This window comes from Parasteatoda tepidariorum, chromosome 3 (genome assembly GCF_043381705.1).
Source record: "Parasteatoda tepidariorum isolate YZ-2023 chromosome 3, CAS_Ptep_4.0, whole genome shotgun sequence".
NCBI lineage: Eukaryota > Metazoa > Arthropoda > Arachnida > Araneae > Theridiidae > Parasteatoda > Parasteatoda tepidariorum.
The window spans coordinates 880012-952100 of NC_092206.1; the positions used below are offsets into that span (position 1 = coordinate 880012).

The 72089-nt window shown below is 32.5% G+C and overlaps 3 protein-coding genes across 3 annotated transcripts in view; 1 reads left to right on the plus strand and 2 right to left on the minus strand.

The window, feature by feature from the left end:
* Positions 1-2254: 2254 nt before the first annotated feature.
* On the plus strand, positions 2255-8024 carry LOC107442435 (uncharacterized). The gene is made up of 3 exons (XM_016056003.3): positions 2255-2525; positions 5384-5613; positions 7755-8024. The coding sequence occupies exons 1-3, from the start codon at positions 2461-2463 to the stop codon at positions 7859-7861; spliced, it is 402 nt and encodes a 133-aa protein (XP_015911489.1). The 5' UTR covers positions 2255-2460; the 3' UTR covers positions 7862-8024.
* A 3790-nt stretch (positions 8025-11814) lies between these two features.
* Positions 11815-47550, minus strand: LOC107442442 (trypsin-1). The gene is made up of 8 exons (XM_043051035.2): positions 47148-47550; positions 28720-28883; positions 26549-26719; positions 25668-25744; positions 23250-23350; positions 17968-18236; positions 14246-14403; positions 11815-13602 (listed from the first exon to the last, which is right to left on the minus strand). Coding segments are annotated over exons 1-8 (1101 nt in total). The 5' UTR covers positions 47150-47550; the 3' UTR covers positions 11815-13443.
* Positions 47551-65797: 18247 nt separating this feature from the next.
* LOC107442441 (trypsin-1) overlaps positions 65798-72089 on the minus strand; it is a gene marked incomplete at its 5' end in the record, with an annotated part of 33596 nt that continues 27304 nt past the window's right edge. Inside the window, 2 exon segments of the mRNA XM_043051032.2 lie at positions 65798-66254; positions 70654-70811. Coding sequence (XP_042906966.1) covers positions 66096-66254; positions 70654-70811 — 317 coding nt within the window. The 3' untranslated portion in view covers positions 65798-66095.

The window sequence follows — 72089 nt, forward strand, 5'->3', positions numbered from 1 at the left end:
AGCTTTACGGATTAAGTCCTTTTTCAGATTGTACAAATTTAGGTATGGTAAATCGTTTCTGTCAAGCACATTTTTTTTTTAAATTAAATTTATTTAATGTTTGACCAATGGTGCCTATCTAATATATATACAGTATATATTTAATGGCAAGAAGACTTGACTTACTAACTTTTAAAAAGCTAAACTTATGTGTTGAATATTACTCAATTTGTTAAATAACGGGTACATAACTTTTTATAGTGAAGGGCCACTTGTCCAGCAGGTAGAATAACAAAGGGCCGCACAAGTATTTAGACATGTTAACGGTAAATAACAGTTTTTATATTAACATAAGCACTTATTTTTTTTTATCCGTAAACCTGAAATTTATCAGTAATATTTTCAAAAAATAAAATATTTTTAATTTCTAAAAATACTTATTAAAATTCATTCAAAAAGGAAAAAACTCTTTCTTTTTTTTCTTCCTTTTTATCAAAAATTGATATACTTAAAAAAAAATAAAAGAAATGTTTGTTTGTTTTTTTGTCCTATCACAATCTTTTTAAAATAAATTCAAACTTTTTTTTAAAAAAAAAAAGTAATCTTCACAAAATGACAGTACAAAAAATATATCAATAAATACATATTCTGATGAGTAATATAAATTTAATATTTTAATTGAAGAAAATTTATAGGGTTTAAACAAAAACCAAAGATTTAAATAAAACCATTGTAGTATGAAATGAGAGTATAGGAAACTTTCTTTTTTGTTTGCTTTTTTTCCTGAAAAAATCACCCAAGTTACAAAAAAAAAAATTTTTTTTTTAAATTTCACGCAGTGAGCAGCTTAACACATGGCTTTAGCCCCCTGGTGGGAAAGACTTTAAAACAAAATTTACAACAGTTACTTTTCTCAACAACTGAAATTTAGAATAGTGTGATTAAACAAAATATGTGAACTGTTTGCAATTTCAAATTAATATTCAAATGTACAGGTTTAGAATTTTCTACAGTGAAAAGTTTTCGGAACTTCAGTATTCAAAAAAGTATACAGAAGCTAGACATTAAGAACGTATCCAATGAGCGAGCATTGGATTGCGAAGCAATCCGAAATGAACTGCGAAACGCCAGCGAGCAGGGGGCGAAGCCTCCTAGTACACGATTATTTTTGTATTTGAATAAATATCTTCTCGGATGCAAAACCTGAGAAATAAATTCTTTTGCACCGTTGGAATGTTAAATTTCACAGAAACGAAGAAATTAGGTTCTTTTTTTTAACGAAAGAAACGTATTTTAAACCCATATAGATTTTTCACGAAAATTGCCCGCAAAAAATGACAACTAATATATTTTAGTTCGCTGGTCACAAAAAAAGGCTTCGCGGGCCGGACGTGGCCCTCGGGCCGACTGTTGGTAATCACTGGCTTAGAAATTGATCTTTAAAAATAGAAGGTCCTGTTTCTAAACCTATTGGTTTGATTAAATTTGGTTTAGATAGGTTTATTATGTAAGGGAAGATTTTCAGTCTTCCTACTATGTGCGATTTTGGAGAAATAAGAAGGAAGTAAATTGGAGACATCACGACATTTAATATACAGAGTTATTTACAAGTTAATATAAACAATCATTAATACTTTTGCATCCCAATCTATGGAAAGTCAAGATTGTAATTATTATTGAGTTGTCTTAGCAACGCGTTGTTTTTATTTTTTATAAAACTAAATTTAAATACTTGTTATTTTATTGCTCTTACAATTGGGTATAATATGAAAAAAGCACAACTACTTCCACTTACTAGGAATAACATTTACCTTTTAGTCTAATTAATAAACTGAGTTTTAAATATGCTTACTAAATTCATAAACTTCGGTAAAACAACAATATAAATTATTTCCAAGGGAACTAGACTAATAAAATTCCAACCTGGCGAGTAGCGACTTATAACAAGACACTTCGTTTGATTATTATTTATTTTATTGAAATTACATACATTTGCTGACTTGTGTGCTCAATATAGGCTTATAAGTCATTGTCAAGTAGAAAATACAGATAGAACAATTCAGAGAAAGACATCACAAAGAATACATCCAGGGTTACGGCGGGATTCGAACCCGCTACCTCCACGCTTAACAGAGCGTTTGGACCGGCGATACCGCTCGGCCAGGAAGGCCCCACTTCGTTTGATGCTTTTACTTGTTGCTAGAAATCAGGTTCGCAGAAAATGCTGTTTACTAGTTAAATTTAGTAGGAATAACACGATCTGTGACGTAGGCTATAGTATACCCAATTATACTTAATGGGTTGGCATAAATACTGTTTTTGAGTTTCAGTTTTTGACCATCTTTCTCGTGAGGAGAAAAAAAAAATTCCAGATAAATAAATTTAAATGAAATTTTAGATAAATTTAAATAAAATTTTTCAGGCATTCAGATAGCTTTAAAATTAATTAGTTTTATTCAGAATTTATATTAATCAAATAAGATGACTCACTTACAAAAAAATGCCCGCTATGACAGACCTGTTCCTGAACCACATTTTATACCTGGGTAAGTACAACTTATATAGTTGATGTTTTGTTACAGAAATTACTGATAGAAATATATTTGAGGGTGTCCTATTGGCGATTTTTTGTTTGGCACCATTTCTGTTCGGACAGGAATGAAGGCCAAAACATGTTTATTTATTAAATATGTTTTGATATGATTTATTTATGAAATTTCAATAAAACATTGGAAATTTTCTATAAAACATGAGTAAAAACTTTCCAATTTTTTCAAAATTGCAATGAACACAATATAAGCAAAATTAATAAACCCAATAAAATGCATTTTGAATCGAAATAAAAATTAATGCAGTAAGCACAGAAAAAAAAAAAGACGTCATCCAACGTAGAACTGATTTACCTCTGAAATTACATAAACCGCTGAACATTCAAAAATAACACAAAAACCTAAACAAATCAGAATCACAATTGGGTTTCCAAAAAAAAAAAANATAAACCCAATAAAATGCATTTTGAATCGAAATAAAAATTAATGCAGTAAGCACAGAAAACAAAAACGTCATCCAACGTAGAACTGATTCACCTCTGAAATTACATAAGCCGTTGAACATTCAAAAATAACGCTAAAATCTAAACAAATCAGAATCACGATTGGGTTTCAAAAAAAAAACTTTAGACGTTTCCATAAATAAATTTACATCGCTCAGCTTCGCGAGAATCAAGGGGCACCCTGAAATATAGTGTAACCGAAAATTTCCTAGAACTCTCATGTAATCCATGTTTATCGTACAAAACTTTTTTCACTCAAAAATTAATTAAAAGAAAACAGTAACAATTATATATAATAAGTGCAAAAGTTTTTATATTTCAAGTTGGGATGAAATAAATGAACTTTTAACAACGTTGCAATATCGGTGTGGGTCAAATCCTGCAATCACTTTTTGACTAGCTAGAGTGCCTAAATTTTGTGACAAACAGCAATGAAAATGTCAAGAAAAGCTTGAACATACGTTCATTGTGAGGAGATTCAAAACAGTAATGAGAGATCTTCCAAATTAAATTAGAGACTATTTTAGTGTTGAACAAGATTTGAAACTCTGTTGCTACATCAATCAAGATTTCGAGCCTTAGTGAACTATAAAATTTTTAAATTTATACGAATTGATTAGTTAATACATATATTGTTGAGCCTAAGTAAGACAATAGCAACTATTTTTTTAATGGCATTAAATATCCGGATCCATCTTTGGGTTTGCGACTGTAGATATGTAATGTTGCTCTGTAGATATGTTATTTCGAACCTAGCCCGGAAGACAAGGGAACACCTGAATTAAGCATTGTGATAAACGACATTTCGTTAACTTTTTTGTTGTTGATATAATCATTACGCATTAGCGTTATGTAGAGAAGAAAACCACGAAATTCTTCCACTATTAGCTATGACTATTAGTTATGACTATATTTCGACCAGATATGGTGCAGAGATTCAAAAGAGGCGATGCTTTGAGGTGTGGATATAACTAGTACTAAAGTATAAAAGATTTAGAGGCATATTTCTCAAGATCAGATTGACAAGTCCTATACTTCAAATGCACCGGATTTTCTTTTAAATAATTGAAGCTTAATTTACTTCTTGTTACTTTTCAATTTGTTTCATTTCTAGCGTTAAAAAGCAGATTCATTTGTTGGGCTTACTATTATAAATTCTGTAACCTTGCCATTTTGAACCCGACCCAGAAGACAAGGAAACCCTTTGATCAAGCATAGAGCCTTCGTGGAAGACATTTTGATATAACTCACATTTTAACCCCTGATCCGTTTACCTCGAAGAATATTATTTTACGTCAGCACTGTATTCGGAGCGAGCTAGAAGCAAATTTTTATTATCCATCGTCGGAATACGATCCTGTTGTTACTAATTCCCATCTGGTCTGACGGAATCAGACCAGATCAATAAATCTGTTGACACTTAGGAAGTCCGAAGCTAAGAGGAATGAGATTCGTTCCAGTCCAGCCCTAAACAGCTCAGGTGGTTTTGTTGGCATTTAGGGCAAAGAGGAAAGATCTTTTGATTAGCAGAAAATGCGAGATTTTTCAGGTGTCCACTGGCCAGTCGGGAGAATCACCTTATTGGGAAGCAAGCGCTGCATGTCTCGTCATTGTAATATGACCTCCGATTCTATTTTTTTTTTCTTCTTTGTTTTACTATTGCGAGAACTGATATGAAATTGATGATAAAAAAAATGCATAAACACAAGATGATAAATTTCATTAAAACAAATTTTTCTTAACGTGTTAGAGTTTGTCTACCACTACAAAAATACGATTCCAATTCCCTGGTATATAAGACATGTTCACTCGATTATGGGGTCTAACCTTCATAGATGAAGGTTGACAGGGTCGATTGCAACTCTCTCCACATGGGTGACCTTCGAACGTGATGTGATCACGCCTACCTTGACAGAAACTCCCACTTCGATGGATTGTCCACGATGAACATTTGACTTGCTACTTGTGACTGCGACATTATCCACCTCCTCGCTCTGTGACTACTCAGTCTCGATCACATACAACGACGAACTGCATACACTCGACTGCTCATGGCAACACAGGAGCGACCACGATCGTGAGCTTAATACAGCGCTCACGATCAGCATTTAAAATGGCCGGTGATCTTAGTACAACTCTCCCGGCTTCTCACAAAACAGCAATGAATCCACTAGTGGTATCCGTTCATCTAATTCTATCACAGATAAAATTCTGGTGGGGGAGTACTATAGTTTGTCTACCCGTACAAAAATACACTCGATTCTATGTTGAGGTACGTTTAATTAGAGGAAGGTTGCCCACAAGTTTAACAAATGAGACATGGTCAGTAAGTTAGGTTCTTATTCTTTCCAGATATACTGGTCACTGTCCATTCTTAAGTGATTATGTTGGAATTAATTATCCATGGGCTACTCACGCCGTTATGCAATTCAGACCAGATATAGCTAAGAGATTGTCGGCTATGAGATATTCTGATGTGATCAAGCAGGGTGACAGAACAAACCAGTGGGAGAGAGTGCGGGACAAAGCAATGAAGAAAGAAAGAAAATGTTGGATGAAGCAATTTGACCAGGATGGAAAAGGTTAGTTAACTCATTCATATGTCTCGAATTAAGTACAAATCGCTTCTCTTACCAATTTTCTTTTTTTTTTTAAAGAAAAATCAACTCACTTTTTTATGTCATTCATAAATACGAGGAACTAAAACGAAATACAAAAGTTCTACGTTGAAACTTTAATTTTTTTTATGTGTAGAAAATAATTTTTCATCAGTTTACTATCCCACATGATCTCGGGCAAATGAAAAAAGTTAAATATCAGTCTCTGTATAGGTTCACACCTTCATCATCTGCATTACTTTCGCTCTCGAAAGCCATTTTTTTTACTCTATGTAAATTCATCCACCATCCTATATACAATTTTATAACCGTCGTTGAACAGCCGACCCAATTTCATGGGTTTACGACTACTTACGTTCAACTCCGTAGCCTTGTAATTTTGAACCAATCCAGAAGACAAGGAAACTCCTGGATCAGTACCCCCAGAGGTATTGATTTGTTGTGGGAACATGGAGGACTTTGAGACTCGACAGATTTAACGTGCATCAGTCACCATTTACTACACGGGGAGTCTTCGGCCGGCGAGGATTGAACTCACGACCTCTTGGATTTGGGCCCAGCGCCCTACCGACCAGGCTATCCCGGCCTCCCCTATATACAATTGTACGAAACACGTCTGCAGTCCAACACTCTCAAATAAATATTGACAAATTTCCAATCACAGCAGATTATTATTATTTTTTGTTTTGCTTTCGGCCGAATAAGAACGTGATAAAACAAAACGGATTGACAAATCCTGATGCCCGAGTATTCTCGGAATAATAAATATTTGCAATATGCACATACCCGAGTTAACTCGGGATAATCAGGGAAGCGTTAATAACTTATGAAGTACAGCAGATTTGAGCTCAGAAATTATATATTTTTTTTCTTTTATTAAGGACAAAATTATCCGTTTAAAAATATCACCTCGCGGAATTAGATGTAGTAAGCAGTTGTATACTCTCTAACCGGAAGTACAGCTGATCAAAAGATCGTGATTGTTGTTGTTTTCATTTATATTGAAACTGCAATCCATAGTGACGTTTTAATCGTCATTTGGCAAAACAAATTGCTCGGTCAAAACTGCTATCAGGACAAGTTTTCAGACGAATTCGGGGGAACCGAAAAAACTAGTTTATTTTTTTGATGGAATCGTAGCCACAAAAAATATACACCCATCAAATGATTGATACAATTCTACGGTCGCGATTTCGCAGAGGCATCAGAAATAAAATCCCAAACGATTTGAAAATAATAATAATTCAGGGAATAGAAATTTATGATTTGCTGCGTTCTGCTTCGGAAAAAAAATGTCTCTAAACTTCGATTGTCTATTTCTAAAATATCTAATGTGCCCAATAATAGCAGCATTGACCAGATTATGGAGTATGACTTCATTAAGCCATAGTCTATGCTTCGATTCTAAACAGTGCAATCAGTTATTTAATGCAATTAATAATAGCCTTATCTCTTCTCGGGGAAATAATCACTTTGAAATTACAATGCCTGTTTTAATAACACAACTTCATTGAGACAAAACACATAAAGAATTAAACTTCACAGAATAGAGAAGAAAAAAAATTTATCATTTACTAATCACGTCACTTTGTGCTGCCATCTATATTTAATTTTGAAAACTACTTTAAATAGAAACAGATAGTATATATGAGAAAAATTATTAAGTTTCAGTAATCAGTTATCGATTAACATGATCATTATTCTTTCTATTCTAGCTTCATTCATTCAATTATTTACTTGTTACGTCATGAATGCTTAGAAAATATGATCTGAATAAATTAAGTAAACGAACGGTCGTCGAAGGAACAGAAAATATTAAAAAACAGCCAAAAAGTTTCAAAGGATGACCTATCAAGAATCATGACTCTTGACGATATTATTTCGTTAACTAAATGAAAAGAGGAGTCGTCATAGTAACGGCAGACACTTAAGAGACTATTGTCTTTAGTCCATATACCTTTTTTCCCTGAGTAACCTAGCTTTATAAACATTTATTGAGTGATTTGAAATTAAGTAAAACGCACTGTCAGAAGCATACAATATGATTAGTAAATCTTTTTGCTCTTTCTATAATGTGAATAATATTTATGCTATTTTTTCTGCAGATCTAATGGCAAAAACAAGATGTTGCGAAAATATGCAAGGAGCCAAAGCTGAGAATTCCAGCATGAAGCCCTGTTATGTGGTTGAAGTTTTTAAAGAGTTTCACTAGTGTTGATCATTTACAAAAGCTCAAATCAAAAATAAAATTTAAAATACAAAAAAAATCTTAGTAAAGGAGCATGAATAATTTAGTCGAACCAATTGAGAGTATTTAGGGAGAAAAAATTGTGTCTTATTTATGAATGTTTTATTATTATATTTTTTTAATTCTAGTGATAGTGTTTTATTTATTTATTTTTAATCTAGAATACTTCATAAGATTATTATCCTGTCTAAAGCTGTAAAAGAAAGTTTTGGTTTAATATCTCAGAAATAATTTTAATTTTCGTAAGATTTAATTATTCATTGCAGTTGACTAAATTTATATGAAGAATCCAACTTTTTTAAAACAATGTTTATTTTTTAAAAAAAAATTTCAATGCAAATCTATAAAAACGTTTATTAACTTATTGGGGGCATAACTGAAAAAACCGACCAAAATATCGAGAGAAAATTTTTTTTCCAGTTAAATTAATTTTTATACTATTTTCTATATAGTAGCTAAATTTTATAGCTCTGCGAGGAATATTAATTATAAAATAACAATTTTTACGAGTAATCCCTATACTTTAATGAAAACTTTAAGCTTAGTTTCCATAAGCTAAAATTCTGAAAGTTTAATTTCATATGAAGCACAAATTTTTTTTCTTTTCTTCCAAAAGCTTCACGTGGATCATTAATTGTAATATGATAATTTAAAGATGGTATAAATCTAATAGTAGGTTGTCGTTTTATTTTAAAAAATATGTAAAACTTAAATTTTTTAAGTAATTTAAATTTATTAAGTATTTAAATCTTCTAATTACTTAATAAATTTAAATTATTAAGTAATAATAATTTAAATTATTAAGTAATTTAATTATTTTTCTATTAGATGATTAAATTTTCTAATAATTAAACTCAGAATTTTTTTCTAGAATTTCAAATCCCTAATGTATAACTATCAGCAGTAAAAGTTTCAAGAGGAAATAACCAAAACGAGTAGCATTTTAATTAATTTTTTTAAATAAGTTTAAATATCTTTTTGATCCATTCTTTTAAAATTTTAAATGTGTTGTTTTCACCCTTTATGAACACTTTTTGAGAAAAAAAAATTGCATCAGAGTTCATAATAATTGTTTTTCAAATAAGTACCACACGCACTTAATCTCTAAACAATGTTATCCAAATTTACTCCTAAACATTTTATTTTATTTTATAATCGTCGTTGAACANAACACTATTTAAACTTCACTTGGCGAAAACGCCCACTTATTCGATGCTTTCACTTAACGACGATGCTACACTCACGGATGTAAACATCTGAAAACAGTAACGTAATAGCTGTCAAAATCTAATTATCTCTAACAGCCAACAGTTATCCTGACGGCAAGGGGACCCTAATCTATGATCCGTCTACCACTAAGGATATTTTACGTCAGCACTGTGGTCGGGTGCGGGATTCGAGTCACCTCATTGGAAAGCGAACCATTTGTATTCCCTATATTTCAAATAAACACTTGCAAATGTCGCATCCCAATCCAGGAATGTAGATAGATTGTGGAGTCAATTGCCGAAAAGCTTTTAAAACTATATTCTAAACTACAAAATTATTCTTCAGAGTCATTATATTCAGGATTCATTGTAGACCGATTTATCTGGAAGGCAACTGAAAAAGGGCTAAAGATAAGATTTTCGTCGACTGGTTGATTTAGGAGGCAGGGCAATTTTTGCCAACAGGGTCGTTTCGTCGACAGGTTCATTTCATCGACGGGTTCATTCATTTTATCGACAGAGTCGTTTTGTCAACAAACTCATTTCGTCGTCCTTTTGTTGACAAAAGGTCATTTCGTAGTCAAAGTCATGCGCCATTCTGAAACTATTTTTAGGATTTGTTTGTGTTCTTCTTCGTCATTTAGTGGAATCTTATAAAAACCTAGTCTGAAGCATTGTAGTTGCCCGTAAAAAGATTCCCCCCCCCTACTCTTTTTTGCTTCACCCCACGTGGCAATACGAAACCTTTTTTTTTTTTTTTTTTACACTTGGTGTTCTAGTTGTATTTTACACGTTTCAAAGATTCATTTGTAAGTGCATTATTATAGATTAGCATCGCAAAAGTAATGGGTTCTTGATAGAGTAAGTGAAGAAACTAAATATTGAAATCATTTCACCGATTAACCCCTACAGAAACTTCTTTTTAAAAGTTATTATTAGGTTTTTTTTTATATTTCCTGCATTTCAGTTTTGTGTCTTTTGGTTTGCTGCGGCCGGAAAATTGTCATCCTGATTGTAGTGGTTATAAAGTGTTTGAAAATTGTATGGTCATCCTGTACAGGGGACCAGATAAAATTCAAGCACTTAGTTGGAAAGGGGTCGAAATTTCATTCGCAAAATATCTCTTGTCTTTTTCGTAGAGTAATGGTTAATTATTTTTAAGTTTAAATTCTAGATTTGATTTTCTGTTAAGTAAGAATATGTGTCAATTTTAAATCCTGCAAATAAAAAATTCATTACTTATTTATTTTTTTTCCAAATATTTCTTTCATGGCTAATGCAAGATAGCATAAAAATATTGCTTTAGTATAAAAATTATAAAATAGTATTTCTATACTTAATAGTAAAACTATTTTGCGTATAAATAAACCAAAGCAAAACAAACGAAATCGACAAGCAAATAAATCCTAAAAATAGTTCCAAAATGACCCTATCGATGAAATGACGATGTCTACGAAATGATTTTGTCAATAAAACACAACGAAACGAACCTGTGGCTGAAATCAATCTATCAATGAAATGAATTGGTGTCGATTTAACAAATAAAATCACTAAGTTGGATCATAAGTCAGCGATAAAAATAGTTTCCACTTCAATTTTTTTAATGATTAAATATTATTGGATTTTGGGGATGTTTTTATTTGGGATTGGAGCATTGAAATTTTTTTCACAAATATTAGCTTTACACGATCACATTGATATAAAATAGAATATTCCATTAATATGTAATTTGAAAAGAAAATGGTTCCACTTTTAGAAATATTTTTAATTTGACTAAAAAGTTTCAGGTTGTTTGACTGGATATTACATTGAATGTGATAAACGTTGGAAGCGGCTGTACTGCACCTAATAGTAACGTCAATCTAATGAAATCAAAAAGTACTACGAATTCTGTCCTATGTTTAAAACTAAAATATAAACGTCACAAAACTGCACTGGAGCAACCGATATTTAAATTAAGATGAGCATCAAAATTCCTTAAGATATTAAAAACAAAATAGCTAAAGTAAAAAGAGTTCTATTTAGATAAACCTGAGCTGAAATTCAGTTTTAAATTGAATTCATCAGAACAATAAATTAACAACAAAATTATGTCTAATTATAATGTAACTTCAATAGCCAAATTTTCTGGTGATATTATTGTAAGAAAATAATAAATCTAATTTAAATAGAAAGCTACTATACTGGGACAAACTTACTTTGAGTTGGCGAAATAAGGGCCATTGCATGATAAATTTAAAATGTCTCAAAAGTTATGTCCATCAGCCCGAATGCAGTTTAGTCATCTAGCTGTGAAAAATTCATATTCTTGCAGGCATTGGGGCGACATTCAGCTAAATTTTTGCAATGACGATGGCTCACTCAAGCCAATCAGAAGCCTGCATTTTTTGTAAACACTTTGGAATATGTAAAAATACAGGCTTCTGATTGGCCAAATTCGTCCCTCGTCATTGCAAAAATTTAGCCGAATTCCGCACTAAGAAACCATGGATTTATGAAATATAGTAATTTTGTGTTCATGCGATAGACTAATGAAGAAGGTAACATAAAACTGACACTGTGATGATATTTTGTTTAAAAAAAAGTTTCAATTCGATTTCCCCCTTTCTGATGGGGTGCCCGGGATTTCGTCAGGCTTTGGATAATTTTATTATAATTCCTTTCGTTTCTCGTGTCTTATTATTAGATATAAAAAAAGACTCGGAACAATAACTTATTAAAACTTTATGCAATGAAAAATAATTACAATAAACACATTTACAACATGTATGATGTCACAAAATTATGTCCAATAAGATTTCTGAAACCATTTTTAGAGACTATGATTTGAAGAATATCTTTTTTGAAATTATGACGGATGTGAAGTAGAGTTTACAGACATATTCCCAGAAAGCATATTCCAGTGTCACGAAAATGTTTGTACTAAAAAACCCCCTTTTTTTTCAATGAAGCAATGAATATCTAAAAGGATTAAAAAATTATTTTGTTAAAGCTTTTCTTTTAAAAGTAGTTGTCATGACGTTTTAGCTGACGTCACACTACTAGCGATAGACAATTGCATTATTTAGCTGAGGATCAAACTTTAGCTGAACAAAGAGAAAACCTTATAAATACCTAGATTTAGGATAATTTTCTCCTTCAGACTAGCAGCTATATTTTTTTTTCGCGTTTGAAAACCCTAAGTCAGTCTCGATTTAAGGTTTTTATATCGAAGATTGTTTTCCAGTGTTTTGGATTAGGGTAATGTGCGTGGAATTTAGAAGATTGTGACAGATTTCGTTTCAAGCTTTACACGTAAACAGCACAATAAACTTTTTCAGGTTGACATTAAAAGGTTTTTGCTGAGTGAAAATAAACCCTATTTTGCCATCTGGGTTGGATGGGTTACACTCAACCATCCATGGCCAAGTCTCTAACCCGATATGAACTGTTTTGGAACTGCAAAAAATAAGATTACTCGTTAGATTTTAGGAAAAAGTGATCTAACAATTGCAATTATCAAAATGATTTTGAATTTCATAATGGTCGGAAAATTATGCATTCTCACTGTAACCGCAAAACAATCTCTGTGTAACCTGTGGTAGAATTTTTTCTGCGATAAAAACTTTCTGCGAGATACTTTTAATAATAACAAACATATATGTTACTCATTTAAAAAGCGCTGCTTTTGCAACAAAAAAAAAACTATAAACTATTTTTTTTAATTGAACATGTCGTAATTTTTTAGTCTACTATCCTTGCAATTTGTTTGGGAGGGACGCACGAATTATTTCCTTCTTCGCATTTTGTAAATAATCATCAGAATAAAAAATCATGCCCATAAAAAGATCGACGCGAATCGGATTCTTCAAATGCGTGTTTCCTTTTTGAGATGACGTTGAAAAATAATATAAATAATAATATAGCATAAATAATATAGCATAAAAAATATCGGATTTAAAAACTAAGGCGAAATCAATAGCAACACCTGCCAAAAATTCCACAGAATTATTGCCTTAAAAAATAAATACTCAAATGCACGATTCGAATTTTCCATTGTGTTTGAAATATCTCGAGATATTTAAAAAAAAAAAACCACGTGAAAATCAATATCAATATCAATAACTGCCGAAAATACAGATTTAAATATTACCTGTAAATTTCTGTAGAAAAGAAAAGTAAAATTTTTTGCTTTTTAATCGAAAAATCTTTCTGCAAGAACTCTGTAACGTTCTGCTACAAAGTCGCTGTATTGTGTGATGCATTCTTCAATTCTGTATTCTATGCAGTGGTCTCTCTATTGAACAAAATATTTACAAATGGTCTTATAAACAAATGAATGTACATTTTATGAGGAGATCATGATCGCAGATGTATTCGTATCCAGTCCAAGTATTCAGTGATTTTCGTGTAGACACCGGGTAGATTGGGTCGAGCGCAACCCACACCCCACGAGACTAGACCTATCAGTGTCGTTCGGCCATCTTCTCGAATGGTCAGAGGACCACCAGAGTCACCCTAAGAAACAAAAGGGAAGTTAAAAATACGACGACTCTTTATGAATATTTTACAATATACTGTTAAGTATAATTGAATGACAGACATTTGGAATTGTCTGGAGAAAAAAAAATAATAACTTAATTTACAGTTTCTGGCATTCGACCCACTCTAATATTCTATGTAAAATCTTAATGATCAGGTGATACTCTATACAGCTTTAGTGTTTTGATGTGACTGTTTTGTACTTGTTTACGGTAGTCTATCAATGGGTTCCATCAGACAATATATTACATAAAATATAGAATACTTAATATTTCAAGCATCATGTGAGTATACTATAATAATTAGACCGAATTATGAGACGCAACTGTAGTTTTCTTAAATAATGACGTGTTTTGCATGAGGGCAATACTTTTATAGTTAAACATACATGTCATGGGTTTTTAATTCAGGAGATTTCTTATAGACTTCCTATGTGAATTTATTTTTAACGTATTGCATTACAATGTTAAACAATACAGGAGCGTAAAAAATTGCAAATCCTATGCGTCAAAACAATAAAGCTGTATCACCTGAGTAATTATGATTTTATATAGAATCTTTATAGTGCGTATGATCCATGAACTGGCACTGTAATAATATTAGAAAGAGAGAGACTTACTTGGCATGAATCCTTTCCTCCTTCTTTGTAACCAGCACAGACCATTGTTGGATAGACAGTCTCTTTTCTTCCAGCAATACGAAGCCATTCCTGACACATATCTGTTCCAATCACTTCAACGCTCACCTTCTGAAGAATGTTGGGGGGTGTACGACGACCTTCAAATTTTTTTTTTTTTTTTGATTAAAGAAATAAATCATATAAATTTATTATACTCGTCAACCATCTTTCAAACTTATCTAGTACAACTTACAGTCTGCGGCCAGATTATTAGACTCGCACTCTAAGAGATTCTATGTAAAATCTTTATTATCAGGTGATACTCTATACAGCGCTTTATTGTTTTTACGTGACTGTTTGCACTTGTTTACATTCGTCTATCAATGGGTTAACAGTGTCACGCAATACGTTAAAAGTAGATACACATATGGGAAGTCTATGAAAAATCTATCCCGAATAAAAACCCATGACATGGATGTCTAAATATAAACTCGTATTGCCTATAAACTCGTGCAGAACATGTCATTATTAAAGCAGCGTCTCATCATTGGGTCTAATTATTATATAACATAATGCTTGATGTAATAAGTATTCTATATTTTTATATTATCTATCGTCTAATTTAAACCAGTTGATAGACGAACGTAAACAAGTGCAAACAGTCACGTCAAAACAATAAATGGTGTATGGAGTATATCACGTGATAATAGGGTCTAATAATATGGCCAGGGAGTGTAACCACGACACAACTGTATTTAAACAACCTCTCCTTCAATTAGTTTTAGAAACAATTATATGAATCAAAATTTTCTTCACCGTCTCGCTCTTCCCCTACGTCACCACGTTATTATTATTGTAGTTATGGTTCAATAATATATACAGTTACGAATTATGGATACACTCACTGCCGTCTGAATAAAAAGAATAGACCTTGAGATTTAATTCAAAGGATATAATATACTAGCTCAGCGATTCTCAACCACTGTGCCGCAAAATTCTTAAAATGTGCCGCTAAATATTAGAAATGATACAATAAAAATTATAATGTTCTTTTTTATTACGAGTAAAGTTTAAATTAAAGAAAAGTATAGAAAGAAAAGTCCGCTTACGGGAAGGGTGCCCAAATAATGAAGTTCAACACAGTTAACTGTTTTTAGAATATTTTCAAAGATGTAGATATAATTAAATAATTTACAATAAGAAATTTCAATAAGTATAACTATCCACAAGGATATTTATTTAAACTTTAAGAAAGATAAAAAAGAATATACGAGGGTTGTAAATTAAATAGTGGCAACTTTACCTTGAAACTCAAAGAAGGGCGGGCATGCGCTAATAGGATATGGGAGCGGTGAGATGGCGCTGTTGTCGATGTGTAGAGTGCAAAAAACAGTCGATCTGCTTAGAAGGGTAGTTGTTGTGTGGCGTTAAAGTGAGGAGTTTCGTTTCCATCGCTCTAAAGCATGTTTTCAAAAGGTGATCAGCGGTCGTGGCTTACAATCGAGGTTGCCCGTGGCAAAAATGCAACAGAATGCTATCGAGGATTAGTGGAAGCCTTTGGAGCAAATGCTTTACCATATAGGACAGTAGCACGATGGATTCAAGCATCTCGTCTTTTTTCGTCATTAAGCCTTTTCACAACATGCTTTAGAGCGATGGAAACGAAACTCCTCACTTTAACGCCACACAACAACTACCCTTCTAAGCAGATCGACTGTTTTTTGCACTCTACACATCGACAACAGCGCCATCTCACCGCTCCCATATCCTATTAGCGCATGCCCGCCCTTCTTTGAGTTTCAAGGTAAAATTGCCACTATTTAATATACAACCCTCGTATAAAGAAGTTAGGTATAAATACATAATTCTACATGTAGCTATTGATAAATTAATATAATTTTCCTATTAGCATAGATACTCAAGTCAGACATATGATAGGAGCTTTCAGTCCTCAGTCGGTTTCAATTATTAGGTTTACATCCCCTTACACCGACCTATCATTTGATAAAGAACATGATTAATACCTTCTTGAAAGTTAACCTCTCATGATTCACTGTTCAGTCACATGGAGTTGATTATTCACAACTGATCAGCTATCAAGTGTCTGAATAAGTGTTTCATTTATATGAACGCATCAAAGATTAAATTTCAGTTCTCTTTTTTACTCCAGCTGTGTTAAATACAGTCTTCAAACTGATAAGAAAATTAATTTTCCATGGGGAAGAAGCATTGAGAGCATGTCATTTCAACTCCTGGGGTCTCATAACCTGTGTGGTCCAGATGAAAAGATCAAAACGTGCAGCTGTCCGAATTATTTCAGGAGAGCAGTATCATTTTCTCTCCTTTTCTAACAAGGATATAGCAAAGTGACAAGAGAAAGATTGATTCTTTAGTAGTGAAATTCTTTAGTAGTGTCCAGTTTGAAGAGATGGAAAATAACGTTTCAGGGCCAAAATGACTGTTCGCGTCCGGTTACGGGAGTGTCCGTTTTGCAGGAGTGTCCATAACAGGAGGTTTCACTGTATGTATGTATATATATATATATATTCAGCGCTTTAACCGCGTGAACATCTTTGTCGGCAATCGTCTTGTCTTTGAAAATTAAAAAAAAAAAAACGTTGAAGTAAATAGGAAATTTAATGACTAGTAAAATTATTAATTAACAATGAAACAAGCTAAATATTAACTTTCAAACGGAAATAAAAGCTAATCATTAAAGTAAGCTATGCAATTAATAGTTATAAAAACAAATTAATAAGGGTTAACTATCAAAAAAATAAGCTAACAATTAATAATCAGCAAAACAAACTAGTTAACAAGAATTCACAAAAAAATAAGTTAATAATTGTAGAAAACAAACTAGCAACTAATAGCTAGCAAAAAAAATATAACTGTTACTAACTAACAAAAANAAGCTAATCATTAAAGTAAGCTATGCAATTAATAGTTATAAAAACAAATTAACAAGGGATAACTATCAAAAAAATAAGCTAACAATTAATAATCAGCAAAACAAACTAGTTAACAAGAATTCACAAAAAAATAAGTTAATAACTTTAGAAAACAATCTAACAACTAATAGCTAGCAAAAAAAAAAATATAACTGTTACTAACTAATAAAAACTAGTCGAAAGAGATAATTAATCCCTTAATAAACGCGCTTTTGTAGTACATATTATTTTATTTCACATTCAAAATTATTATCACAAACTATTTAACACAGTGTATTATAGGTAAGTAAACAACTTTTAAAATAATTTTTCTCATTGTGTGCCGTCAAATTTCGAAATCGTTAAAAGTGTGCCGCCCCCCCCAAAAAAGGTTGAGAATCACTGTACTAGCTAATAGTATTGCTGTATTGTATAATTATAGCAAATAATGGAGTTTTTCTCACATTAGAAAATTTTTTATGACTTAATTCACGTTTATTATCAAAGTAAATAATAAAAGTAATAACAAAATGAATCATTAAAAAAGGGAACAATTTAAATAAAAGAACAACATTGTGCTTGGAATTATTTTTGGATAAACGAGTGTAATATAAATGTGTTTGATTCGAAATAGTCAGTGTGAAATAGGATAAAATTAACATAAAAGTAACGCTCAACCGTTTTCCTGACTAACATTATAAGGACCATTTAATTTTGAGGTTCCGACACTGAATCAAAAGTATTTTATTTAAAGATTCTTTATTGATTTATTCCCTTCCAGTACATACTTACCGTAACTTGTTCTTCCCCATCCCGTAACAGTCGCCATTCTGCCGGTGAAGTTTTCCAGTTTTTCTGGCAAGCAGATGGGCACTATATGTTTCCTATAGACTACAGGGTGTGAGAGCTCTAATAGTGCTATATCGTGCCTATAGGTAGCGGGTTCGTAATCTTCATTCACCACTTTTCTCTTCACGCTGTATTCTTCGTGAGGAAAGACTTCAGAATTTTCTCGAATGTTGTACTCACCCACTCTCACCCTCAAAGTAGTGGCGGGAGTTCTGAAAAAGAAAAAAAACTATATTCAGCAAAAGTTTACTCAGCATTTTAAAGAAAATGAATTATTTTATAATTCACGGTTATCAATCGTTGTTGTAGGTCATGAAGGGAGTGCGATTGTTCTCGTTTTTCAGTGGCGCCATCTATGGCCAAGAATTCGACTTCTGCCACACCCGTTTATAGGGCGGACCCATTTAGACATCCATTCATTCATCCGCAGATCGCAATTTTGACATGATCCTTAGAGGTACATAATTTGAAATGGGAACATGGAGGACTTTGTGATTCAACAGATTTGACCATTTACTGCACGAGGAGTCTCTGAATTCGAACTCCTGTTCTCACGAGCGTGAGTTCAGCGCCCTACCTACTAGGCCACTTTTATTTCAACTATCTATATATTATATAAAACACAAATACTCACTTTCTCTGCTGTCAGCAACTGAATTAAACTTCAGCAGGTCAGACAGATTTTACTGACTCCAAGCCAAATATACGAAAGCCACACTATACCAAATTATACCAAAACGATATTTAATATTGTTTTTAACGCATGAAGTATTTTTTTAAAAATAATAATCTTGACATTTAGCCGCATTCTGGTTTTTATCTAAATTGCAATATTGATAATTTTTTCACAAAAAGTTTTTTTAAAATTTGTTTACACTAGATCCACTGGAGTGGACGGGGCTAGTGTAGACAAATTTATGAAAACGTATTACGAAAAGGAAACCGAAAAGAAAATGATTTCAATCCTATTGGAGAAATAAACAAACTGAAGCACCAAAAGCTATACCAAGAAAGACGTTTCGAATGTCAATCAATACATTTGAAAATCATTATTCAGTTTGATTTGAGACCAAGTTTGAGATGAATCAACTTTAACCGTTTCCCTAACAAATTTTTTTTGAAGGAAAAAAAAAATGCAAAAAATCAACCTATTTCATTAATAAATACAAAGGAACTAGAAACAAAACATAATACACAAGTTCTAAGTTGACATTTTTATTTTTTTTATGTGTTTTTTAATATGTGTAATTATTTTTTTTTAAAATCTGGAATCATTATCCATTCTAAAGATATGAGATAGTTCGCACGGTTTACTTTTATAATTTTTACAATATTTGACTCTCTAATGATTTTATATAGCTCAAAGTTACATCTTTTTCTACAAATATAGTTGATTTCTATTCCACCCAGATTGATTTATTTTAGAATCATCGACGAACAACCGACCCAATTTTGGGTCTACAACTACCAATGCTCAACCCCGTAGCCTTGTCATTTTGACTAAAATCCAGAAGACAAAGGAACTCAAGGATCAAGTATTGTGAGATATTTGCCTTCGTGGAGGAATTTTTGATAGAATTAACCCACATTTCCTACCACAAAAACAGTTAGCCTGATGGCAAGGGGATTCCGTCTACCATTGAGGATATTTTTCTTCAACACTGCTGATGCATTGAGGATATTTTTCTTCGCCCCCAGCTCGCCTGCGCTCACTAACCCCCGGAACTGCTTTCACAGTTCATTTCGGATTGCAGGGTTCGCTTTGCTCGCTCATTGGATACGTTCTTAACGTCTAGTTTTTGTATACTTTTTTGAATACTGAAGTTCCGAAAACTTTTCACTGTAGAAAATTCTAAACCTGTACATTTCAATATTAATTTGAAATTGCAAACAGTTCACATATTTTTCTTAATCACACTATTCTAAATTTCAGTTGTTGAGAAAAGTAACTGTTGTAAGTTTTGTTTTAAAGTCTTTCCCACCAGAGGGCTAAAGCCATGTGTTGTAAAACAATATGAAATAGTAGTCTGCCACTGAACGCCGGATGTAAAGCATCGGCTTTGATGAAGATAATTTTGTATTTTTAATTCTCTGAAGGGCGCCACCTTAATAATATGGAATTTGTAAAATAAATGTATATATTTTTGATTGTTGATGAAGCCCATCATTTTGTGTTTTCATCAGTGTTCAGAAGCAGAACAACTATAAGTTTTTTATTTTATCACAAAAATATAAAATGTATAAAAAACAAAGAAAAGAGTAAGAAAATGAGTATAGTCATAGAAAAAGTTAAAATTATAATATAGTATTTGTCAGTTAAAATAAAACTTTTTGTTTAAGTCATTGCTAACAATTCAAATTTCTCCGAGGCAATTCTAAAGTATAAATTAAGGTAGTATTGTTAAGTTGAAACACAATATTTTTAGTTTTGATGTCAACAATACAATTCAATTTTTCACAAAAACGATTGTTTCCATTGTTAAGTTCAATGTCAACAATTCAAATTTTTCTGAGGCAACTCTTAACCTCTAAATATTATTTTTTTTATGTACACATTTCTAAATGTCAGTATTCAACCACAAAACAACTTAAAGTCCTCAAATTTAGCATGAAGTTGTAAAATGTAATGAAAGAGGGTCATAGCAATAATGAAAGTAGAAGTAAAGTTAGTACTGTAAAATTAAAACAATATTTTTAATCAATGAGCCAAGTTCTTCAAGAAGCAGTTGTAGAAGTAGGTTGTTTATTTAAAACTTTTTATAGAATTTCTTTAAGAACACAATTGTTAATTTGGGCATTTTGCGATACAACACTTTTAGAATTGAAGGATTTGTTACATCAAGCTCTCAGGTATCTTAATTTTGATCCAGTTGCGCTTCTATGTCATTTTGATTTATGTTGCTAAGTTAACTTTCAAAAAATTCAATGGCTGGCAAGAGCATTTTTATTTTTCAAGTTGTTTATTTTTCTTTTCTTTTAGAATTCGTTATTTTTTTAGCGAAGTGTTTTTTAACCTAATAGAATTCTTTACCGACTGTTTTCTCTATGAATGAAGAAAATAAAGTAAATATTTAACTGTTGTGAAAAGAATCTTATTTAGTTGTACAAAGTACTTCAGCCAAAATTTGGGAGCCGCGTAAGAGAATTATGTATATTAGATCAGAAACACATCATTAAAAGGCAGAATGCTTTGGTGTTTTCAAAACAAAGCAAACGTTGCCACCGGCGGTAAAGAAATACAGCCAAAATTTGGGAGCCACGTAAGAGAATTATATATAATAGATAATTCATGAAGATCACCCATCTAATTTCATTGGATAAAATGGAAAAGGTCCTTCATCAGCATATGTTTTAAAACTAGACCAATACAAGAGAGAAATTATAGCGTTATGATTTCTTACAAATATTATTCATAAATTGGTGAAAATTTCAGGTTGGAGAGAAAGATGCATGGCAGAGAGTTCTTCTCAATCCTCAGATTGTTGTTACAATTGGGTATACTATAACCTACGTCACAGGTAGTGCTATTCCTACTAAATTTAACTAGTAAACATTATTTTCTGCGAACCTGATTTCTAGCAACAAATCAATTAAGCGAAGTATGTTGTTACAAGTCACTACTCACCAGGTTGCAATTGTATTAGTCTAGTTCCTCTTCAAATAATAATTTTGTTATTTTATCTAAATTTACGAATTTATAGTAAACGTATTTAAAACTCAGTTTATTAATTAAACTAAAAGGTAAATTTTATTCCTAGTAAAATTTTCGAAGTCGAAGTAGTTGTGTTTTTTTCATATTATACCCAATTAAATTGAAAATAGTTAAGATGAGTTATCCAAAATATTTTATTCCAAATTGTGTCGAGTTAACTCGTCATTGCCTTCAAGCGAAAGTTCATCTCATTTAGTATAAATAAAAATTTATTTGGAATATATTACTTTACTTCCATATTCAATTACAAAATAGTAGTCGCTGACATTTCAGTATAAAATTTCTATTTAACAAAGTTGTTACCAGAGGTTTTGTTTTCGGTTCCATTAGGATAAAATTTAGATCTTATCATTTTATTTTCCTCCAATTTTTTTTTTTAACTGCTTTATTTAGTTATTGACTAATGTAAGGTTCGCATGAGTTTAATTTTATCACAGTGCAACATTTATATATATAAAAAAAGGTGGCAATAGGCTAGATACATGAATAGAATGTTTTTTTCTTTTGGAATATTTGTCGCTAAATACAGAGCTATAAGCTAGTACAAAGTGCTCGTCGCACTCGTCGACAATCTGCAATAGTTGTTGCTGTTTCTTATTGTTTATTAAAATGTTTTTTTCTTCTTTTTTTTAAATATCTTCTCTGTTCTTAAACTCGTTCCTTTTGAACGTAGAAAGTGAAAGTACATTTAATAATTTTTTTTTCATTAACGGCTCCCCTGATTATTCCGAGTTAACTGGGGTATGTGTATTGATTGAAAATATATATTATACCGAGTCAATAATACCAGTCATAATTCGTCCAAACGTTTTGTTTCAGCAATTTTTTTATTCGACCTGAAGCAAAACAAGAAATGATAATAATCTGCCGTGATTGGAAGTTTGCTAATATTTGTTTTGGGAGTTGAGCTATGAGTGGGACGTGTTTTGTACAATTGTATATACACGATGGGTGGATGAATTTACGTAGAAAAAAAGAGTAACAAAAATGGAAAGAATTGCAAATGATTTTTTTAGATTATGAGCATAAGAAAAAACTAATATTTAACTTTTTTCCTTTTCCCCTTGATAACTCGGGATAATAAACTGATGGTAGATTAAATGTTTCTTAACACACATTAAAAAAAATTAAAACGTCCACTTATAACTTGTGGTTTTGTTTTAGTTCCTTGTATTTATGAATGAAATAGGTTGATTTTTTGAATTTTTTCTTCAAAAAAATTGGTTTGGGAAACGGTTAATGTAAAACTACAAGAAAAAAAACTGTTTTAAGAAAGATTAGCGCAGCTTAAATGAAAGATGACAGAGCCTCGAAAAACACTCTTAAAAAAAAAAAAACAAATTTATTCATTTATCTTTTTTTTTCTTTTCCTACACACAGAGGGGAAAAACAAACTTTTCTGTCCCCATTTACTAAATTGTTACTAACACACAGTTCATTAATAAAAAGACTTGGGGGAGTTATTGAATGAATAAATATAATAAAGAGAAAATAAAAGCTCAATCATACTGACTTATAGACACAGTGAGCTGCCGTGATGACCCATTTTTCGTGGATGAGAGCTCCACCACATGCTATCTTCTGCGACATCAGCGCCCTCTTTATCACGCCGACCTGGAGAAACATAATGGATTATAATTATTACTGCGCTACTCGGCAATAATCACTATCTCTTCTTAATGCACGCATTTCATTTCAATGACATGTACAATGCGCGAATAGAAAAAAATAAAGATATTGCCCGGGTTATTTTCGGTTTTAATGATAAGATCTTAAAGTCTGGAATAAATCGGTTAAAATCAAATTTACATAACTTATTATAACTATATACAAAAGCTTAGGGATAATCATTTTTACAGTATTGATCGAGTCTTCCAGGCAAGAAAGTTTAAAGAAAGAAAGAAAAAAGTGTTTGAAAAAAATGTAGATTGTGTAGCAACTCATAAGGTTTTATATAATTTACGATGTTTCTTTTTTCCATAATTGAGGGATTGTTGAATGTTAAGTGGCATTTTAAAAGCATTGAAATATGTTATGTTTAGGAATAACATATTGAAATAAAATGTTGCACATTGGTATGATTCGCAGTTTAAAAAATGGCTTCATTCTGCCAAATATTTAGGTTACATGGTTTACTTTGGATAAAGATGATTTACAAATTGTTTCGATACATTCTGAAACTCATGTTCGAAATAAAATGTCGCATAACATGTTTCTTCAATGACGATAGTCTACATTTATCACCGAATACAGCTTCTATGATTTCTTTTTCTTATACACATCTGATACGATACTCTCGTTTTAAGCAGAGTTCGTAAGGTCCTTAAGATACTGAAATGGTGGTACAAAAACTTAAAAGATAAAATATTCAATTTCTTTAACTCAAAATAGCTGGTCTCAAACATTTTAATTTCAAAGTTAAGGATAACTTCTTAGATATAATATTGATGCTACAGTTCTCTTACTTTTTTAAGGAACCAAAGTTATATTTTTTATTTATTAATTCCCAAGTTCATCCTAGATATAGTTTAGGATATACTTTAGGCATACTTCGATGACGTTTATTTTTACACCCATATTTGCTTAAAAGATACTGCTTTTTAGACCCACTGGAACAAGAAACGGGAAGGACGCGTTTGAGATAGGCTAACTCAGTGGAGTCTGATTTTCTTGAAAAGAATTGGAATTCGGAATTGGTCATGGAGAAATCTTCAGAGGAAAACATTGGCTCACAATGGGCTGTCAGGCCAACTATGATGATTTGGGTAAAATTATTAAAAAATTTGTTTAAAATAAATGATTCAAGCTATATGATTTAATGCATTCATAATCTAATAGTAAACGGGGCTTCCATCGCATAACTTTAATCTTGATATGGCTATCGTTAAATGAATGGATTAAACTTTCACAAATAATATTTAAATTTTTTCTCGTTTCAGCTTTCAAGCAATAATCTGCTTCGTCCAAACAGATTTTAAATCTGGAAATAACGAAATCATTGAGTAGGTTCCTTGGAGCTCGTATCCTCTTATGATATAAAATATAAGAAAAATTGATGTTCTGTAAAAAGAATAACCTTCTTTTCGATGCGTATATATATATATATATATATATATATTTTTCCGATTACGTAACTTAATTAATAGTTAGCACTAAATAATGACTAAAATAAATACTGACCACATATATGAGGTCACCCCCAGAACCATTAAGATTGACACTTTGCAGGCGAAAATTCGACCCTTAGAGCGAAAGTTATTCAGGGCGATACCCTCTATCTTTTGTCAATCTAAGCTTTTGATCATTGAGAGAATAAGCATATTTATATATAAGCTATAGTTATATGCAATACAAATGCGTATGATCTCATATCGAGTTTCACTGTCTGTACCAAATTTATAAAAAAGAGAAATTACTGAAAAAAAGAGCAACTTTTAAAGCAACTCTTTTAAACACTGGAGAGAATCCTATGAGGAAAAACTACAAAATCAAATAATTTTTAAGGATCTTAAAAAATGACAACTTTTCTGTGGTTTTTGCACGAAAATTGAAAACTTTTTAACTTCGAGTCTGAGTTAATTTTGTAGATATTATGTTCATTTTATGAAAATTTTCTCTTGAAATGAGTTATAATTTGTTTTAAAAAGTCTGTGATTTATTTCATAATGTAATTTAATACATTTTAAGATAATATAGGCGATCGAAATGAGCTTTGAGCAGAGCTATGGCAACACTTCCCATCCAAAAAAGTCTCCATTTTCAAATAGATCAATAACGTTCGAAAACTCTGTGGAACTGAAAATTACATTGAACATAATTCTAAAATAAAATCTTTAATAAAATAAAAACGAAATCTTTAAGAATATTTGTGACAGTTAAATGACTCTTAGTTAAAAATCGCAAAATAAAAGTTATCGAAATAATAACTTACATGCCAAGGCTGATGACCAAATGTTGTGTTTTCTCCTCCAACTATTTTCGAATCCCTGATGTATGTTTTTCCACAAGCTTCAATTAAAAAATTGTTTTTTTTTAAAAAAATATCAAAGAGTTATGCACATAGAACATAAATAAAGTCAAGAGTGTGTCGAATCAACAAGATATGGATATATAGAATAAAAAAGATCAAATTTTATAATTAAATAAACCCTCTTTTATAAATATTATATAGGAATTTCACAAATGAATGACTCCAGATTTTAAATGTTTATATTTTCGAAGCAGCTGTTACAATATACTACAAGAGTGATAGTAAGATATACAGTCTCTGACCATATTATTGGACGCACTATAAAGATTCTATGTAAAAGTATAATTATACAGGTGATACAGCTGTATTGTTTTCACTCGGATGTTGACGCTCCTGTATCAATGGGTGAACATCGTAATGCAATGGGTTCAAAATAAATACAAATAGGAAGTCTATGTAAAAAATCTCCCGAATAAAAACCCATGACATGCATATATAAAAGTATTGCCTATATACTCACATAATTATTAAAAAACTACAGTCCGTCTCATAATTGGATCTCATTATTATAACTAATGTAACGCTTGGTATAATAAATATTCTATATTTATATAATATATCGTCAAATTTATATTATATATCGTNTCTGGTGCATATACGGGGTGGCATATCAATTGATCAGTCAATTGATATCAACCCACTCTTGATTTGGTTCAGCTTGTTTTTAGTCTCACTCGAATCGTGTTTATCAAGGTCTTGTCTTACATTTCTAAAGCAGAATATTACTTAAAACATATTAATGGTGAATGTAAACAAAAAATGAAATGTTCTAAAAGGCTCACTTGCAGACTCGACGACGGCCCTTTTGTTAGGCTCTGCATTCTTTGGCACGCAACATGACCAGACAACACCTCCGCTGCAGAGGTCCATCGATCTTTTACCCTGGAACCAGCAACCTATGCTCAGGCCACACGAATAACTGTTGCCCTGGTAAAAACAGGCACGAGGAGCAGCTGAAAAAAACAACAATAATCAATCCATCAACTCGGATACTGAAGAAACGCTTATACGAAAAAGAATAAAGTAAAGGCCTGTTTACACTGTTCTTGAATCCGAGAATTTCTCTCTCCAAGAAATTGGATGATTCGTCGACCAAGTTCTTGAATCTCACTGATGGGTCGGAAGAAAAACTTTTCCATATTCAACATTATAAAATCATACTTACATGGCTTTAAAATGACTGAATAAATTCAAGTAAAATCATAATAACACAAATAGACCCTAATTTATTTGGACTAAAATACATGAAAACAGACAACAAAAATGCCTGCTTGTTGACGTCACAAAACTTAAGAAGCTGATTGGTGAAGGGCGAAAAAACTTGGATGGAAAGTAGAACATGGTCTACTATCGTCCAAGGACTTGGACCAAGTACTTGGATGATCGTTTACACGATCCAAGATCAAAGAAGAACAAGTTTAAATCAATATTAATCAATCTTTGTCCAAGAACTTGGATCGTCTAAATATGCCTTTTGAGACAACGTGACAAAAGCGCAAATAATGTCAACAATGAACAAATATGCTATAATTTCGGTTCTGTAAGGATAAAACCTTCTATGGGTTCTTCGATCGAAACTATAGTATATTTGTTTATGTTGGCATTATTTTTTTAAAAAATTGTTTTACTTCATTCATAAACGGCACAAAATTCACCCTTTTACTCTTTGCTTTTAAATTCAACTTAAATAATTTGACGAAATGTTTATTTACATTTGTAATTAAAATTTTTAAATTTTTTTTTTACGTGCAAAGTTTAAAATGCTTATGAACATCAACAAACAACAACATGCAACTGCTAAATTACAATGGTGAGCCCTGAAAAATAATTCTTTTTAACCCAAACGCATACTAACTAGAGCAACTGAGAAGCTGACGTCACTTCACTTACCCGTCCACTGGTAATCCATCCATGATGAATCATTGAATATATGTTTCTACAGAACCAATAGAAATATGTTTCTATTGGGACGGAAATACGTATCCTCCCATAGCAATCGTGCCAACAGCTGGTTGCCAACCACAACTAAAAAATTACGACTATTGATTGATTGATTCAACTCATGGATGTAGTTCAACCTCTTTATGCATAGAAAAATGCCTCGAGTCTCATCTTTACAGTCCGTAAAAGCAGGTCAGTTAAAGTAAGCATTTCTTGTGATAAAAAAAGCATGTAAATAAACTATTTCGGCAAGCAACCAGCACGCCCAAGATTAAACATTGTCCCACTAAAAAGTAAACACTCTCAATAACTTTTGATCTAATGATCGGATCTTTATAGTTCTAGGATTCAATCTTAGTGGTTCGATGATTCTAGGATTCAATCTAATGGCCTTAGCTTAAATATGCTTACTAATTTGAACAGGCAACATTTTAAGTTACTAAAATTTTGAAGTAGCAGATTACGAAATTAGAACGAAACTGATCGAGAAATCAAATCTAAAATAAACGACTTCTTTTTTAAAATATGAAAAGTTAGAAACTTTATGATCGATGAAGATTAAGTTTTGTGTTTTGGCATTTAGAATTACTTTTTTTTTCAATGATGTAAAAATATTAATGCCTTGCAATTTAAAATGTTTACGGCCATTATTAAACGAAATAATGAAAAAATATGTATTAAATAATTATTAAAAACTAAAAGCACGGAATTATCTTCAGGTGAAAGAATTTTATAATTGTGTGCAACATTTCTTAAAAAGCTTTTGAAACACTACGAACTACGCAAAAAAATATAATTAACGTTAAAGGTTCTAAATTTTCAACCACACTCCTGCTCCAATTATTGGAACCCCATTTTTCAAATTACGGCTGGCTACCCCTCTCCCATATTTAGAAAAAAGTTTTTTTTTCCAGAAAAAATACGTTTTTGTGCCTGTCATTAAAAGTACATCAAATTAATTATCATATTTAAGTTGTATAAATGTTGTTGGGAGGTCAGAATAGATACTTACCGAGTAATTGTTGAGCGAAATTGAGTAAATTTAAAGCTATGTTGGTGTCAAAAGGAAATGTGGGGGCCCTCTGATCCGAGGGCCCCTCAGTCCAAACTGGAGCTACGCGACGACTGCTATATGTTAGACTTTGGACCACTGGCAAAAAGAAAAACAGGAGCCACCTGTGGAAGAAAAAATAAAAAGATGAACTTGTTGTGTATTAAAAGAATCCAGTAATTAAAGTCCCATTTCACAAATACGTTCTTTTCTTTCGATAAGCAATATCCTTCCAAGTAATCGATAAAAGTGGAGATAATTTGTCTCATTATGATGCCTATGAATACTGCAAAAACTATCTACCATCGATTAATTACCAATTTTTCTGAAGAAAAAAAAATGCAATTTTTTTTCTCCATTTCATTTATAAATACAAGGAACTAAAACATAACATACAAGTTAGTTTTTATGCAAAGACTAATTATGTTAATCTTTATGATAACTGATTAATATTAGTCTTTATGTTCACAAATTCATCATCTGAAAAATCATTTTCGTTACTTTCGCTCGCCATTTTTGTTACTCTTTTTTTCTATGTCAATTCGTCCACCCATCGTCCGTACAATTGTACAAAACAGCTCAACTCCCAAACAAATATTATTTTTTGTTTCGCTTCAGGCCGAATAAAAAAAAATTGATAAAACAAAATGTATGGACGCATTCTGCTATGCCCGAGTGAACACGGGATAATCAGGGAAGCTGTAAAAATGGTCTTGAAACTTTCGTGTTTTAACTCTAAACGCAACGTGTTCAGACAAGCACATAATTCCATTTTACGGGGGCTTTATCTTTAAACAGCCATGGTAGGAATGCCACATCATTTTGACCACACACACTTTTCGTTAATCTCTACGAACTTCCACATCACTATCAACAAGAGGAATTTCAGGTTGATAAATAGGTTCCCAGGATCGAACTCACAATCCGTTGCTCTCTCGAGAAACGCATTATACCATATACAGTTTTTATGTTTTCAAATATTATAAAAAGTGCAATTCTAAAACACTACTTTTTTCTCCTTCATTTCATAAACTTTATTCAATTAGTTCAAACACTCCCCAAATCCTTACTAAAATACTTTTTTATTCCTCCACTCGTGTTCTAATACATTTTTTTAAAACTTGTAGTGGGTGATGTTAATACAGTTTCGTGAAATGTTAATTCATTCATTAAATAGGGATTGTGGGGGTTTAATTATCGACTATGTCATCCATTAAAAGGTACCTCAAAATAGATGAAGGTTGACATAGTCGAAAATTAAATCCCTTCATTGGTGACCCGGGCGTGATAGATTTCGATGAACGGATACCACTAGTTGATTTATGCTGTTTTATTTATTTATAGCAATTCGCTCATTTTTTCTTCATTTTTTGTTTATAGAATTTCGCTTATTTTCTTTTCTACATTGTTTATTACCGGGAAACTTCACCTGATCTTCTTTCCTCGAGCAATATATTTTTAAGCAAATCAACTGTTTGAATGTGGATCATAAAATCGATGTCAGCAAGAGGGATTTAATTATCGACTATGTCAACCGTCATCTATCAAAAGGTACCTCAAATTATCATGCCTTATATACCAGTGATTTGGTATTTAATATTTGTAGTGGTAGTTACGCCACAGCGAAGAACAAAATGGAATTTTCTGATGGGTTCGTCATTGTTTCAAATTTTACTGTAAGCGATTCAGTTTCTCTCAGATTTTAAAAATAACATCAGTGATAATGTCTAATTTATAGCTCTATTTGAACCAAAAAAACGTTTTGCGCACATTCAAATATTTAATTATTTGGTTTTATGTTAGGAATTGGTTTTATATGACTTGTTTAATTTCATATTTAAACTTTTAATATTTCCTAATAAATTCACCATTTGAACACTCTTCCTTAATGGCCAATTTTAATTTAGCTTTCTTCCATTCCTTTGTCACTACAGAAAATTGTGATGAAATGCCTGAGGACTTTGAAAAGTGATTACGCATTGCAAGAATCATCAGCTGAAGTAGAAGAAATAATTATTTAATGATGTAACACCATTAATTATTAACTTCTCTCATAAAAAGAGTAATCAAAGCTCTTTATGATGACCGTTTTAAATCACTTTTTTGAAGCATCCTTTCATCTATTGGCAATTCATTCGTTTTTTAATGGCAATCAACCATGGTTATTGTACCATAGACCGCTTTTTCTAATTTCTTTTTTAACCGCCTCCCTCATTATCCCGAGTATATATTGCTAATATTTATGATCCCGCATAACAGAATTCGTCCATACGCTTTGTTTTATCACGTTTTTATTTAACCGGAAGCGAAACAAAAAATAATAATAATCGGCTGTGATTGGAGGTTTGCCCATATTTGTTTGGGAGTTTTCCTATGTGTGCCACTGCAGGCGTGTTTTGTACAATTGTTTTCACATGGTGGATGAATTTACATTGAAAAAAAAAAGAGTAAAAAGAAATGGCTTTCGCGAGTGAAAGTGAAAGAAATGTAGATGATTTTTCAGATGATGAAGATGTGAATAGATAAAAAGACTTACATTTTACTTTTTTCATTTGCCTGAGATCATTTGGGATAGTAAACTGATGGTACATTAAATATTTTTTAAATACCAAAAAATCAAACTTTTAACTTAGAACTTGTGTATAATGTTTTGTTTTAGTTCCTGGTATTTATGAATAAAATGAAAAAATATGTTATTTTTTTCATTTTTAAAAAAAAAATTGCTAAGGGAAGCAGTTAAAAAAACATAATTTTTTTTAAAAAGTCGGTATATTAAGCAAAAGAGTCAGTTTTACAATTTTACACCCTTTCATAATTTACACCTATTTTCGTGTCAGGAGGAAAAAAATTAAGATTTTTTTCATGAAATGAGTGATCAGCTTTCAACGCTTCAATGTTTCGTTTTTTTTTTGTTTAAAAAAGTTGAAAAATCCGTGTTCAATGATTAGTTTTAATAAGATAAACATTTTTAATCATTCGTTCCGTTTTCCATTCTCACATCCTTGTTTAAGAACGGTGATCAGTAAAAGTGCTCAGTTTTTCGTTCTTAAAATCCACATTTTTTAAGTAATTGGAAATTTTTTATCTAATCTAATCTAGAAAATCTTAATCTAAACATGCCGAAGTATGGAAAATTTCTTTACCATAATATGAAATGATTTTACTGCTTTAATGTATTCGAAACTAACACTTTTACAAAAATAATTACAGCTTTGTAAAAAAAAAAAATATTTACTTATTCCAGTCAAGTTTCTCATTCATTTTTTTTTGGTTTCGTTTTATTGACTTTATGAATACAATTTATTGGTCTGAATGAATGAAAATTAAAAGAATATATATATTTATATTTTTTTGCTGAAGACTGTTTTTTGTTTTATCCTTTGTTAGTGCATAATATTTTATTTTATTTTATAACCATCGTTACACAGCCGACCCAATTTTACGGGTTTACGACTACTGAAATTCAACTCCGTAACCTTGTCATTTTGAACCCAATCCAGAAGCCAAGTGAACTCCTGGATCAAGTAGTGGGAGAAACGTGCCTTCGTGGAGGACTTTTTGTTGGAGCTAACCCGCATTACATGGAGAGGAAGACCGCGAGAACCTCCCACGGTTAGCCTGAGGGCAAGGGGACTTTTTACCCATGATCCATCTACCACTGACGATATTTAACGTCAGCACTGTGGTCGGTGCAAGCCCGATGCTGAATTCGTATCGACTAGGATTGGAACCCGGTTCGTCTCATTGGAAGGCGAACGCTCTATCCCCTGAGCCATCGCTGTTCAGTGTTTAGTATTTGTTAGCTTCATTAAAATCCATACAAAAACTAGATGAAATTTTAGCTATAACTTTTCTGTGAATGATTTGTAAACGGTTTTAAATTTTAAATCGGTTAAATTAAATAATCTCGTTCAGATAAATATAATTTCAAAGTCCACGCCCCCCCTCGTCCTAGATTTTTTTTTCTTTTTTAAAAAACAATATAAATTTTTGTGGTGACATTAAACTAACCTAAACACGAACCTAAACGCGCGCAGACCGCGTAAAAAGAATAAAGCTGTATAGAGTAACACCCGATCATTAAGATTATACACAGAATCTAATAGCGCGTCTCATCATTCGGCCAGGGACTGTATATATACATAATTACAAATTCGTATTTGTATTTATTATCTACTTCTCAATACTTTAACAGTATTTATCGCATCGTTGCTTTCCACCTATTTAAAATTTTTAATTCTTATTTTTACATTTATTACTGTTACACGCGTTACTGATGCTTATTTCGAATGTATTGCACGGTGCATGCGTAATAAAGTGATTCGAAAAGAGAGAAAAACAGAACAGTGTTTTTTTGGAATGTCATAAAAACTATTTATAATGGATGTCTCCTGTTGTGCCAGAGTATTTGACATTGATCTTGAATTCAGAGATGAAGGAATACCACGACCTTGAAACACCGATTCCGAGCGAATCGGATCAAAACTTTCATATTTGTGAAGAAAACACCGAAAAAACTGGTTAACGCCATAAGTAGGCCGGAATAGTCTCGGCTTACCTATGTCGATGCTTCTTTTTTTTTTCTCTCAGAAAAAAAAATGCTCCAATTAATGTTTTGCGACATGGTCAGCAGTGAACGTAATATAGACGCGTGCCTTAAAGGATAAAAATAAATTTCGTTAACTTCCGGTGCGCTTATTTTGTTTTGTTTAGCTAAGTTCCGTAACTTGATGCTTGAGTTCCGTAACTTGATGAAGTAGTCATAACTCTGGGAACACTGACAAGTTTCTTAAAATATGTCCCTGAGTTTAAAAAACAAAATTTTGACTTCATTTACCAATTCCCTTTCCAATTTCAAAAAAAAAAAATAAAAAAATAAAAAAAATAAACGTAATTTTATTTTATTTTATTAACAAATACAAGGAGCTAAAACAAAACATAATGTACAAGTTTCAAGTTAAAATTAAAATTTTTTTATGTCTAAAAAACATTTAATTTATCATCAAATTACTATCCCGTGCTGTTTCGAGCCAATGAAAAACGTTAAATATGAGTCTTTGCATGACAGTCAGCCTGTGTAGGAGGCAGGGAACTGTCCTTGCATCAGAAAGGTTCTAGGTTCGAATCCCGGGCAAGGCATGGATGTTCTTTCCTTCTCTATCCTAACTGTGGGAGCGACGTTGGCCCACCTAATATTGTGCCCCTGAATGAGAGGCTCACAAAATGTCAAAATGCCCTGAATGTAAATGTCTGAACAGACGGATGTTAACACAGGTGGGCACTGGAAAGGAAAAAGTTCTTAAAACAAGGGACAACACACTTTCCAAACGGCAGTGAATATTTTCACTCTTTAAATTCAGCAACCGTCGTATCGCACAAAACACATTTCCACAATCCAACTGCTATACGGGATAATCAGGGTAGAGATAAACAAAATGTTATCTTTTAAAACAGGATGAATCCTGATTGTTGGGTGATTCAATGCCTCAAAATAGTATTTAAAAATTATTAAAGAATGAAAAAAATGAGAGTATTATAACTAAAATGAAACTTTCCGAATTCTAATAAAATTGTGTCTGTCGGGGTAAAATTATTTTTAGTGAAATCTGTCGAATTATTTCGTTTAAATAGAATCAAAGAAGGATTAGAAGATTTTTCTTGCAAATTATATTTAATAATTAATTGAATATTTGAAAACATTAATATTGTAACTGCGAATTTGTAAATATCATTTATAAGAATTGAATGACACTCTTTCAGTGTGACATCACGCTTTTAATATTATATAAATAATTCATACAGTCTTTCTATGGTGAACCTTCAAGAGACCGGTTCACTATATCCATACAGCAACTCATTTTTCCGAACCCCTTTTATTATACATTTTATTTTTTATAACTCTTCGCATTGAGGGATGGGAAAACTGAGATAGAAGAGGCAAACAAGAAAGCTACATTTCACTCAATAGATGGTCTTAGAAAATCGGTATATTTCATGCAGGCATTTCAAAATGACCGACTAAAAAAATGTTTAAAATATCAATCGAAGACTGAAAAAATTTCATAATACATTTCCTCTCTTCTTTTGTCCACAAAAAATAATATTATACGTGTGTAGAGAACATTTCTTCCCCGGAAGTTCACTCTAAACCACTGTGTTCATAATTTATATTTCACAAAATTGATTTTTATACTGTCACCAAATTTCCTTTCTCACAACAAAGGAGCCGTTTAAAAGTGCATCATCTATAAACAAATTGTTCCATATTGTTTTACAATTAATTTAAGAATGAAACATTTTAATTTATACTTTAATCATGCATTTTCAATGAATATCGCACAGAAATAGGTCGATTTAACCTAGTTGTTTCTTGAATTATGCTACCTTCCATTTCTTCATTTCTAAACATTCTCTTTGGTGTTTATACATTTTAGGAGATAATGCTAAAATAAAGAACTTAAAGCTGCTTAAATTTGTAATTGCTTATATTAAAAGAACGCCTCAACATGCATATGAATGGAATGAAATCAAAAGTTTCGCATGATGTTTTTTAGAGCTTCATTTTAAAAAGTACACATAAACTAAAATACCCGATGGTTGACATTTTAGTATTTTGAAATTTATAACTCATGTTTTAAGGACATTCATGAAATTTGGAACGACATTCATCAGTTGAAAATTATGAGATCTTGCATTATAGAGATAATACTTTCTTCACTATAATATTTAATTATTTAGAACAAATTTTTATTAGTCTTAAATATTAATATGATATAAAAATTATGCCCAAATTAGTAAACAGTCGTATTTCTTTCAACAACTTCAAAGGATTGGTTTCTATGCTTGATGTGTATAAAGTTTTTTTTCGACACAATATTGTAAACTATATATTGTGAGTACAATGAATGAAAAAATTATTTTTCATTATATAAAAAAAAATATCAAAATCATATTTGTAAAGAAACCATAGTAAATATTTTTAAGGAACAATTTTTTCTCCAGAACCAAATAATATTTTGAATACTATTATTAAATTTCGCCAAAATTATTGTTTTGAAGCTTTTTACTCGATTTTCAAAAGACGTAAAATTTTCGATAACGCAGTGAAATGTCCACAATAGCAGAAAATTATCAAATTTTAATTCTTGTAAAATTAAACATAAAATAGTGTTATTTTAACCGTTAATTGTAATTACTAAGGTCCCAGGTCCTCGTTGCCTGTAGTATNGACTTCAAAATTAAAAAACAAATTTAAAAATAAATAAATAAAAAGGAATAAAGAAGGATTGGATTCTCAAACTGATGCGAGATGTGCTCTCACTGACAATCCCTTTTTTAATAATAATAATAAGATTTAATATAATTTACGTCAAATTTATTCCAATTAAAATTATTTTTATAGTTTAACATAATTTCAGCAGACGAATGTTCTATTTTTCGAACTATTCCTATAGGAAGGAATATTTTAGTTTTAATTTCAGATTCTTCTTTTGTTTAAAGCAGTGTTCTGTATAATTTACAAAGAATTTTTTTAAATAATTAGCACATTTTTTAACATATACTAATTAACCATAAAGGCAGATTGTAGGCAACATGCTGTGGATAGGAGCAGAAACTACTTAAAACTGTCTCACACTAACGACCAGCTGTAGTTCTTTGGAAGAAGAATTACTCAGTGAACTTTTCAATGAAATTAATTATTCAGTTAGAATACTGATTCATTTTTTATTTGTTTTTAAATGAAGTTCAGTGTGTTACATACATTTCTATTATTAGTTTTAAATGGATTTTGTTTTAAAATGGCGTTGAACAGCCCATCCATTTTTGAGTGTCAAAATCTATTGCCCAATAATATTGAAGACCTTGGACCCAACACTGAGACCAACGAGCCTTCGTGGAGGACTTTTTGGATGGAACTAACCAACATTTGCGTTACATGGAGAGGAAAACCGCGAGACTCTCTCATAGTTAGCCCCACGGTAAGAGGATTCTAACCCACGTTTCGTCTATCACTGAGGATTGAGAATATTTTTACTTCAGCCGTTGTGAAGCAGAAGTTATATCAAGTAGCCATCGCTGAGATTCGAACCTGGGTTTCCTCATAGAAAGACGATCGCTCTGTTTTTGTCATGACTTTATAATTTTTTTGAACACCATATTTTCAGGGTTGTTATAAGACATTGAAGGAGGAAATTATAAACGTTTTTAAGACGGAAATAGTTATTTGAAAATGTTATGTTTGAATGTTTATTACAAAATGGAGAAAAGTTTTTTTTAAAAAATATTTGTGATTTTTGTCTGATTTAAAACACCTTTTTTTGACACAAAAATATAATTGTTGCACATTTTCAGTGAACAGATGAGAGTTAATAAAAATCACCGCAATACTCATAAAAAAGTTAGTTTAAAAAAAAAAAGACCAAATTTTTCTGTAATTTTATGAGTGTTATTCCTTTATATTTAAGACTGAGTAGATACACTGAATGCATGATTTATCCCGGAATTGAGTTATTGAGAGAATTTTAATCCTCTTGAAAACTATTATAACATCTCATCTTTTTCATCATCAGTGACACTTCCGTCAGATCTGACATTAGGGATTAAAAGAAAAATGGGGGCCCACTTGATTTTCAAGGGATGTACACACGCAATGGAATTAAGTTCATTTAAAAACTCTCGAAGAATTTAGGTAACGAGTATGTTGGCCATTATGTTATGTGGATCAATGGTATTTTTAGAATTCGATTGAATTTATCGAATTTCATATTATTTAACGAGTTTCTTCTATAATCGTCGTTGAACAGCCGTCCCAATTTTTGGGTTAACGTCTACTTGTGTTCAACTCTTGTCATTTTGAATAAAATCCAGAAGACAAAGGAACTCAAGGATCAAGTATTGGGAGAAATTTACCTTCGTGGAGGACTTTGGGATGGAACTAACCCACATTTGCGTTACATGGAGAGGGAGACCACGAGAACATCCCCTGACGGCAAGGGGACTCATGATCCGTCTACCACTGAGGATATTTCACGTCAGCACTGGGGTGGGTGCAAGCCGGATGCGGAATTCGTAAAGACCAGTCATCGCAGGGATCGAACCCGGGTCACCTCATTGGAAGACTCCATCCCAGATATTTATTAGCAGAATCTTCCAGAAATTACAAATACCATCCAACAAATAGTTTACGTAAAAAATTTTTTCTATTGCGTGTCTAAATCTCTTTTTTTTTTAAAAAAAATTGCCGCATATATATGTTATTGTTTACCGGAATATTCGAAAGAAAATTTTACTTTCACTTTAGCTGATTGCACAAATCAAAGGAGGAAGACGAAGAAAAATGTAAAAGAAAAACACTTTTAAAAGAAAAATATATCGATATAATAAAGATAGTATTTTTGTACTTTAAGATAAGAAGAAGTGAGAGAGTGCGAAATAATTTTCTATATTATAAAACAAATAAGCAACATTTTAAAAACTCTTTCAAAGTATTCTTTGGGATGTCGTGGAATGTCTGCTCTTAAATTCCAAATGAAATGATTAATATTGTATTTTAAATGGGATTCAATTTTAATGTAAACAATCACACTGAGCGAAACTCATTTTGTAAATATAATTGCATAAATTTTTTTTCTCCATACAGATTTTAGGATGCGTTTAACGAACATGCTGGAGGTATTTTGTCTTTGACTGCTATGATGTTTAAATGTTTTTTCTTATTCTATACACCTCTATTTTATCTGTAGTGTGTGTTTTGTCTTTAAAGAAATTGAATAAAATAATAAAGAATAATATTAAAATGTAAATAATTTTTCTAAAATTTTAGGAAGTTAAAAAAAATGAAGGAATACACAAAAATGTGATGATATTTAACAGCTTCCCTGATTATCCCGAGTTAATTCGGGCACAACAGAATGCGTTTCGTGTTATCACGTTTTTATTCGGCCTCAAGCAAAATCTGCTGCGATTGTCACTATTTGTTTGCAATTTGTGGGACAATTGCATTATACGATAATGGACGAATTTACATAGAAAAAAAAAGGGTTAACAAAATGGCATTCGCGAGCGAAAGTAATGCGGATGCTTTTTAAGATGCTGAAAATGTGAACATAAAGACTCATATTTAACTTTTTTTCCATTTGTCCGAGATAATGTGGGATAGTAAACTGATGGTAAGTTAAATATTTCTGAAATGAAAAAAAAATTATTAAAATTTCAACTTAGAACTTGTGTATTATGTTTTGTTTTAGTTCCTTGAATTTATGAATGAAATAAAAAAAAACACGTTAATTTTTTGTCTTTTTTTTTCTTCAAAAAAATTGTTAAGTGAAGCTGTTGAAGTAGTGTTGGAAAGCGAATAACAAACCAAATTAGCAAGCTATTGTTTTGTTAGTAATCCTCTCTAATTTGTCCAATAAATCAATTGACTCCTTCTTGTGAGTCATTTTTGATTCTATTTTAAACAGAAAGTAAGTACAATTTTTAAATTTCGTCTGAACTATATTTTTTTTCATAACTTCATTTCATTTTTTAGAATAGTTTATTGCATTTATGATGAGGTATATATAAGTTAGCATAAAATTAAAACTTTTATAGAAATGAAATATTACTTTACATATTCGTAAAAGCAATTTAAGTCGAATATTATTCAATTGTTGTGTACGATATTATTGTGAGCATTTAATATATTTTATGGGCATGACAAAAAAATGAATCATTTTAAAAATATAATAAATTTGTTAAATTAGTGAAATAATATAACAGATTCGATGTTTTTTGAGGTGAGCCTGGTTCATACCAGCGATTACTGATCGACACGAATTCCGCACCCAGCTCGCACCGACCACAGCGCTGACGTAAAATATCCTCAGTGGTAGACGGATCATGGGTTAGAGTCTCCTTGCCATCCAGCTAACCGTGGGAGGTTTTCGCGGTTTTCCTCTCCATGTGACGCAAATGCGGGTCAGTTCCATGAAAAAAGTCCCCCACGAGTTCAAAATGTCTCCCAATACTTGATTCAGGATATCCCTTGTCTTCAGTATTGGGGTCAAAACGACAAGGCTACGGAGTTGAACATTAGTAGCTGTAAACCTTAAAAATTAGGGTTCTCGCTGAATAGCCGATCCAATTTTAGTGAAATAAAATAAAATACATCGAGATAGAGTCGTGCTGAGCGTTTGCCCAATGAGCTGAATTGGGTTCGAATCCCAACGATGTCTGGTCGATGCGAATTCCGCATCCGGCTTGCAGCGCCCACAGTGCTGACGTAAAATATCCTCAGCGGTAAACAGATCATGTATTAGAGTCCCCTTGTCGTCAGGCTAATCATGGGAGGCTCTTGACATCTTCCTCTCTATGTAACGCAAATGCGGGTGCACCTGAATTACTATTGAAAATAATCCAGTTTGAACTGCAGGTTAGAATTTGTGATTCTTAATAAAATCAAAAATATCGCTCAAATGATGAAAGTCTCTTTTATTCACAACTCAAGAAGTATTTATGGGATCTCTTAAAAATAAACTTAATGCATAACAAAATTAAAAGTGAAGAAAAGAATTCTAAGAAAATTATCAAACAGCAATGACGACGCATGTGCACTGTTTACTGTTAATCTTGATTATGGTAGTTGAAAAATGTGAGGACGCCATTCAATCCAAACTATGACCCATTTTGGCTGATGAGTGAAAAACAAAACAAAATATATTTATTTCTTTTAAACAATTTTCTTATAAACTGCTATTTTTTCGTGTAACTGAATTTTCACAAAAAAAAAACGATTTATTATGAGGCAAATGATAAAAATACATATTTCAAAAAAAATATATTTTAAAAAAATATATTTTCGTAAAACATACATTTACTTTATTTTCTCTCCATTTAATAAAAACTCTTCGGAAATATTTTGATTCCATGTGAAGTTCGGGTTGAAGAATTTTTCTAAATGGATAGTATAATTTTGTGTGTTTGAAAAAAAAACAGTGATTATTTTCGAGGCGTTCATTCAAACATTGTTTCAAATCCTATTCAAAATGATGAATCCCGAAATAATTTAGTTGTTTGATTCATTTGCTTCGAATCGCGGAATCAGTACTAAACTGTCCAAAAAATGATCTTTGGTTGTTGAAAGATAAGTTATTCAGGCTGACATAAAAATCATAGCCATGAATCTTAAGAAAACGATTTTCAATGCTCTAGCGTTCAGCATTAGAAAAAGTTGTAAGATACCATCCCTAATAAATCAGTACAATTTTGATGGTGATATAGGCACTAACTGGACTAACTAAAGCTTTCTCATCTTCAGGCTCTCGGGGCGAGTTTGTTTATTTTATGAATAGATACAAGGAACTAAAACAAAATATAACATGACAGTTTTATGTTGAAATTTATTATAATTTTTTTTGTGTAAAAAAAAAAACATTTAATTTACCATTAGTTTACTATCCCGAGTTAGCTTGGGCAAATGAAAGAAGTTAAAAAATTAAAAAGCCTCTCGGGTAAATGAAAAAAGTAAAAGTTGAAAAAAAAAATAAATACAGTCAAACCCCGCTATAGTGAACACGGTTTATAGTGAACTCCCGGATGTAGTGAATGAAATGTTCGGTCCCGTGCCTTGCTATACACGTATAATGTTATTTTTTGTGGATATAGTGAACCAAAAAAGTGAGGAAGTTGGATATAATGAACTTTTTTCTGTCTTGGACTGATTTGTTGTTCATTTTTTTGGGTAATTATTTGGAAATTTCTACTTCAAAATAAATACATATACCGATTTTTAAAACCATCTATAGAGGGAAATGTAGCGATAAGCATTTTTTCTTGTTTGCTTCTTTTATCTCACTTTCCCATCCCTAAACAAACCAAGCAGATGTTTCCAATCCAGGCAGATGATGTACCTGTAAGGTGTCAGTGGGATCAATATGTATTTTTTGTCAGAGGGAATGAGTAATTATTCATTATTGGTCAAAGGGTTGGACACTAATATGTGTAGATAAGGTCCTCATTTCAACTCTTTTTTGCTCTCAGTTCAGTTTAAAAAAACCTGCAAACAAGTGTCTCAAATTTAACTATGGCGAGCAGTAAACGTAAAACGTTCTCCATTGATGATAAAATGGGCATAATAAGAAAGTTGAAAATGGATGTAATCAAGCTGATATTTGCTGGGAATATAAATCCAAATCTGCAGTTTGTAACATGTGGAAAAATAGGCAATTAATAATTTCTGCTCATAAAATAAAATTCAAATGGCAGAAAAAAGTTGAGAAAAGCAGATCACAAGGATGTTAAAGAAGCATAACTGAAGTGGTTCAGCAATCGAAGAAGCCGCAATCTTCCAGTATCTGTACAAATGTCTATGAATTTGCTAAGTGATTTTATGAGACTACTTTCATTGGCAGGCTGAACAGGTTTAAAAAGCAGAATAACAGAAATTCAGAAAAAATTATCTGAGAGTCGGGAAGTGTTTCCATATCTGATGTGAGGATTGCTCATCAGCTAGAGATTACTAATATTTTTTTTTTGTACGCAAGACGAAGAGTAATAAAAAAATAACACATTTTTTGCTACTACATAATATTTTTCAGTCATTTATTTGAATAATGTGTAATAAAATGGAGGATTTAAGGAACCATTAGTTAAATTGGCTGCGTAACGGATATAGTGAACTGAAATGTCGGTCCCTTGCGGTTCACTATAGCGGGGTTTGACTGTATTACTCTATGTAAGATAGTTTTAAAAACAAGGGGCAACACTAAGAGATACTTTTCACGCTCCAGTGAAATGATACGTCACTTTTTGTACTCTTTTTTCTTCTGTATAAATTAAGCAACCATTGTATATACAATTATACGAAACATGTACGCAGTCCTACAATCCAACAGTAAAACTCCCAAACGAAACCTGACCAATCAAAGCAGAATATGATTTCTTGCTTCCTGCCGACTAAAAGCATAATAAGATAAAACGCACTGATAAATTCTGTTACTCCCGAGTTTTTTCAGGATAACAAATAGTTGCAATACCCGAGTTTTCTCAGGATAATAAATAGTTGCAATACCCGAGTTTTTTCAGGATAATAAATAGTTGCAATACCCGAGTTTTCTCAGGATAATAAATAGTTGCAATACCCGAGTTTACTCGGGATAATCTAGGAGTGGTTAATATCGAACAGCTTTACTCATCTATAGGCATTAAAATTAACAACAAGAATGATCTTGAAATTCAAAAGAGAATTACTACGGCCAACAGATGAAAACGAACCGTTTGTAAAATTGACAGGCTACATTGTTAGAAGACCACACCGAAAAAAAAAAAAAAAAATCACTGCCCTGCCAGTTGGCGAAGAGGCAGATCAAATCTGAAATGGATTTAAGACCTCCTACTCTTAAGGACCAAGAAAACATCACCGGAACGAAGGATAGTCTGGAAAGGGAGCCTTGGGAAGGCCAAGACCCACCCTGGGATATCGAGCCATTGAGAAAAGAAAATTGCTAAAACTGTATATTTTTCTCATAACCATGTTTAAAATGTTTTCATTTATAAGCAAACTTCAGAAAGTCATCTGATATTAATAAAGAAAAAAAAAGAATTTTTATGAAAAAGTGAGTCAAATAGAATAAATATTTTTTTAAAAACAATATTCATTTTGATCTGTTACTCAGAAGAAGAAAAAAATATGTTTTTATTTTCATCTTTTATTGTTCCCAATAAAAGGGAATTTTTTATTACTTTTTTTTTAAAGAAACAGTAATAAAGGCTTTGAATTTGCATTATGGTATATAAATTGAGCCTTAATAGAGCGTTTGACTGGAAAAATTTCATAAAAAAATGAGTCGTTCTGGTATTTTTAAAAATTTTTGCTTCTTAGTAAAAACAAATACGTTAAATAAATATTTAATGAATAAAAGTTCAGCAAAGAAGTATATAATAAAATAGAACATTTGACGAATAAAAAGAACACTTGACGAACATTTGACGAATAAAATTTTAGCAAAGAAGAATAGAATAGAATATTTCAGAAGAATAAAATTTTAGCAAAACGAATTTGAAGTTTAAAAACGAAATTTAAAAGATTCAAAGAACTTTTGCTGGAATGTTTTCAATCGAAGGAATTACTTGAATTTAAATATTGGAATGCGTTGAATTTAATTGAGTTGTTGGAAAAAGTTGTTGAACAAAATTGTGTTTAAATAAATTGTTAAGTGAATTTTTGGATTATTGATTTAGATCACAGTTTTCCAACCTTTGCAAGTCGAAAATTTTCCCCGCCCCCTGCATAAATATTTTACAAAAAAAGTTTATTCAAATAATTAAAATGCAAAAAAAAGAAAAACACATAAAGTTACATCTTTGATATGATCATATAATTACTTTCAAAAAAAAAAATCATATAATTATTTTCTTGAAAATTCCTACTGACCTATAAATTTTTATCCAGGCATTTTTTTAAAAATTAAAGTAGCCTTCAAGAAAGAATTGTAAGCATTTGCATGGATATGTCGTAACTTTAATTGAATAATCCACTAAATATTATCAATCTAAACTTCATATTTTTATAGATTATTTATGAAATAATGAATATAATTGATGATTCCTATGCATATACTGGATCAAACATATCAATGCGGCAGTTTTAAAATATTAGCTAATTATACGAATTGAAAACAATAGGAAAAAAAAACTTGGATTGAAGCTTCGTGTATAGAGAAATGCTCAAGTCTCTTAAAAAAATAAAATTTTATTTTCTTTGAGGGAAAAATATATGTTTTAAGAAATTAAGGCGCGTTTAAATAAATAAGGCTGTTTAGGTAAAATAGAGAAGAAAAAGATAACATTTAGTGTAATGAGTGAAAGAAATATCAGAGACATAAAATTCTTTCAGATGTTATAAATTAATGTTGAACTGTCACTGGAGCGTTGAAAATAATTCAATAAATTTGATGACACAAAAATGCACTGAAATCTGTAAATCATTTGAAAATTTTAATCAGTTTTTAAATGACACGAAAAAATGAGGTCTTTTTATATAGAGTTTATATTTTGAAGGTCAAGAATCCATATGGGTAAAAAAAAATTGCGTTTATTTAGAGAAAACACGTTTTTGTGTCTACTTTCGTAACTTAATTAATAATTAACAACAAATAATTAGCCTATTTGAGGTCACCCCAGAAACCATTAAGATTGACTCTTTGTACGTGAAAATCGCATCATTAGAACGAAAGTTATTCAGGATGATATCTTCTTTCTTATCGCACTGTACATAATTAAGCATTATACTTCACGAAATCAAATAATTGTTTGCCGTCAAATTCTAAATAATGTATAATGGCAAGTTATTTAAAATAAAAAAAAAAACAACTCTAGTGACATTATGTTTCTGTTGAATGAACATATGTTCTGTTCTAGTGACATTATGTTCTGTTCTGTGGGTTTAGGACTATTCATGTTCTACTCCTTGTAATTTTGAATCCAATTCAGGAGACAAGGAAACTCCCGGATCAGTACCCCCAGAGGGATGACTTGTAATGGGGACATGGAGGACTTTGAGACTCGACGGATTTAATGTGCACCAGTCACCATTAACTACACGGGGATTCTTCCGCCGGCGAGGATCAAATCCACGACCTCTTTGACATGGGTCGAGTGCCCTACGAAACAAGCTATCCCGGCCACTTGCACTCCAATTTTTTTATTTATTTTATAACCGTCGTTGAACAGCAGACCCAATGTTATGGGTTTACGTCTTCTTCTGTTCAAATCCGTAGCCTTGTAATTTTGAACCCAAGGGAACTCCTGGATCAAGTATTGGGAGAAATTTGCCTTCGTGGAGGAACTAACCCGCATTTGCGTTGCATGGAGAGGAAGACCACGAATACCTCCCACGAGTGATTAGCCTGACGGCAAGGGGACTCTAACCCATGATCCGTATAGCCAATGAGGATATCTCACGTCAGCACTGTGGTCGATGCGAGCCAGGTGAGGAATTCGTATCGACTGGGATTCGAACCCGGTTCGCCTCATTGGAAGGCGAACGCTCTATCCCCTGTACCATCGCTGCTCTAGATTAGTATATTATCGAGAAAAAAAATATCTACTTGGTCACCTTAAGAACGAGAATTCTAAATAATTTTGTTCTGTTAATTGTGCAAATTCTCTAATGAATCTTAACGACGCCTCTTTAGACGTCTTCGTTGGGGGGAAGGGGGAACGCCCACTTTGGGAATCTAAGACGAACTGTTGAAATAAATGGTTTTAGTTCAACAGATACAAACCTAATTAAAAAATTTCACGAGGGATAAATAATAAACTATGAAAACTAAGTTTGAAATAAACTAAGAAAAATATAGTTTGTTGGGCTGTTTAAAGATTAGAATATTTTTAATGGAGGAAATTATTTGAATTAAACTGCTAGATTTTAATTTAATTGCGATGTTGTTAAATTGAATAGCTATTTGAGATCTTGAATAAATTATTGAACCGAACTGTTGGAATGTTATACAAGGAACAATATATAATTTGCTGGAGTATTTATAACTAAAGGAATTATTTGAATTCATGTGTCGAGAAGTTTTTAGTTTTGTTGAACTGTTGCTTTAATACAGTTGTTGAACTTAATTGTTAAATCGTTTGTTTTGAAAACTATTGAATGAATGATTTAATTGAACGGTTTTTAACTCTTCCCTTACCCAGTTTTTTGAAGAACAAAAAAATGCCAAAAATCAACATAATTTTTTATTTCATTAATAAATGCAAAGAACATTATACTCAAGTTTTAAGTTGAAATTTTAATTGTTTTCTATGGATAAGAAACAGTTAATATACCAACAATTTACTATCCCACATCATCTACGGGCAAATGAAAAACATTTTACTCTCTCTCTCTATGTAAGTTCAGTAACCATACAATCACACAAAAAACCCATAATTCAACAACAAAACTCTCAAACAAGATTGGAAATAACAGCAGATAATTATTATTTTTTGTTTCGCTTCCGTCCGAGAAAAAAACGTGATAAAACAAAACGTACTGACGAATTCTGCTAAGCCCGAGTATTCTCGGGATAATAAATATTTGCAACGCTTACATACCCGAGTTAACTCGGGATAATTAGAGAAGTGGTTTATTTAAAATAAACAAATGTAATTTTAAAAAAAAAATTTAAGCAAATTTTAAAATACGTAAATAACACTATAATTTTCTGGTCAGTTGAAATGTTTGTTAAAAGTGGAAATCTTTTGAATGAAAATTTTTAGGTGATTTTTTTAGAATAATTGTTGAACTGAATTGTTAAATTGAATTATTGAAATTTTCATTGAATTATTGAAATTTTCGAGTCAATAAATCTTGTTGAAATAATTTTAATTTTAAAAGATACTAAAATATATTTGATACTCACATGCTCCCTCAAAGGATATCCAATTAAATAAACACCCATAAATCTCTACATTTTCTCCATTTTCCCCGATAATCCATGAGACAGCTGAATGTTTGAAGAGCTTTCTTTTTAACTAAAACCTTCTTTTACATTTGCCGAATTACCTATCTTGAAAAAACGCGGCCATCATCTGAGCAATGGAACGTTTTCTTGATGATAGGCCTTTCCAAAGTAGGTTAAGCGAAAAGAAGAAAATAAAAAGTAGAGTTTCATCTTTATGACGTCATTTGAAGCAAGTATACCTTTCATGAAGATCCAACAATTTGATGTTAATCGGCACGCACCCTAAATAATCGTTTGGTGTTCGAATGTTTCATTCGATCGCCAACAGCATCTCGAGAGGAAGTGATTTGTTTTCCGATTCGCTGTACATTTTGGGAATGTTTTTAATGGAAGGTTGTTCAGGTGGGGCGAAGAAAGGAACATATCACTCGAGGTGAGATGCAGACATTCTTAAGAACATTCGATGTTCCCATTAATAGAACAGTTGGAAATAGATGTCTAATGCCAACGAAGAATTCTCGCTATTTTAATAGGTTCAATTATGGAAAGGGTAAAATTAGGTTTCTCTGCCATGGACTTAGCCAATCGAAGCCATATAAAAATGTATATTCTAAATTTCTAGCTAGAAAACAATGCAGCAATTTTTACTAGAGAACTGGATACAATTGAAAATAGAACACTTTCAAGTATCGCTTGATCGGAACTGTGTTACGTATACTTCCAAATTCATAAATAAGGGACACAATTATTCTAAAATCAAATTTATTCCACCATTAAAAGGCTTATTTCTTTGTAATACTTGTTCGCGTGCGTTATTTCACCCAAACATTATGATATTAAATGTTTGATATATATATATATATATACATTNAGCATATATATTGAAAACATATATGTATATATTAAATGTCTAAATGACGAAAAAAAAATGAATGATGAAAACCTTTTAGGTCAACACATCTTACTTACCGAACCAATCAGCTCATTAATCAAGAAGTGTATAATTTCGGAGGGGGTTTTGTCCCCCAAAACTACGCCACTGTACCGAAGAGATAAATGTTTCCCAAATTTCACCCCAAGAAGATAAAAAATAGTTTGATAAAAAATAGACTTTAAAATTTTTTTTTTTATTTTGATTGAAAATTTTCATTATCCTCTGAATAAAACTCAGAGGGAAGAGAAGAGGGAATATTTCATTTAGAAAATATTTAAAATTATTATAATAATTCATAAATTTTGTTCGATACGTTTTTTTTTTCATCTCCCAACACTTTCAAATGGAATAAAAACCATGAAAAGTTGGTTAAAAACATTTATATCACTTAATAAAAAAATGTTTACGAACCATGAGGTTCAAAAATCAAAGAAGCCAGGTTATATTAAATCTTCCTTTAAATGCTTTTTGTTGGGATGTTTTTCATGGAAGTTTTCAGCTAACAAACTCAAAAAGAAATGCGAGATCTTTTCTTTCATTTCAAAATACTTATAATGAAACAGAGAATTATAAGAATGTATTAAAATTATTTGTGATTTAAAATTAGAGAATAAAAAGGGATGTCAAAATATATATGAACAACAATGATACTTTTTTTCAATATTATTCCAAAACTTGATAAAAACAATTAATAATTGGTAAAAAAAAACATTCTTTTCATGAAGTTACGTTTGGAAGAATTCCGTAAAATAAATTTTAGTTACTTTGGAACACAATCTGAGGATTTTTTGGGTCATCTTGTTTAAAGTAATGTGGTTATTTTAAACATGATGAGACCTTTTGGATATCGAATAAAGGCGCAAAATCTTTAAAAAATTTAATATCTAAATTTTAAAAAAAAAATTCGAAGTGGAAATATTTTATAATTATGAGCAATTTTATTCTAATTATTATTGTTAATATACATATTCAATGATATTAATTATATTATTGTCATTATCGTTAATTATTATATGACTATTATTTGCAATTAAACCCTCTGAGCATCGGACAAATTTCTTATTTATATTGTTTTTTCCGGTTCTTGCAGCAGATGAAATCAGGTGGTTCGACGATGCCCGATCCCGACAAAGGTTTTTATTTTTAACAAAAACTGGCCTCCTCATTAAAGTACAGTTTGCTGAAATGCCTGTACAACAACATCCTTATCTGTTCTAGGTATTCCACTGGTATTTGTTGTCATAAAGTTACCTCCAGGAGTGAAATATTCTTGGTTATCACGAAGACAAATTAAAAAGATTTTGTTTGAAAATAAAATTGTATCAAAGATGTGCACTCATACTATTAGACGCACTATAGGATGATGCTATGTAAAATCTTAATGATCTGCAGGTGATACTCTATACAGCTTCATTGCTCTTATGCGGTTTGTACTTGTTAGCGTCTAAATCGGTTAACATTGTCATGCAATACGTTAAAAATAGGAAGTCTATAAAATATCTCCTGAATAACAACTCATGTGTTTAAATATAAAAGCCTATAAACTCGTGCAAAACATGTCATTATTAAAACAGTTCAGTGCGTCTCCTAATTGAATATACATTATTATAATGTATTCATAAAATACCTGGTATAATAAATATCCTATATCGTCTCATTTATCCTCTCGTCAAATTTATATTACACTAGGGGGCTAAGCCCCCTGTTCGCTGCCGCTCACCAACCCCGATTATTGCTTCGCAATAATTATCTTTTCTTGGCAGAAAACAATTTTTCTATTAAATTTAAAATTATTCACTTAACATATATGTACTAAAAGGAATTCTGTTTACTTACTCTTGTGCCTCTACTTCCCACGTCTAAATATTACTCTCAAATATTACTTTACCCAAATATTAGATCTCTTGGTGAACGGAAGTGATTTTTCGAAGTAATCATTTTTTAAAATAACATTTATATTCTTATAGCATTGTATTGTTCAAACAAATTTGATGAGTTCACAACCATAATTTAATACTCTCGCTAATAGTAGCAGTACTGGAAAATAAGTTTAAATTAGGGATACAAAAATATTTAAAGAAAAACAATACCTTTACGACTATTGTTAATTTTGTGCTGATGACAACCAAAACAATATGGAAATGAATGAGGGAAAACTGCATCCTACCACGTGATTTTCTGGCCAATAAAAATGCACCGACAACAATGGTAAACTGCGACACCATCATTAGAATTTTATATATAGTAAGATATCGACTCATTAAACCCAATGATACACTAACAGTCACATAACACAACAGTCACATAAAAACAATACAGCTGTACAGAGTATCACGTGATAATTAAGATTTTACATAGAATCTTACAGTGTGTCTAATAATTTGGTCAGGTATTGTAAAGATTCCATTGCAGACAGCGATAGAAACACAATTAAATGTAGATCGCAGAACTTCCCCCTCCCCCCAGACCTACAAAAACAAGTATTTTTATTTTTGCTATCCTAAGAAGACAATTCACTTTTAAAAAAAAAAAAAACGTAAGTGCGTCATTATTGTAATGAGCATTAAGGGCGCTGGATGATCAAAACGTATGAATAGTCACTCATAACAGTTACAAATTAACGACAGAATGTAAATTCATTAAAAACTTCTGTTTGATGTGTTTAAAAAAGCATTCGATGGATTGTCTTTAGCCAAGCATCATTATTTTTTTCTGAATTTCGCTTTTATGTGTCAATAAAATGGAAATTTTATTTATTTCTGGGCCGGCCTATAAAATTGTTCTGAGAGGTGTCCTTTTTTTTTCTTCTTCTTTTTTTTTGTTGTTGAAAATGCCTTTCGGTCAGCAATCTTTCGAGTAAAAACCTAGTCTGGCAAGAAATTCGGCGTTTGACCTTTCAACATCTTTTTCTGGTCCTTCCCTGGGATCAAAAAGGCAGGAAGTGGATTTTGTAGCCCCCGGATACAAAATTGTTTCTTTTCCCTCTCTCTACTACTTAGAGAGTACAATCACGTACACTACAACTGTACTATACGTCGTTCTTTCCCTCTCCTACAAATGTTGCATTTAAGAGAGAGGCCTCTTCCTTCCCTTTGGGTCTTTTCTAACCTAACCAACAATTTCTGCCATCACAGAAATTTTTTATTTTTATTTTTGGTTAGAGAAACATGAATCATGATGGAATTTTGAATAATCCTTGCTAAGACTTTTACGAATTTACTGAAGCAAGTTTACTTTACACAAAAGATCATTCCTGACTAAGGCAGGGGCATACGGGGCTGCCTCCCCAGTCCCCCGCATTACAGTAGGCCCCCAAATCGAATCGATCGTATGAACACGATCTATATTTCGTAAATCCATAACTTTCAAGTGCGGAATTCAGCTAAATTTTCGCAATGAAGATGGACAAATCTGTATTTTTACATATAGCAAAATGCGATGTGTTTACAAAAATACGGCAACAGTACGATGAACAGTCGTAATGACGTCAATTAATCCTTCATGTCAGCAAGGATTCTTTGCAGCTCAACAATGAGAAAACTGCATTCGGCATGGATGGACATAGAATTATCAATAAAATGGATAGAGGGCGATATTTCGTCAGACCATTGGAGGGGACTTAATATCTATTTTAGGTCCTAGTCAATTTTCTTGGGGCTGTGCTTGGGGGTGTGCTTCATTCATAAGAAGGCGGACAACAGTTTCATCCATCTAGATTTGGCTTTATTTCACTATTCTGGCGCACACGCTTAAAATTTTTATGCGGCAGTCAATCTTAAACTGATAGGAGTGTGAGCAGGTGTGTGAGGCAGGTTGGCCTCACACACCTGCAGATAATTATGGGGTTAAACTCAGGTAGGAACTTCCGAGGATGGATAGTGATGTAGCCTTTTCTTGTGATCTACAATCAGGTGAAAAATTAAATACCTTTATATTCCTTCCTATTAAATATCTTCATTACTGAAGTAGGGAAGCAGAAGGGGGCCCAATTAGGCTAAACTCGGGCCCTGGACAAGGTTGTTTAAGAGCAGGTTCTAAATTATTACTGTTAATATTTACAAACTTATACCAAGACAATTCCACAATCAGCGCTCTCAAACAGGTTATTGAATGGTTTATATGATTTTCAAGTTTGGAAAAAATATTATTTCAAAATGTAAGGAATTTTTCAGCATTTTTCCTAATCGAATTTCGTCGATTTATTTAAAAAAAAAAAAAATTCTAAAAAATCTAAAAGTAGTCAAATGCATGCTATTTATTCATTTTATTTTAGAGGTTTTTCTTAATTTATACCATAGGGAATAGAATCTATTATTAATTAGAATTAAAATTACATAATAAACATTACGAAATAATCAATTATTTCATTAGTGTTTTAGTAACTCTTGATTAGACATTTCTTCTAGAGGAATTTAGAAAGGGATTGATATCTTTGTTTAACAATAAACATACCATAACCGATCAAATGACCGTTTAAGAGCTCCTCTTATCACATTTTACCGTTTTCCCACATTTGATTTCATGAATTTTTCTAACAATTGCATGCAGTTAATAATCTATTATTATCATTATTATTGTATTTTGTTTGTTTCGAATAGTACGTGTCGTATACCTATTTCTACCACAATCGGTCATTGGACCGGGAGAACAATTTATTGCTTTATAAGGTTATCAGAAATGACGTTGTCATGCGCGTTCAACGTATTGCATTCGATGAGTTGCACATTTCTGCAAAGACTGTTGCGTAGTGAGTTCAATCAGAATAACTGTGAATTCAAATTTCAAGACATTTCCTAACATTTTAGATTGACATTTTTGTGTCAGAAAAAGTGACAAAAACTAAATGTTTTGGTAAGTTGCTTATATTTTATGTGGATGGCTTTACTTCATTTTTAACGAACTGTTAATTTTTACCCAGAAAAATCTCAAAACAATCAAGACAGCACGAGTTCTTTGAAGAAATAATATTAATTATAAGAATAATTATAATTCTTATATATTTTTATAATTATAAGAATTATTATCGAAATAATAATGCGAAGAAATATGTTTGTGGAAAATGTAGACTATAAACACCCTGTATATGTAGAAAAATGCGTTGAGCGATGAATACAAAAGTCTCATTCTTTGTGTGTTGTAATACATAAAAATGGGCAATATACAATTTTGTTGAATTATAATAAAGTTTTTTAAAGTCCTTCCTAACATCCCTATTTCATACATTCAATGGAGAAACATAAAGTCTGATCATTTGATTGGCTATGGTAGAAATAGTGATATGTTTAGTGTTAAAAATCTTCCTCGAAAACAAAAACTTTAAACTTAAATCTTGCGAAGAAACGGATTCATTGTAGTACCTCAGTGATGGGTAGTACACTATTTTTTGGAGTCCGGATTTTCTAAATGATTCACATTGCATTTAAATTTAATTGCTTCCACATTTATTGATGGACTCGTTCCCACTATTCACGATGCATTTAAAACCAAACTATTTTCTACCTATCCTTGAAATAGAAACTCATTTCAATTATCATGAAAGAGGGTGAAAATTTGAGCACACATATCAAAAAAGTTTGTCAGAATCAAAAAAAGGGAAGAAAAAAAAATAAGAGAGGGGGATGGAATCCGGGTCAAAAACTCTGTGACCCACGCGTGGTCTTAACCTAGAAACACACTGAAAGAATGAGCGAAAACTGAAAATCGTTTATTTTTCTTCTTCTTTCCCCCCATTGTCATTAAATGAAAGAAGATTTTCTTTTCGGATGTTTCAACTGAAAATGGTGCAGGGAGGAATGACACCGTATTTTGTCGACCCACAGTCGATGAACTGTAATCAGGAGTCGATAAAAATGGTGTTGGATATTTTATCAGCGGATCACTCAATATTTCTAACACTGAAACATTTTAGAAACGGGTATTTGAAACTAGTGGCATACTTGACTGTAGAAATGTTTTTCAATCTTTCATTTGAATTTAAAAAAACTCGTTTTTTTTTAATAACAAACCGAAAATGATTAGATATGCAGTGGCCATATTATATTAGACGCACTCTAAGATTCCATGTAAAATCTTAATGACTCAGGTCTATACAGCGCTCTATTTTATTTTTTATTTTATAACCATCGTTGAACAGCCGACCCAATTTCATGGGTTTACGACTACTTACGTTCAACTCCGTAGCCTTGTAATTTTGAACCAATCCAGAAGACACGGAAACTCCTGGATCAGTACCCCCAGAGGTATTGATTTGTCGTGGGAACATGGAGGACTTTGAGACTCGACAGATTTAACGCGCATCAGTCACCATTTACTAGTAAATACTAATAATTAAGATAATCTTACACAGCGTCTAATAATTTGGCTGTACTTTACTCTGATGGTCTTCAACCTCTTATCAAATACTATTTAGTTGAGAAAATTGAAGGAGACCCATAGCATTTAAACCCAACAGTACTTCTTTGAATCTCTTATCTGAATATGGGAGAAGATCCTGTACTTTGTTCCCATCTTTTATTTCAATTAAGTTTTTTTAAAGAATGCACAGGAATATTTTTGCTGCATTGCATACTATGCTGAGATTCCAAATTTTCATTTAAGTGAGACATATTTCATAAACCCCAGTAGGCTCTAGTAAAAATAAGCCACGTACTTGTACACGCGGCAGTACAAAAACTTTTTAAGACTAAAATAGCGTTCCAATTGAGTATAAGAAAATTGCTGTCAAACGTCTAATTTTGTCCGCATTATACTGTAGTGCAATTTTAAAAACAAAGATAATAGAGAAAAACGACTTCACAAATATTATTTTTTGCCATGCTTAGAAGATATACACTGATTAAAAAAAATCATTTTTGAAAAAAAAAAATTACCAAGATTAAGCTCATCATACAAAAAGGCCAAATCTATCAACATCTCAATTTTGAATTTGATGTCACGTGACGTTGATTTTTTGTTGTTGCTGTTTTACGTCAATATAGTGTCACTACTACCGCTTGAGCCGTGAGGGCCTAGGGGATAGAGCGTTCGTCTTCCAATGAGGTGAACCGGGTTCGAAGCCCAGCGATGGCTGGTCGATCCGGCTTGCACCGAGCGACGCAAAGTATCCTCAGTGGTAGACGGAGTTAGGGTCCCCTTGCCGTCAGGCTAACCGTGGAGGGTTTTCCTCGTCATGGTAACGCTTTCGTGGGTGGTAAGGCAAATACCGGCTAGTTGTATCAGCAAAAAAAATCCTCCACTGAAGCAAATTTCACCCAATACTCGATCCAGGAGTTCCCTTGTTTTCTGGGTTGAATCCAAAATGGCAAGACTATGTTCTTGAACAATGGTAGTCGTAAACCCAAAACTGGGTCAGCTGTTATAAAATAGAATAAAACTTGCTTTACAAAAAATGTGCTGGAAATCTAATCGTTTGCGTATGAGAGCCTGTTTCATCCGACCCCTAGTATGCGGTGCGCCATCTTCTTGGTGGAATGTACAATAATAGATGTTATAGTACTCTGCTACATTACAAATTGTTTGTAAATTCAACACAGTAAAATATTTTAAACTATCTAAATGCCCGTTTTTTGTGCAGGGAGGAAAGCAATGAATAGAACAGTTATCAACAACAACGAACACACGCTCTTCATTTTATTATTAAGGTACGCGCATTTAAATATGAAAGGCTTCGTTTATTAAAGCAGAAAAAATAGTATGATTGTCACGGCCTTATATTTGTGTAAAGGTACCACGCTCAACACTTAACTATTTTCTTGTCTTTATCAAACAAAATGAAGTTACAAAAGTAACAAAATTCACGCCAAGAATGGATGCGGGAAGCCTGACTGATATGAAGTTGAAATCAGAAGAGGGGATTAAGTGGAAATCATATTAGCAGTCAGTAAATTGCTAATTTGCATCGTTGTTCTTCAGAGATTCAGTCACCTGTAAATGTCACTTCCTGAACCTGTAATCGATTCAAACAATAATGAAATGTCTTACTGACTTCGAAACCCATTGAATGGTTGACACTTTTAACCATTCGTCCGATTAAATCATTTTAAGGTCACTCTCCTCACCTTTTCAGACTATAATAGGGATGATTGTCATCCATAAATATGAGATTAGTAGAAAGAAAATAAATAACAGGTTCTTAAATATGCTATATATATATATATATATATATTTAATATTTAATGAAAGTTATTGAAGTTTCATGAAATATGAATGTGTAATGAAAGCTTACGTTAAAATGGCCAAATATTTCTCTGCAATACCATTTCTTTTTTTTTTCAATTCCAACTATTAGTTCACCCCCTCCCCACATCTTCTTCACATTTTCAATCGTTTATAAAATATTTTTTTTTCATCCACTCAAATACAATTTTTCTAAACTTGTCGTGGATGACACTTGCCGTTAATACAGTTTTTTCGAATGTTAATTCGTAAATTCAATAGTGATGAGCGAATAACGGAATGGAATATTCTGGTGCGTTAAGCGTTAATCATTGTCTTAAATTTTACTATAAGTTATTCAATTTTCACTTATTTTAAAAATAGCATCAGTGATAATGTCTAACTTATAGCTCTATTTGAACAAACAAAAAGTTTAAATATTTAATTAATTTTATAGTGTCAGATAAATTCAAAAAAGAACATAACCCAATTTATACTTTTAGAGTTGTCAGGAGAGACACTCTCTCCCTAGTTATATCTTCTTCACATTTTCAAATGTTATTAAAATACTTTTTTCTTTCTTCAAAGTTTAAATACATTTTTTTCTAGTGGATAACACTTGATGTTAATAGTTTTTTTTTTCAAAAATTAATTAATTAAATTTAATTAATTATTTAATTTTATTTTTATACGGGAGAAAAAAATTGAATGAAAAGTAATTAAAATAAACAAATTTCCTTTGTATGAATTCACTATCTAATACTTCTTTAAAGTAAAATTAAAAACAAATTATTTTTCAATCTGTTTTCGTTTAGCATATTAAAAAATTTAACGTCATTTATTTTTGGAATCTTATTCGTTGATAATTTTATAAACTGTTTTAAGGCCAAATGCTGAGCTGAAATTTTCTAAGCAGTTTCAAATTTTATTTTCAAATTTGAAATAAAAATTCTGGTTTAAATACTTTCCTTTTTATATGAAAAATAGTCAATTCAATCTTTTATTTTTTGAAAAACTCGTTTCTCTGTTTTCTGAATCTGCACGCTGAACTGGAAATATAGATCCATTAAAGGGCATGGAGGTAAAGGAGTCATAAACTACGCATTTTCCAAAAGCAATCCTTCCAAATTAAAATCCTTAGTATTATTTCCAAGTAGAGACGTTTTCTGGAATTTACGCAATACACGGAATGATAACAGCACTGGAGTGGGGAGAGTGAGTAAATATCGATCATGTCAACCTTCCTCTATGACCCCCCACCATAGAATAGAGTTAACAAGTCTCGGAATACTAGGGAATCGGAATTGTATTTTTGTAGTGGTAGATACAATACATGTACTCCCTCACCAGAACTGTGATAGAATTCGATGAATGGAATACCACTGGTTGATTCATTGTTGTTTTGTGCGAAGCTGGGAGAGCTGTATTAAGATCACCGTACTTTTTTAGTGTTGATTGTGAGAGCTGTATTAAGTTCACTCCCGTGTTGCCTTTAGCAGACAAGTGTATACGTTGTGTGTGATCGAGACTGAGTAGCAACAGCGCAAGGAGGTAGATAACGTCGTAGTCATATGTAGCAAGTCAACTGTTCAATCTGGACCATCCATCGAAGTTCAGATCGAAGTGGAAGTTTCTATCAAGGTTGACATGTTCATATCACGTCCGAAGGTCACCCATGTGGGGGGGGGGAGTTGTTATCGACATTGTCAACCTTCATCTATGAAAAAGTAGAATCGAGTTAACATGCCTTATATACCAAGGAGTTGGAATTGTATTTTTGTAGTGGTAGATATACACTACAGAACATTGTGCTGTCATCATTTATTCCATACACTAGGGAAAATATAATTTTTTTCTTACCAAAAGAAGATGAAAAGGCAGCTTAGCTTCTCTTACTTTTCAATTTTAAAGATATTATAACTGAAAACTCAATGCTCAATATGATATCTAATATGGAAAAGTTATACTCACACATTTGTCCTTTTTTCTATCAAATGGTTTACTTAAAAATATTTTTCATTTTCAATAAAGCTTTTGATACAAGAATAGCTTTAAATTCATTTTTAAAATTCTATTTGATGTCAGGAACTTGCAAACTCGTTTCAGGCAATTTTTAAAAAATATTTTATAACCATCGTTGAACAGTCGATCCAATTCTGAGTTTACGACTACCAATGTTCAACTTCGTAGCCTCGTAATTTTCAATTCACTGCAGAAAACAAAGGAACTCTTGGATCAAGTATTTTTTTTTAATTTTATATCAGTCGTTGAACATCCGACCCAATTTTGGGTTTACGACTACTAATGCTCAACTCCGTAGCCTTTGTCATTGTGAATCAATCCAGAAGACAAGGAAACTCCTGGATCCCCAGAGGTATGATTTGCTATTCGAACGTGGAGGACTCGACAGATTTAACGAGCATCAGTCACCATTTACTACACGGAGAGTCTTCGGTCGGCGGGGATCGAACCCAGTCGGGCCCAGTGTCCTACCCACCAGGCTATTCCGGCCTCGAAGGATCAAGTATTAGGAGAAATTTGCCTCCGTGGAAGACTTTTTGTTGGAACTAACCCACATTTGTGTTACACGTGGATTAGAAACCCTACCATGGTTAGCCTGAAGGCTCTAACTCATGATGCATCTGCTCAGAGGATATTTTTCGTCTGCGTTATGATTGGTGCAAGCCGGAATCGAGCAGCCATTGCTCTCGTTGAAAGTATTTATGCAACTGCTGCTTTGAAAGAAATGTATTTATGGAACTGCTGTTAAACTACAGTGCTGTCGCCAAGTATCATAATTATTATTCAACTCACTTTAGATCAATACTCACAATGATGTCATATTTAATATTTTCAGTCATCAAAAGATAATATAGTAAACAAGCATTTTTTCTTAATTTGAAATGAAAACATATCATTGTAATTTTACAGTTCATTTAACAATGCAAATATTCATTTAAAAAAAATGATGTCGGACTGAAGTTACGGTAGAAACCGGAGGTGAGGGTGGGTGACCACTTGGATCAGTCTGCCTTAGGGACAAAAGGTCCTACCGTAAAGTGCTTGCGCGCAGGGCTACCAAAGGAAAGGAAGTCATCCCTCCAGCAGAGGATCATCCTTAGAGATGTTTCCCAGACTGTTGCCCATTGTGCAGCTTTAATAAATTCTGCATTAAATATTTTCATTTTAACCTCCAATCTTTCAACCACTGCTCTTATTTCACCAACTATACGAATAAGAAGGTCCACTATAGTGGTTTCATGGCATATTCTGTTGTTTTTTTTGTTGCCTACATTATCAAGACGCTTTGCCACTGACCAGCTCTTTTAAAATTATCTTGCACAACATATAAACTTCAATAGCAATCAAGTTGAAAGCACTGCATTTCAGTATCCCCAAACACTTTAAACATTATGTATAGACCAAACTTTTTCACCGTCTAATTGTTACCCACCGCTTTGATCACACGGAAGACGGCCATTGAAGAAACCACATCAGCGAGTGCAATAAGGGAGGATTACTGCGGTTCTATTCCTTGTTTTGTCTATGAGGTTTGTGGTTTTTGTCTATGAGGGACCCACATCTATCTACCTTGTCTCTAGTCTTCCAATAGATTGAAATTCTTCGGACAAATGATGCCTGGAGATCATTATTACAATTTGGATATCTTAAAGACCGGGATAACTTGGTAGGTTGGGTACTGGGCCTATGTCAAAAAGTTCGTGGGTTTGATACCCGCCGGCCGAAGACTCCCCGTGTAGTAAATGGTGACCGATGCACGATCAATCTGTCGAGTCGCCAAGTTCCCATAACAAATTAATAACTCTGGGGGTACTGATCCAGGAGTCTTCTTGTCTGCTGGATGGGTTCAAAAAGACAAGGCTGCAAAGTTGAACATTAGCAGTCGTAAACCCAAAAATTGGGTCGGCTGTTCCACGACGAATATTAAAAACAAATTTGGCTATATAGCCGTGACGGCTCAGGAGATAGAACATTCGTCTTCCAATAAGGTGAATCGGGTTCGAAACCCCAGCGATGGCTTTTCGGAGAGAATCCGCTTCCTTTCCATGTAACCCACAAGCGGGTGAGTTCCACCAAAAAGTCCTCCCCGAAGGCAAATTTATCCCCATACTTGATCCAGGAGTTCCCTTGTCTTCTGGATTGGTTCAAAATGACAAGGTGACGAAGTTGAACATAAGTAGTCGTAAGCCCAAAAAATTCGGTCGGCTCTTCAATGACGGTTATAAAAAAAATTTCTAGTTTAATCTCAAATTTCTACTTTCGGAAACAGAGTATAAATTGGCAGATGAAGCGTACAATTTTATGCAAATGATTTCATTCCATCACAGCGCGGCAACTCATTTGTATAATTGTAGTTTTATTTGCCAACTCTTATCGTCAGTGTGCGGGGACCACTTGGACCGGCGTAGGGACCGAGGGTGTGCGGTATGAGTCCTTGTAAACTGTTCTACCGTAAAGTGTTCGACTTCGCGTGCATGTTGTAAAGCTACAGAAGCGGGGGTGCCATTCCCTCTGCAGAGGATCAAAATTGCGATGGCATGTCTTCGGATCATCCTCAGGGATGTTTCCCAGACCGTCGCCAATAGCGCCCATTGTGCGGCTCTAGTGCGACGTAAATGAACTCTTTTTTGACAACATATTCAAATTTCATTCGTATTGGCTTATTTTTTAGAGCTATTTTTCCTTCATTTACTATAACCGGTTTATGAGTTACTGCAGATAGCAGAGGTATTAAAATAACTCCTGCCCTGATAGAAAACGCATCCCTTCCTCACGCGTTCTTTCGAGCCATCGCTTGAGTATATGCTGCATAATATATATGCTGTCGATCGAAAAAGGAAAACTTCGTCGCGCTGTTTATGCTTAAAAGCTTTTACAGCCATTCATTTGGCACAGCCTTAACAACAACAACAAAAATCTAATCATTTGTAAATAACTGAATGGTCTCCTTACATTTTTGTTAAAAGTTGTTAATTTGTAGTTAATAACAAACAATGAAATGTTTAAAAAAATGAAAATACAGTTGGTTTTGAAGCTTGTCTCCCCCTCTCCTATTCATTCCATTATTTATTTTCTTTTTTGTGTGTCTCATTATGAATGTAAACCATAAGTTGAATGAAAGCATTAAAGTTTGTTTTTTAAATATCTTGCGTTCATTAGACTGAACCACCGATCATTTACTGTTTAGTGATATTTTTTCAAAGCTGGTAAATTATGAGTCGGTCCCTATATTTATGGCATTTAACAAATCTGGGATAACTAAATTTTTAATTATTTTTAAATTAAATGATAAAGAGACAAATTATTATGTGACAATCCAAACTCCGTTATAGTGAACATGGTTTATCGTGAACTCCCGGATAGAGCGAACGAAACGTGCCTTGTTATACACACATATTATATTTTGTGGAGAGAGCTATAACCCCGCTATAGCGAACCTTCCACGAAACAACATTTCGGTTCACTATAACCGGAAGTTCCGTTTATCAGCACTGCAAACCATTTTTCCGAACTGCTTCCCTTCATGACACATTATTTAAATAAATGATCCATAAAAGTAAATGCAAAAATGATTAAAAAACACTTTTATCGCCCTTCGTCTTGCGTACAAAAAATGGAGGGAGATGCAAACAAGAATGCACATTCTACTCAATAGGATGGTTTTAATAATCGGTATATACGTATTTTATGTAGACATTTCAAAATGACCGAAAAAAATGAAGAAAAAAAATATCAGTCGAAGACAGAAAAAAGTTCATATACTCTCCTCTCTTCATTTGGTTCACTCTATACACAAAATATATTATATGTGTAGAGCAGAGCGAACATTTCGGTCACTGTATCCGGTAGCTCACTCTAACGGGATTTGAGTGCATGAAAAGAAGATGCGAGATGCTCAACCAAGTGCTTGACATTGAAACAAAGCAAAAAGGTAGGTCACACTTGTAACACAGTAACTGAATCACTCATGCGTAAAGAGAGAGCCTCTGCGCACCTCATAAATGCGTTTCCTTTTGTTTTCATAATTATATTTCTTTCTCATTTGAAACTGTGAAAAACGCTCTATTTAGTTTGCTCACTCTTAAAAAGGTCGGTTGACTTACCCTCGTTGCGTTGTGATGTCGTCGTCTTATTGAATAATGTGCTCTCTTTTTGTGACATTTTGAAAACGCGAGTGAAGGGGCAGTCGCTTGGGGGGCTGAGGATTCTGAAAAAATGGTGACAGTATTTTCCAGCACCTGTCATTTCCACGTCAGCATGCCCATTGAGTTTCTCCTTTAGAGTACAGGAGAGGGGGAGGCAAAAAAGTTCGAGAATTCATAAACCTAACTCCACATTTTTAGTTTTATGCTGGATGATAAGCAATAAGTTTCTTATTTCTTTTTGTATCCTTTTCAGAGTGTTTATAATAACAGTCAGCGGATCGGTTTTTTCGACGGTCATTTGAATCAGTTTTTGGAGCTTTACGGAAAATAAGTCTTTTTAAAACGCCGATTCGTTAGTGTTACTGTGAATGACCGAAATCGGTGGATGTTGACAATCACATAGTCGCTTTGATGAATGTCCGAAATAGTATATACTGGGTCTAGTGAAGCGTCACTGCCCGGTATACATTTGTCCGACAGGCCCTACATCGATTGTCCCCTCCCCCAAGATCAAGTACGCATTGAATCGGTATTCCGAACGCTGATGTTTCTCCTAATCTATCCTCAGAAGATATTAAAATCTCGAATAAATATAACAACGAACAAATGAATCGGATCTATCCAATATTTCGCTCATTCTTTTGACTCCACTCATTCACGATAACTGCTGCATTACTTCTCTACCACATCCGGCGTAGGTTAGATTCGAATGTGGACAGAATAGAATCGATGTCCAAATTTCAGTCACTTTTTTTTTCTTGGATTTTTAAGAGAAGCTTTCTTTCAAATTCACTTGATTTAACTCCGAAAGTATAAAATTATATCTACTTTAGCTTTTTCGTCCTAGTCCATTCATTTTTCAGATTCCTCTTCTGTTTTATAGAGCGCAAAAAATACCGAACCATCCTGAATAACTTTCGATTGAATGCTCGGATCTTCACGTTTTAGGACACTATCTTAATAATTCGAGGGTGCGACCTCAAATAGGCTGATTAATTAGTGCAATGATATTTTAAGTTGCGAAATCAGAGACGTACTTTCTCTGAATAAACTTACTTTTTTTTCCAACGTTTTAAAATTTCTATCTCCCCAAAACATAGGACCGGGAAATAGGGTCCTCATAGTTTGGTCAGGAGAGCGTACCTCTTGATGATCATTTAACTTTTTGTGTATTGCGTCCTATCCCGAAAATTTTTTATGCGAATTAAAAAAAAAACTTGCCTGCAATTATGAAATTTATTTAGCTAAAGATAATTCCATAGTTGTGTTCCGTCTTGGTTTTGAAACTTTTGGAAGTATTTGAAACAAATTTATTAGGTTTCATGCAACGCTAATAATTTCGTAGCTCTTTTCTAAATTTTCTAATATCTACAGTCTTCTATGACCCTCTTCAAAATATCAGAGTGGTTTACTACTGAATTCTAAGTAGAGGTTTAATGCAAAATTTCTGATATAATTTCATTCATTTTTAAATTGTCATGATATAACTTTTTTTATATGTAGAACAGCCGATCCAATTTTGATTTTACGACTACCAATCTTCAACTCCATAGTAGCTTAATTTTGAATCGAACCCGGAGGACAAAGGAACACCCGGAACAACTATTAGGAAAAATAACCTTTTGGATATTGGGATAAATTATTAGCACTATTAGAAACTAACTCTCATTAGCGTTAGACGGAGCGTAAAACGACGAAAACTTCCCATTTTTAGGACTACTGCAAGAGTACTTAACCCATGATCCGTCAACCACAGAGGATATTTTACGTTAGCACTGTGGTCGTTGTGAACCGGGAGCAGAATTTGACAGAAGTTCAAACCGCTGGATTCAAACCTGGGTCACATATTATCCGAAGTCGTGGTGGCTCAAATGACAGAGAGCTCGCGTCCCAATCAGTGGACCTGGGTTCGAAACGCAGCAATGGCTTTTCGATATGAATTTTACACCCGGCTCAGCGACTGAGAACGTAAAATATCCCAAGTAGTGGAAGGATCATGAGTTAGAGCCCCCTTCCCGTCAGGCTAACCGTGGAAGGTGTACCAGTTTTTCTCCATAAAACGCAAATGCGGGTTAGTTCTTTCAAAACGTCTTCCATGAAGACAAATTTCTCCCAAAACTTGATCCAGGAGTAGAATATGAGATTTAAATGAATTCCATTGTTTATTTTTTTTTTTTAAATCTTTAGTGAACTCAGCCTTAAACAAAAAAGAGATTATTTAATTTAAGTACGTTAACTTTTTTGAAAAGTAAATTTATTCATATCAAACTTTTGTTTTTTTGCTTCCGCGTAAAGATTCGCAAAAACTACAGAACAGAATGCAATGAAGTTTTTAATCCATCATTTATGTCAATCAAAGTTGAAAGTATTTTGTACTATTTTCCATTAATGAGTAAAAAATTGGAATTTTTTAAAAAATGTAAGGAAAATTATAAAAGAATTTAATCTCATTTAGTGCTCGGCATATTATTCTGCCATTTCTAACTGATGAACATTAATTTTGACGAATTTTATGAATAACAGTAAAAAAATTTAAAGCTTACATTTTCTAAATAAGGTTAAAACTATATTTGAAATTTCAAAGTTTCATTTTTTCCCCAGCTATGTCTAATGTGCAATGAGTTCTCTGTATCATATTTTTAATTTTGTAATCAAAAACATTTCTCTCCAAAGAAAAAAAAATTGGCGACACGTCCAGCATTTATAAATCAGAAACAAATACTCACTCAAAATAGTTCAAGAATGAAAAAGCTTTAAAGATATTAAAATCTCTTTATTTAAAAAAAAATTTTTTTTTTATACATACGCATCATTTTCAAATGATCAACATTTGCAATATGAAAACACAATGAAATTACAGGAAAAAAATGCCTAAAAAAAATTGAATTTTTTTTTTTTTACAGAATGAGTAAAACGTTCTTCATAGCGAATGAAGTTTCTTTCATCAGCAAATCCCTAGAGTCTGTCTAACTTCTTTTTCAAATGCCACTTTCAGGACCCCCAAGAAAAAGAACTGCTTCACTCACACATACAGTCAAATTATTTAGACTCACTCTAAGAGATTCCACGTAAAATCTTATTTATCAGGTGATACTCTATACAGCTTCTTATGCCACTATTTGCACTTGCTCACGTTCTTGTATCAATGGGTTTGACGAGACAATATATAATATACATTAGACTATATATTGCACAAATATAGAATAATTATTATATCAGGTATTATATTAGCATATTACAATAATTAACCTAAATTAGACCCACTGTAGTGTTTTAATAATGAAATGATTTGCACGCGTTTATAGGCCATACTTTTATAGTTAAACACGCATGTTATGGTTTTTTATGCTGGAGATTTTTCATATACTTCCTATTTTTATTTATTTTTACTGTATTGCATTACAATGTTAACCCATTGATACAAAAACATAAACAAACAGTCACGTCAAAACATCAAAGCTGTATAGAGTAATCACCTGATAATTAAGATTTTACATAAAATCTCTTAGAGTGCGGGGGGCCAGGGAGTGTAAAATCGTTCGTTCAGTGAATATTAAAAATGAATAGTTAAAAACATGTCCTTCTTAAAGGAGTATAGAAATGCTGTCATAAAAAAAAATGGCACAGTCATAAAAATTCTTGTAGAAGTGACTATGAAGTGATGTTATCTCGAAGCCATTCCACTGTGTGGGGTACCCTATGGTAAATTCCAGGTTGTTTACTTTGTGCACATCCAAATCCAGCAGATACAAGTCCGACCACTACCCATCGTCCATGAACAGAGACTATCAGGGGACCACCAGAATCACCCTGAAAAATGGAAATTAGCCTTTCAATATCCACTTTGGGTATGAACCGTCATTATACCGAGTTAACTCGTTGCAGATATTGATCATCCCGAGAATACTCGGGCGAAATAGAATGTGTCAGTACGTTTTGCTTTATTACTCGGCCGGAAGCAAAAAAAATAAATAATTATCTGCTGAGATTGGAAGTTTTCCGAGTTTTATTTTTGAACACGCGTTTTGTGCTATCGTATTACTTCAGTGGTGTTTGGAAATCATCACTTTTAAAAACTATATTATAAAGACTGATACTTAACTTTTGCCCGAGATACCTCTGGATAGTAATTTGATGGTGATTAAAATGTTTTATTAAACATATAAAAAATCTCAACTTAAAACTTGTGCATTTTGTTTTGTTTCAGTTCCTTGAATTTATTAATGAAATAAAGAAATAGGTCGATTTTGTGCATTTTTTTTTCTTCAAAAAAGTTGGCAAGGGAAGGGGTTAAAGCTAATAAACATCCCTTAAACTCAACTCGGATGGATAAACTCTTAAGTCTCAGTAACTTCACTTTAACAGCACAAATGTAGCAGAAAAATATAAAATTTACGCAGGGCCCGACTTAGCCTAATTGGGGTCCGGGACAAAAACTTCTTTAGAAAAAAATTTTTTTTTCACCTCATTATACATATACACCGAAGAGTCATTACATTATGACCACTCTCCATCTATAACAATGGGCTCTCCCATTTTTTTCCGGTTTCTCACCCAGGAACAATGTTTTCATGGGGCACATTAGGACCCATAATCCTCATAGAACAATCCCTGACGTCAGTAAGCTACTTGAATATAGTTGCAGACCAGGTTCACCCATTCATGGCCACAGTTTTTCCTGCGGGGGATGGTGTTTGCCAACAGGATAATGCACCATGTCATACGGGTTGAATCGTCGAGGAACATTCCAGTGACTTTCAACTAGTGTCTTGCCCCCCAAATTCATCTGACCTTCATCCAATAGAGAATTTTGTCCTACTTGGAAAACCAAATTCATGCTGACACGCTATTCCCTCGCAATGTGAGGGAATTGCAGGACCAGTTGGTGAGCGCTTGGTACCAGATACCTCAGACTACTTATCAGCACCTTGTGGAATCAATGTAAAGGCGGGTGCTAGCACTTTTGAGGGCTAAACGTGGTCCTACATGTTATTAGCAGGGTGGTCATAATGTAATGGCTCTTCGGTGTATAAGAAGAAAATAAACTAGACTCTGAAATAGCTATAAAGTCCCCCCTCTCCAATGTCAGACGAAATATCTAACAATTCTATGTCCATCATGCCGATGGCAGTTTTCTGATTGTTAACATCTAGCTGTGAAACATTCATATCTTTGCTGACATTAGAGCGGAATTCAGCTAAACTTTCGCCATGACGATGGCTCACTTAAGCCAATCAAAAGCCTGTATTTTTGTAAACAAGCGGTATTTTGCAATTTGTAAAAATACAGGCATTTGATTGGCTAAATATGTTAATCGTGATTGCGAAAATTTTGTTGAATTCCGCACTAGAAAGTCATGGATTTACGAAATATAGATTTATTGTGTTCATACGATAGATGAATAAAAATCTAACATAAAACTGACGGATTTTACACTGCACTCATATTTTGTTTAAAAATGTTCATTAAAGAAGGATACGTAAGTTTTTATATTGATTTGGGGGCCCCCCTTCTGATGTGGGGCCCGGAATAAATGCCTCGTATGCTCTTGCCCTTGTCAGGCTCTGATTTTGCATCGAAAAATATGTATACTTAACCTATAAATTTTAACTTAGACATCTTATAATTTGCGTAAAACTGAAGTCGTAAAAGTAAACAAATTTCGTTCATTTAAAGTATATTTCATCAAACGCTTTTCACTTGTTTAAGAATGAGTACTATCTTTTTTATTTTCTTCAACCGTACGTTAAAACAAATTCAACAGTTCGCAAAACAAAAATGTTGAATTTAAAAAAAAAGAAAAAAACCCGAAAAGTTTCGATATACATAAAAAAAGCCTACATTACTTACATTTTGCTAAAAAACATTTTACTGTGTAGTATACGTTATTTTGACGGATTATTTATTTGAAAAATAGGATAAAGTTTTCGTAAAACTGAAACGTTCAATGACAGTAAATACGGATATAAAACGGAAAGCTAACTTGTAAGTAAAAAAAGTAAATTTTACGAATACTTAAAAACTTTTTTGGTTTAACAATTTCAAGCACTCCTATATTTTATTTTATAAACGGCGTTGAGCAGTCGGCCTTTTTATAGGTTTGCAACTCTGTATCCTTGTCATTTTGAATTCAACCTAGAAGACAAAGGAACGTTTGTATCAAGTACTAAGATAAACTGGTTTTCATGAGTCACTTTTTTGATAGATCTAACTCGCAGATGCGTTTTACGGAGACCATGAAATGTCATCGCTATCTTGACGGGGACCCACGATCTTCTGAGGATATTTTAAGACAGCTGATGGGTGCAAAAGCATTGGGATGAGTGAGCTCTCCCACAAACATATTTAACGAAATTATGAACAACATTTCAAACTGAATCAGTACTTTCAGTTTAAAAAACTATTCTGTTTTTATAGTGCGTCAAGAAAGTTGAAAAAAAACTTACAAGAAATTTATTTTCAACATTTGTACTCAATATTTATCTCAGAACTAAGTTAAATGAAGCATTTTATTAAAAAGCGAGCTGAAAATTACAAAAAGCATTACGAAAGCTGTTTTTTTTTTAAATAATCTTTCTCTTCATTGAATTAAGTTTATTGCAACTCACCCACAAGTTAGAATTTAAGTATTCAATCATAAGTTACGGTTAAAATTTGAGTGTTTTTATGAAAAGTTGTAGGGTATCTGTAATTATTTATGTATTTTATATGAATGTGCCTCAGACCCGTTTTAACCTCGTGTGTAAATTTCAATACAAATATAGTATCCATGCTTTCGTTTTGATATCATTGAAGTACTGATATTTTCTTTTTGATAACGTTTCGAAAGTTAATACTTTCTAGCATGTGAACAATATGGAAATCTATTTTCTGACTGTCTCTTAAAAGCAAGATTTCATTTTTTCTATTTTATAATCGTCGTTGAACAGCCGACCCAATTCTTGGCTTGGACGACTACTCATGTTCAACTCCGTAGCCTTGTCATTTTGAACCCAATCCAGATCACAAGGGAACTCCTGGATCAGTACCCCCAGAGCACAGTGGGGGTTCATCCAAGGTTTCATGACCAAAATTAGTATTCAGATAAAATTTGTATTTAGGAGTTTTAATGTGCAAGTAAATTGAATTTATAGTTGAAATTTTAAAATACACTAAAAATACCAAAAAAAAAATGGTTGCTGAAATACGGCGAGCAAAAGTAAAAAAATAATATAGTGCGCTTAAATAATCAAATATAGCAATGAAAATACAATAATTTTTGTTATTTTACATTGAAAATGAATTATATGTCCGAAGTAATATCATAAAATAACGCGAATTACAAAATAACGCGAAAACATGAAGAAAAAAAACATGATTTTTGTTTTTCGGTCTATTTAGTCCACCTTTGCAATACGGGCAAAATGGGGGCAGGTTTTTTCTAAAGAAGAAACTTCAAAGAAGACAACAAAAAAAAGTTTAGCTAATTACCTCGTGGAACTTTTTGGAACTCATTTTCGAAAGTCATCCAAACATTGTAAAATGTCAAATGATAAGATATAAACTATAAGTTTGTCAAGAGCATTAACTAATCCAACACATAGAGAAATTTTACTATAATTTCAGAATAATCACTTTGATAAGAATGGAACAGTAAGGTGAAATTTCTATACATATTTAGGAAATAAAAAATATAAAAGTTACATTTAAAGCAATTTTTTAAACATATTTTTCATTAAATTGAACTCTTGTCGGTCCAAAAAGTAAATAATAATGTTTGGAATATTTATGAATACTTAATTTGGGATATATTAAAACTGCCTACATATATTTTAGTTGGAAAAAATTTATTTTTTACTTTTGGCCAAAGATCATATTCTTCTGACCCACAGTGCAGAGATATGGTTTGCTTTGGGAACGTGGAGCNAAGTAAATAATAATGTTTGGAATATTTATGAATACTTAATTTGGGATACATTAAAACTGCCTACACATATTTTAGTTGAAAAAAATTTATTTTTTACTTTTGGCCAAAGATCCTATTCTTCTGGCCCACAGTGCAGAGATATGGTTTGCTTTGGGAACGTGGAGCACTTTGCGACTCGACAGATTGAACGTGCATCAGTCACCATTCTTCGGCCGGCGGGGTTCGAACCCGCGACCTCTTGGACCCTACCCACCAGCCTCCGTAAAAGATTGCAATTTTTTATAAAAGTGAGAGAGAACATACCACGCATGCGTCCTTTTTTCCGTCCTCGTATCCTGCACACATCATCTCGGGAGATATGACAATTTCGATTCCTTTCTCCTCGTGCCAATCTTCACATTGCTCATTCGATATGATGGGGACATCCACTTTCTGAAGCAAACGAGTTCCATACCTGTTACCTTAAAACACAAATAAAATACCAGAACTCAATGAATGCCACTCTAACCAAGTTGACTAAATACAGAAACACTTTTTATAAAATATTTTATACAGTGGTAGGCATTTAAAAACTTTCAGAATTTTTTGGGTAAATTGGCAAATATTTTAAAAACATCACCAGCTGTAACGGCGTTGCAAATGAACTTTTGAATAATTTACCTGCAGTGGTGGAGAAAATAAGTTTAAATGAATACATTAACTACTGGAATGAATTTCCACAAAGAAGCGCAGAAAATGGATAGTCCTGTAAATGTTGCATTGGATTATAATTTACGTATATTAACTAAATACACCATAAATAATTTGTTTTGAATAATATTTCTCTCAATTAGTGTTATGATTCGTAGGTCATACGAGATTAAATACTGAAAGAGAAAAATGTTGAGGGGCTTCTGTGAGATCTCATTAAAATCTACACTATTGAGAGCCTGTGAAGTGATCAACCTTCATCTATGAAAAGGTACCCCCACCATACCTATATACTAGGGAATTGTATTTTTATAGTGGTAGATACACTACAGTGCTCCCCCACCAGAAATTTATTTGTGATTGAATTCGATCAACAGATACCACTAGTGGATTCATTACTGTCTTTTGTGAGAAGCAGGGGGAGCTGATCGCCGTACTTTTAAATGCTGATCGTGAGAGCAGTCTTAAGTTCACGGTCGTGTGTTGCCATGAGCAGTCGAGTGTATACAAGCTAACGTTGTGTGTGATCGAGACTGACTAGCAACAGCACGAGGAGGTGGATCATGTCGCAGTCTCAAGTCAACTGTTCAGTGTGGACCATCCATCGAAGTAGGCGTGTTCAAATCGAAGTGGGAGTTTCTGTTAAGATAGGCGTGTTCTTATCACGTTCTGGTCACCCATGTAGGGATAATCACATCGACCCCGTCAACCTTCATCTATGGGAAGGCTATCCGATGGGAAGGCATCTATGGGAAGGCTTTATAAGGCTATCCGATCAGAAATGACGCTGTGATGCGTGTTCAACGTTCGATCAGTTGAACATTTCTGCAAAGACTGTTGCGTAGTGAGTTCAATCAGAATAACTGTGAATTCAAATTTCAAGAAAGTACCTAACATTTTAGATTGGCATTTTTGTGTCAGAAAAAGTGACAAAAACTAAATGGTCTGGCGCTCACAACCCCCCGGAACTGCTTTAACAGTTCGTTTCGGATTGCTTCGCAATCCAATGCTCGCTTTGCTCGCTCATTTGATATGTTCTTAACGTCTAG

Excerpts from the sequence above, each read along its gene's own strand:
- LOC107442442 (XM_043051035.2), bottom strand. Across the intron at positions 26,720-28,719 it reads TTTCGCTCAACAATTACTCG|CTGCTCCTCGTGCCTGTTTT; the intron begins GTAAGTATCTAT and ends TGTTTTTTTCAG. Across the intron at positions 14,404-17,967 it reads ATGGGGAAGAACAAGTTACG|GTCGTCGTACACCCCCCAAC; the intron begins GTAAGTATGTAC and ends AAAAATTTGAAG.
- LOC107442435 (XM_016056003.3), top strand. The coding sequence starts at position 2,461 with ATGACTCACTTACAAAAAAATGCCCGCTATGACAGACCTGTTCCTGAA. Across the intron at positions 2,526-5,383 it reads GAACCACATTTTATACCTGG|ATATACTGGTCACTGTCCAT; the intron begins GTAAGTACAACT and ends TATTCTTTCCAG. Across the intron at positions 5,614-7,754 it reads ATTTGACCAGGATGGAAAAG|ATCTAATGGCAAAAACAAGA; the intron begins GTTAGTTAACTC and ends TTTTTTCTGCAG.